The sequence below is a fragment of the Oryza sativa genome, chromosome 10 (assembly GCF_034140825.1).
Source record: "Oryza sativa Japonica Group chromosome 10, ASM3414082v1".
NCBI classification, from domain to species: Eukaryota; Viridiplantae; Streptophyta; class Magnoliopsida; order Poales; family Poaceae; genus Oryza; species Oryza sativa.
Genome location: NC_089044.1, coordinates 11,653,815 through 11,725,903, shown reverse-complemented (window position 1 = coordinate 11,725,903; position 72,089 = coordinate 11,653,815). Strand labels below are relative to the sequence as shown.

Below are 72,089 nucleotides of genomic sequence, written 5' to 3'. Positions count from 1 at the left end.
ATCTTGAGGTAAATCCAAGGGCCGAAAAATAAAAACGACAAGACTTGTTCTATAATCTAATCAAGCAAAACTACGTATATGAGCCTGAACAATGAGCGGATTTGTTTGGCCAACAGAAAATATTGATCCCGTGCAAGCACACAAGCAATTTCTCACGCAAATGATTTCCCTCCACACGCTAGCATGAATCTTGAGGCAAATCTAAGGGCCGAAAATACGACAGCTTGCTGGGAGCCATTCACATAGTACAGATCTAGTTATCTATAATGGCTAAAGAATGTCATCTTGTTGACGACCAAATTTGGTAAGATATGAATCAGGATCGACATTGGAATCGAGGCGGATTTGACAAACAGATGGATTCGAAGAACAGAGTATGCATCGGCTGCAAAGGCATCGGCTAGAGTGTACATCGGCTGAGATGGATCAGATAGAGGACAGCCGATGCAGCCGATAGAGGTGATGCAGCTGATTCCGATGAAGATGGTTTCAAGGCTGTTTTTAGAATCGTTCAAAGTGCTTCACAGGGATTGCCGCGATGGAGATAAAGCTCTCGGATAGGCAATTGTATCTATTAATTAGGATATTTCATGTAATTTCCTTAGAGATATGTTTGAGCAAAATTCTGACGCAAAGACTTATGGTATCTCAGAGTTTGTTAGAGATAACTGTCATGTCCGGCAAGGACATATTTTGTAATCTCAGGTATAATTAGAACCCGAACCCATGTAATCAATTAACAACAGTTCAATACAATCTCGGCGCATCGCCACCCATTTTACTTTTGTTCTATTTCGACGAGTTCTTGCTTTTGGGTTGAGCTGCATTGTTTTGATATTCAACTAGAGGTAAAACTTCTTATGGCGGCTTGCGTTGTCGGGATTAGTGCTTCCATCTTTATGACACTTTAATCCTGATTATGTAATCTGTCAAGTTATCATATACACTTTGCAATCTGTGTTAGTTGATCTATATAGCTTGCCATCGGCTGGTTCTTATTGTTAGGAAGCAATCGATAGAGTTATGTTTTACTATTAATCTAGATTATATTGTGTATCTACCATCTTTTGTAGGTTTTCATCATCTTGCCTAGATCTCATACTTGTCTTTATGTTTAATGCTGCATCGGTTAGGTTCGATCTATTAAGTAATATCTATAATTATGATATCTGGCTTGTTTTATGATTATCAAGAGAGATAGTATCGGAGTTTCAGCCGATCTTACCTGATTTAGCTATTTTATATCTTATATGTTTAATTGATATGCTAAATCTGCCCTTTATTAAGATCCTATTGCAATAAAGTATATTAGGTTGTTTGATATATTCTATTTGTTCTAGTATCTTAATATAGAGTGGAATCGGAGTACTAGCCGATACATGCTAGATCTATCTGATCGGGTATGCTCTAAGCGTTTATAACCTTTGTGTTAATGTATACTTTGATCTAAGTGATTTATACTGTCTTGGCATGGCGACTGATCTATCCTAATCACTTGGTCTAAATATACATCGACAGAAGGATTATATAGCATTAATATCTACAGCCGATCGAGTAGATTTAGTCTTATCTTGCTTATTTATAACTGCCGATCGATTCACATATGACATCGGCTCGAAAATAAATGATATGTCATCGGCGACTAGCCGATCGGCTATCATTTATGGATTTAACCGAGGTTTTTCTCGTCTTTGTTTCTTGTTGATTGCAGGGTCAAATCAACTGGCACGCTCACGAACCTAAAAGCAAGATTTTGGACCTGCACTGAAGTTAAGCAGATCTTCTAGGCCAGTATGTGTTTTTCGCATTAACACATCTGTAATGGCTTAGGTATCCGTTACAACCCAATAGATACAGATGTGGCATATCATCTATAACGACTAGGCGACCGTTACAGATGACACACATTTGTAACGGCTCAAGAACATCAGCCGTTACAGATGACAAAAATTATCAGAAATACATTTTGTTTATTTCTCATACAATATATACCCCTGCACAGAAAAAACACCCATATATGCCCACATTTATACCCCCAATTACCCCCAATATCTCACATTTCATCAAAATTACATCAAATTTTCATTTCACACAATTCACAGCTAGAGAAAGCTCCATTTCTACTCATGACGTTAAAAATGATGAACTCTGCCAACTGTTCTCTAAGGGGGTCGAGTTAGATACCCTCCATATTCCATGAGCGCTCCTGTAATCAAAAGTTGAGTCATATTAGTATATGTCTATAGTAATCATATATTTAGAGTGATTATGGTCGTTAATTATTTTTCCCCACCAACCTCAAGATCAGAATTCACCACCTGTAATGTCAATGTCAACATGTTCATGTGGTGGAAGACATAGAAAGCACAAGTATTCCCTGTTTCGGGCTGTTGTGGGCATTTAAATTTCTCAATGAGCCCAAGGGAGTCACGACCAGTTTTGTGCTTGCCTCCTTGACGAACGTAGCTATTGCATGACTCTTGCATCAAATTACTAGGAGGATGGTAAGTGTGATTGCCTCTATGGAAGGAATCAAGCTAAATGAGCTTATTCCATTTTGGTATCAAGAGCACAAGAATCCAATGGAACCTACAACAAATTAATGTGATTAAATTATTTGGGCTTCCAAATTATTCAAAGAATCATAGTTTCTACTTTCACTTACCCTTGGTTGTGTTGGAATTAATGAATGGGTCTTAGCCCACTCGAAGATTAATTCTTTGGAAAATCACAAAAGCCCACCTCATGGGATGGCATGCATGTGGAGTTTAGTACCACCTTGCTTATTCTAGGAGAGGGGGACCTCCTTAAAAGGGAGGATGCCCTCCTAGCCACTTGAAGCATGTGTGGTGGAGAGAAGAGGGGAAACACACGCGCGCGCTCGCTCGCCTCGCCTCGCCTGGCCTGGGCAGGGCAGGGCAGGCGGCGCGCGTGCACGACGTACGCGTCGAATGGTCCGAAAAATTGGCTCCTCACCCTTGCGCAGATGCAGCCTCTTTTTGCAGTTTTGTCTTGCTGCAAATTCGGATTCGTTTTTGTTTTGGAAACGTTCCGAAAAATCCGATGCGTGCAAACGGCGTGGAGTCCGGATAAGTTACGCGCGACTTATCCGGTTCGGTTACGCGCAGTAGAGATCGTGCGGGCGCCCTGATCAAGCGACCTTTCTCTATATAAACCGACCCGCCGTCTTCACGCAATATATGCGAAAATCAATCTAGGGTTTGCCTCCTACTCTGTACTGCGCCGTCGCTCGTAGACTACTCCATCCCGCTCGCCGGCGTGCACCAGCGATCGGGAGAGCAGGTCTCCGGAACCTCTGCCTTTGACGTCCTGCACCGGGAGAAGGCGGCAATAAGGTTTTTGGGAAGCGCTTCGCGCGACTGCTCCCTGTTCGTTCGCGACGGCTCGCCTTCCTCTTCGCTCGCGTGTTTCGTGCCTTCGTAGACACCTGCGAAAAGTTTCGACCAAGCAGCCGGTCTTTTCGTCACCTCGGTACGTGTTCAATATGTTGCGCATATTTGATCTGTTCATGTTATTCTGCGTAGTTTACATGTGTAGATCTAATGATGCGTTCATGCTAGTTTTCATCTGTAATGTCATGACTTATTTATGGAATAAATTAAATCATTATATGCCCATAATCTCAACAATCCAAAAACCTTATTATAGGCACTGTGATTTTACTATGGCTGGTTTTGCCGATGCACTGAGGCCGGATAAATTCACCGGTGTGCATTTTAAGAGATGGCAGATCAGGGTCACTCTGTGGCTGACAGCTATGAAATGCTTCTGGGTGAGTACTGGCAAACCTGAAGGAGTTCTTACTGCTGAACAGCAGAAGCAATTCGAGGAAGCCACTACTCTCTTTGTGGGATGCATTCTTAGCGTTCTTGGCGATCGTCTGGTCGAGGTGTATATGCATATGACCGACGCTAAGGAGTTGTGGGATGCACTGAATACTAAATTCGGTGCTACTGATGCTAGCAATGATCTGTATATCATGGAGCAGTTTCATGACTACAAAATGGCTGACAACCGTTCTGTAGTCGAACAGGCTCATGAGATACAAACCATGGCTAAGGAACTCGAACTCCTTAAGTGTGTCTTACCCGACAAATTTGTGGCCGGGTGCATTATTGCAAAACTACCTCCATCTTGGAGGAGTTTCGGTACTGCACTCAAACACAAGAGACAGGAATACTCCGTTGAGGGGTTGATTGCGTCTCTTGATGTTGAGGAGAAAGCTCGGGAAAAAGATGCCGCGTCTAAGGGCGATGGTGGGCAGTCCAGTGCCAATGTTGTGCACAAGGCCCAGAACAAGAGCAAGGGGAAATACAAAGCTCAGCAGACCACCAACTTCAAGAAGCAGAAGAAGAACAACAACAATCCTAATCAGGATGAGAGGACTTGCTTTGTGTGTGGCCAAGTTGGTCATCTGGCTAGGAAGTGTCCACAACGCAAGGGGATGAAGGCACCTGCAGGGCAGACTTCTAAGTCTGCTAATGTGACCATTGGCAACACTGGAGATGGAAGCGGGTATGGTAATTTACCTACTGTTTTTTCAGTTAATCAATCTACTAATTGGTGGGTTGATACTGGGGCCAATGTACATGTTTGTGCTGACATCTCATTGTTTTCTTCTTATCAGGTCGCACGGGGTTCCACCGTCCTAATGGGGAATGGGTCACATGCTTCTGTTCATGGTGTTGGCACGGTAGATCTGAAGTTTACTTCGGGAAAGATCGTGCAGCTGAAGAACGTGCAGCATGTCCCTTCTATCGACAGGAATCTTGTTAGTGGCTCCCGTCTGACTAGAGACGGATTTAAGTTGGTTTTTGAGTCTAATAAAGTAGTCGTGTCTAAACATGGATATTTTATTGGTAAAGGTTATGAGTGCGGAGGCCTGTTCCGCTTTTCCCTTTCTGATTTCTGCAATAAGTCTGTGAACCATATTTGTGGCAGTGTGGATGATGAGGCTAATGTTTGGCATTCACGTTTATGTCATATTAATTTTGGCTTGATGTCTCGGCTTTCCAGCATGTGTTTAATTCCTAAGTTTTCCATTGTCAAAGGTTCTAAGTGCCATAGTTGTGTGCAATCGAAGCAACCTCGCAAGCCTCACAAGGCTGCCGAGGAGAGAAACTTGGCACCACTAGAACTCCTACATTCAGATCTTTGTGAAATGAATGGGGTGTTGACGAAGGGTGGAAAACGATATTTCATGACATTGATTGATGATGCTACTAGATTTTGCTATGTGTACTTGTTGAAAACGAAAGACGAGGCTCTAGACTATTTTAAAATTTATAAGGCAGAGGTTGAAAATCAACTTGACAGAAAGATAAAAAGGCTTAGGTCTGATCGTGGTGGAGAGTTTTTCTCGAACGAGTTTGACTTATTCTGTGAGGAACATGGCATCATACATGAGAGGACGCCTCCCTATTCTCCCGAGTCTAATGGGATTGCTGAAAGGAAGAACCGCACACTGACTGACTTGGTGAATGCCATGTTGGACACCGCGGGACTGCCTAAGGCATGGTGGGGGGAGGCATTGTTGACCTCAAATCATGTGTTAAACAGAGTTCCTAACAGAAATAAGGACAAAACACCATATGAGATATGGATTGGTAGAAAACCATCACTTTCTTATTTGCGCACATGGGGGTGCTTGGCGAAAGTCAATGTACCAATAACGAAGAAGCGCAAACTTGGACCTAAGACTGTGGACTGTGTTTTTCTGGGATATGCTCATCATAGCATTGCCTATAGATTTTTAATAGTTAAATCCGAGGTACCGGACATGCATGTTGGTACAATTATGGAGTCTCGTGATGCTACCTTCTTTGAGAGCTTTTTCCCAATGAAGGATACACATAGTGGTTCGAACCAACCCTCTGAAATAATTCCCAGTTCAATCACACCACCAGAACAAACTGAACATACACATGAACTTGTCTCTGAGGAGGATGTCAGTGAAGCTCCTCGAAGGAGTAAGAGACAAAGGACGGCTAAGTCTTTTGGTGATGATTTCACTGTGTACCTCGTGGATGACACTCCTAAGTCAATTTCAGAAGCATATGCATCTCCTGATGCAGACTACTGGAAGGAGGCTGTCCGTAGTGAAATGGATTCCATTATCGCTAACGGGACTTGGGAGGTGACAGAGCGACCCTATGGGTGTAAACCTGTGGGGTGCAAGTGGGTGTTCAAGAAGAAGCTTAGGCCTGACGGTACTATTGAAAAGTACAAGGCTCGGCTTGTTGCTAAGGGCTATACTCAGAAAGAAGGCGAAGATTTCTTTGACACTTACTCACCTGTTGCTAGATTGACCACAATTCGTGTGCTACTTTCCCTAGCAGCCTCACATGGTCTTCTCGTTCATCAAATGGACGTTAAGACAGCTTTTCTTAATGGAGAGCTGGATGAGGAGATCTATATGGATCAACCTGATGGGTTTGTACTTGAAGGTCAAGAAGGCAAAGTGTGCAAATTGTTGAAGTCTTTGTATGGTCTGAAACAAGCTCCTAAGCAATGGCATGAGAAATTTGACAAAACATTGACATCTGCAGGCTTTGCAGTCAATGAGGCAGATAAATGTGTGTACTATCGCCATGGTGGGGGTGAGGGAGTTATTTTGTGCTTGTATGTTGACGACATACTGATATTTGGGACAAACATTGAGGTGATAAATGAGGTTAAATCATTCTTGTCTCAAAATTTTGATATGAAAGATTTGGGAGTAGCTGATGTTATTTTAAACATTAAGCTAATTAGAGGTGAGAATGGGATTACACTCTTGCAGTCTCATTATGTGGAGAAGATCTTGAATCGCTTTGGCTACATTGATAGTAAGCCTTCTCCAACACCTTATGATCCTAGCTTGTCGCTTCGCAAGAACAAGAGAATTGCTAGGAATCAACTGGAATACTCCCAAATCATTGGCTCGTTGATGTACCTGGCTAGTGCAACTAGGCCTGATATCTCCTTTGCTGTGAGCAAGTTGAGCCGATTTACCTCTAATCCGGGAGATGATCACTGGCGTGCGCTTGAGCGAGTAATGCGCTATCTGAAAGGTACTGTGGAATTGGGGCTTCACTATACTGGGTATCCTGCGGTACTGGAGGGTTATAGTGATTCTAACTGGATCTCTGATGTGGATGAGATCAAAGCCACTAGTGGATATGTTTTCACACTGGGTGGTGGTGCTGTTTCATGGAGGTCTTGCAAACAGACAATTTTGACGAGGTCAACCATGGAAGCAGAGCTAACGGCACTGGATACTGCTACTGTTGAGGCAGAATGGTTGCGTGATCTATTAATGGATCTGCCTGTTGTTGAAAAACCGGTGCCGGCTATCCTTATGAACTGTGACAATCAAACGGTAATTGTCAAAGTGAATAATTCTAAGGATAATATGAAATCGTCTAGACATGTGAAAAGACGATTGAAGTCTGTCAGGAAATTAAGAAACTCCGGAGTTATAACGTTGGATTACATCCAAACAGCGAGAAACCTGGCAGATCCCTTCACGAAGGGACTATCACGAAATGTGATAGACAATGCATCGAAGGAGATGGGTTTGAGACCCATGTGAGTTATACTATGGTGGTAACCCAGTCTATGTGATCGGAGATCCCGTGAATTAGATCCTGGGAAGAACAAACCATTAATAAACTAGAGGAGAGTACCAATATATATACCCTCTCTAAGTGAAGATGCATATACTCTCGTGAGCTGCAAGGCAGGTTGGCTATGCCTTAATGAGTTCTGTTGGCTTTAATTAGCAAAGATGTTGTCCTGCAGAGCATTCTTGAAGGAACTCACCTTTGTGAGCTTGACTGTTGGTCGCAGTCCATGAAGATTTTGGGTGAATCTTCTAGGAAGCTTACTAAAGACCTAGGAGTATGACTTATACGCTCCACCCGAGGGGTAGTCTACAGACGGTCTAGTACCAGATAAGACTTTGAGTGAAACTTGCTTGCACAAGACTTGCAATTCAAGGCGTAGTCCATTGTTCAAGTTGTGAGTAAGTGTAGCTTGGAGTTCTAGGTGGATGTTCAACCTTAATTGGTCTCCATCGAACCGCTGGTATATAAACAGTACATTGGAAAAGGCAAATCTCAGTGGGATTTTGAGATTTGGTGGGGGATTGTTGGAATTAATGAATGGGTCTTAGCCCACTCGAAGATTAATTCTTTGGAAAATCACAAAAGCCCACCTCATGGGATGGCATGCATGTGGAGTTTAGTACCACCTTGCTTATTCTAGGAGAGGGGGACCTCCTTAAAAGGGAGGATGCCCTCCTAGCCACTTGAAGCATGTGTGGTGGAGAGAAGAGGGGAAACACACGCGCGCGCTCGCTCGCCTCGCCTCGCCTGGCCTGGCCTGGCCTGGCCTGGGCAGGGCAGGGCAGGCGGCGCGCGTGCACGACGTACGCGTCGAATGGTCCGAAAAATTGGCTCCTCACCCTTGCGCAGATGCAGCCTCTTTTTGCAGTTTTGTCTTGCTGCAAATTCGGATTCGTTTTTGTTTTGGAAACGTTCCGAAAAATCCGATGCGTGCAAACGGCGTGGAGTCCGGATAAGTTACGCGCGACTTATCCGGTTCGGTTACGCGCAGTAGAGATCGTGCGGGCGCCCTGATCAAGCGACCTTTCTCTATATAAACCGACCCGCCGTCTTCACGCAATATATGCGAAAATCAATCTAGGGTTTGCCTCCTACTCTGTACTGCGCCGTCGCTCGTAGACTACTCCATCCCGCTCGCCGGCGTGCACCAGCGATCGGGAGAGCAGGTCTCCGGAACCTCTGCCTTTGACGTCCTGCACCGGGAGAAGGCGGCAATAAGGTTTTTGGGAAGCGCTTCGCGCGACTGCTCCCTGTTCGTTCGCGACGGCTCGCCTTCCTCTTCGCTCGCGTGTTTCGTGCCTTCGTAGACACCTGCGAAAAGTTTCGACCAAGCAGCCGGTCTTTTCGTCACCTCGGTACGTGTTCAATATGTTGCGCATATTTGATCTGTTCATGTTATTCTGCGTAGTTTACATGTGTAGATCTAATGATGCGTTCATGCTAGTTTTCATCTGTAATGTCATGACTTATTTATGGAATAAATTAAATCATTATATGCCCATAATCTCAACAGGTTGTATGGAAACATGATATACTCCTTGTGTTGGTGAAAGAGCATGCACCTTAATACATAGTCATGGATTTCACTAAACTTGGCCTCAATATTATTTAGGCAAACCATTTATAGGTCGAGAAAACCAACCGGATGGTTGCTCTTCCTTGCTCGTAGCCATATACCCCTGAAAATGTCAAATTTGTTAACAAGAAATGATATTTGCAAGTTTAATTAATAGGTTTGAAAGGAATACATACTTACAATTCGAACACTTTAACAAGGCCTATGTCAAGCGCGCCAAGATGGTACAAGTCATACAAGTCATTGAACCCCACAATCAAAGGGCGGGGATATGATTGGAATGGTTCAATCCCATGTTGACCGATGATCGATATTTCCCTTTTGACTTAACTACTAGAATTCAATGGGTTCCCTAGAGTTTTAAAATCTTCCCTAGAGCTTTTGAAACAATCCTAGGGAGCAAAATATCCCTAGAGTGAATTTTGCAAACCCAAGGGAACGAACTGAATCCCTAGAGTTTGACTGCACTCCTAGGGAACCTCTCGTGCAAAAGGACACACAGCTGTGCCATGTCAGCACAAAAGGGAATAGATTATTCCCAAAGTTTTTTCAGAGATTTTTTTTACTCGCGCCAAGCAAAGCGCGCCCTGACAATACAAATTTTCTGCCAATTTATTATTTTCCTTCCCACCTTATCTACTCCTGTGACTCAAGGCAGACCACATCTTGTTCTATCTTCTTCATCCAAGGAGTTAGCCGGTCGGCACCGGCGTCCAGCGGCTGCCATTTCTTCGCCGGCAGTCCAAGCTCGAGCTCCAGCGACTGGCTGCAGCAAGCAAGCACCTGACAGCTGCTGCTCCTGACGCGGCAGTTCGGAGTCGTTGCTCCCACCATACTTCCATCTTCTCCATTCATGCACTGTTCAGATCCAAGTTTCTTGTGTCCTGATTTCTTCTACTGTCTTTTCTTGGTAGCCTGCAGCCAAAGAGCGAGCTCCGGCAACCGGCGGGCACCACACGGTTGCTGCTCCTCCACCTCCACCGTGATGCAGGCCAACGCATGGAAGTACAGATCCAAGTGAGTGCTGTTAAAATTTAGCTTATACTTTTCATATGTGTCCCTTTGCAGATTATCTAGATTTTGAGCTATTGAGGATGATATTTGGGACTAGTTTGGAAGAGGCATGGATTGGAAACGTTGGAGAACAACAAGATTAATTCAGCTCAGATCTAGCCGTTCTCAAGCTTCTACTATACTAGCTGCAGCAGCAAGCTAGAGTGCAGTGGTTACATTCATCCCCAAGAACTTGTATTCTTTTTTTTTATCATTATTTGGTTCTGCGATGTTGTCGACGATACATCAGCACATCCTGAAGTTTGTCATGTGTTTATAAGAGGAATAGTTATCCAAATTTTCAGATCTATTGTTGTACTACAAAAAAGTACTATGTAAAATGGAGAATCAGTTTGTATGAATTGAGTGTTTCCTGTTAATAATAGAATGGTATTATTTTCTGCAATTGATTGTTTTTTTCTTTCAAATTGAGGCAAAAGCAGGCAGTGAAAAAGCAAAAAATTAAAAATTAAAAAAAAGGTAAATTTCGATAAATGCCAGTATTTTCCCCAAATATGGATGAGAACAAAAGAAAAGCTACTTTCCACGTCAGATGAAGTTGCCACCTATACATTTGTCCCTGTGGTTTGAAACTATAGGGAACCAAAATTTTCACTAGGTTTTCACAGAAAAACTCTAGGGAACCGAGGCTTTCCCGTAGAAGTGATCCCTAGAGCAGGTTCCCTATGGTTTACCCTAGGGAAGCATTTTCCCTAGAGTATTTTGGATGCTCCCTAGGGTTTTTGGCTCTAGGGACCTTGGTGAATTCTAGTAGTGAGCTTGGTCACGGTTCGAGACATCAATGTAATGCTCATGGAGCTTCTGGCAAGCATGCCCCATCATCTTCAATACATGATTGGTGACTAACGGAGAACCATTCACAAAGTTCATCGATAACTGTTGATCCGTTTGCTTTACCAAGTTTGTGACTTTAGCCTTTCCTTTTGAAGCTCACTTTGAAACCTTTTGCGGCAGAGCTATTATAGCCTTTGCAATCTTTGAAGGATGTCATGGTGGGATTGGAACTTATTTGTCCAAGTCAATGCCCAAATCCCATGACAGGTCATCCCGAGCGGCAATTGGAGGACAACTTGGTAGAGCAGGTACTTTAGGTGCCTTATCTGATGGATGAGGAACTATCTCAATGATGATATGCTTTTTGGGCCACTGGACAAAGGATCCTCTTGCTTCCCCTAAAGTTGTTAAATATTTAGTTGTGGATCTAAAGAGTAGTCGGCCCAATGATCTAACACACGGTCCACCGACACTCTCGCATACCCATCACGTACTTGAGCATGGTGAATTGTTTCTGTATTCAGCGGAGGGTATGCCTTCCACTTGGCTGCCTCCACAGCAAATGATGGAATCACTTCAACTTTAAGAATGCATGGTGTTGCCTGCTCGAGCATGTCGACTGCATATGGGCCATCTTTTACCACGGGCTCCAATCCTACAGTCGCATATGGGCCATCTTTCATGTGTTGTAGTATTATGAAATGGGCCTGTGCGTAGGAGTACTTATGGTCTGATTTGATTCGTTTCTTTCCAACAGTGCCGACACCTGCGAGTCTTCCCTCGTGACGAGACCTAGGTACTCCTAGCCTATTGGTTGAGAATCAGACATGTAGTCAACATAGAACTCTATAACCTCTTAAGTTGTGTATCCTTCGATGATGCTGCCCTCTGAAAGAGCTCTGTTTCTAACATATGACTTGAGAATTCCTATGTATCTCTCGAATGGGTACATATTTCATAGAAATGCAGGACCAAATTCTTTCGTCCGCTTCACGAGATGTGCAACTAGATTGGTCACCATGTCAAAAAACGAAGGGGGGAAATACATCTCTAGGTGACATAATGTCTTAATCACGCCAGCTTGAAGGGAATCAAGTGATGCCGGATCAATTACCTTCTGAGGGATGGCATTGAAGAAAAAACACAAAGGCATTATGGTCTCACGGACATCTTTGGGCAAGATATTCCTGATGGAATCTGGTAGAAGTTGTGTCATAAGAATGTGGCAATCGTGTGATTTCATACCTTTCAATTTCAAATCATCCATCAACACCCAATTATGGCCACACGATGAGTAATCAGAAGGGGTTTTAATTAACTCCATGTAAAATTTGGCACAATTCAGTTTTCTACTGTTTTGACAATGTGTAGGCTGCTAGAGGAAGGAAAATTCTTCCAGTATCTGTCTTAGTTGGGCAAAGTTCAGTCCGAATTCGCATGTCCTTGAGATCTTGCCTACAATTTAACCCATCGTTTGTTTTCCCCAGAATATTCAGTAACATTCCCATAATATTGTCGCACACATTTTTCTCAACATGCATGACATCAATATAATGTCGAACATCAAGATGTTCCCATTATGGTAACTCCCACATGCACTTAGTTTTCTTACCAACTCTAAAATTTTTCTTACCAAATACATTACTGATGTCCTTTACCATGTCATGTACCTGCCTTCCAGTGAAATGTCTAGGTTTGACGCCTATTTCTCTTTGACCGTTAAATGCCTCCATCATATTCCTATAAGGATGGTACTGAGGAAGAAAACGACAGTGGCCCATATATACCGTCTTGCGTGAACTTTTCAACCATAAACTGTGAGTGTCTTCCAAGCACTCCGAGCATGCATCTGCTCCTCTGTTACTTTGACCTGAAAGGTTACCAAGTGTTGGCTGGTCATTCATAGTGCAAAAACGTAGAACATATAGTTTAAAGTTCTCCCGCTTGTAAGCATCCGAGGTATTCATCCCCTCATTCCACAATGAAAAAAATCATCCATTAGAAGCCGTAGGTACACATCAATATCATTCCCAGGTTGTTTAGGACCAGATATCAACATTACTAGCATGATGTATTTTTTTCTTCATACATAACCAGGGGAAAATTAAAGTTACAGAGAATTACTAGCCAAGTGCTATGCTTACTGCTCATGTCACTAAACGGGTTGATGCCATACGTGCTCAGCCCAAATCTAATGCTTCTTGGATCCTTTGTAAATTCAGAAAATATCCGATCGATATTTCTCTATTGTACAACATCTGCAGGATGTCTTAGCATACCATCATTAGTGCGGTCCTCTTTGTGCCGCCTAAAAAGCTTAGCCTCTCTTGGATTAGCAAACAACCGCTTCAAACGAGCTTTTATAGGCAAATAGTATACAACCTTTGCCATATCACCTTTCTTTGACTTCTAGTCTTTTGTGCTACTATTTTCTCTCTTGTATCGAGATGCCTTGCATGAAGGACATGCTTCTAAATTGACATTTTTCTTGTAGTACAATATGTAATCGTTTGGACAAGCGTGAATTCTTTGCACCTCCAACCCTAGTGGACATAGTACCTTCTTTGCTTCATAAGTTGACTTTGCTAGCATGTTCCCCTCTGGAAGCATGTCACTTAGCATGTCAAGTAGCTTAGTAAAACTTGTATCTGTCCATCCATTACTTGTCTTGAGCTTCATAAGTTCCAGCACAGCTGATAATCTTGTGTACTTCGGTTTACAATATGTACAGAGAAGTCTCCTGATCTGTAACCAACCGGGTAAATCTCTCATAATCTTTTCCTTTGTAACTAGAGTCCTCTGCATCACGTAACATTTCTTCGAGGCAATTATCAACATCAAAACTTTCAACTCCTGTAGGAGAAGAGGAAATAAATATGTTGCCATGATCATGATTTTGGTGAACATCCTCCTCATCAGATGCATTGCTAGCTTCACCTCTATCACCATCAACAATTGCTTTCTAACCGTGCTTTGTCCAACATGAATACTTCTTCATAAAACCTCTTCTTATCAAATGGGCATGTACTTCCTTTTTATCTTCAAACAAATCTCTCATTCCTACAGTTAACACATGGATAAGGCCTATATATACTCGTTTCCGCTAATCGCTCTTTCCATCTCTCCGACATGAAAAAATTCAGATACACATCATATAATCTTCATTTGCGTGACTCCCATACATCCAATTACGGTCCATCTGTCAAATTTTCTTTTAAAAAAACAACTGTATATTAGAAATATGTACAAGAATTGGGGCACTGTGATTTATTTTATGATGAAAATGAAAAAAAATCACCATAAATTAGAGCAAAATTTGCCTCCCCTCCTACTCTCCTAGCAACAAAAATGGGTAGGATCGGAGTTAGTGTTCATCCGGACAAGTTGGCCTTTTATATTCACAAGTGGAAGCTATCTATAATGGCTCAAAGTGAGCCGTTAGAGATAAGGGTACACATCTGTAGCGGCTCTCTATGACGAGCCGTTATAGATGACCCCTCATCTGTAACAGTTCTTAATCTACAACCATTATAGATGTTAGGGATCTCATCTGTAACGGCTATAGATTAAGAATCATTACAGATGAGGGGTCATATGTAAAGGCTAAAGATTGGGATGCCTATCTGTAACGGTCGCCTATGCGGCCCGTTATAGATGATTAAGTTTGTAACGGTTCTCCATGGCCTGTTACAGATTTTTTTTTTTGAACTAGGGCCTGGAAGCCCTCCTTTCCATTAATGGAACGGCATTAAAGATCTTTGATTACAGAATGGCCTGTTACAGATGACCCGTCGCGGATATAAGAATCTGACCTTTGTTAATGAAAGATGGCACAAACTGCAATTCACGATCACGTTACATTGGCAAAGCAAACACTGTGCCCCACATAGTACAGGGATTAGACCAGGAACTTATTTATTTTAAGTTACTATATAGCATGCTGATGCACGCAGAGACAACACTGATAGATGGAACTAGCTAGGCAGCTACCTCGATGATCATGGCACCACCGCGCCAATGCCGCAGCCCTTCCGCTCGGCAGTGAGCATGTGCGGTGGCTCGTCGATGGCCAACCACTGATCCACCGCCCACCGGTGCGTCATCGACGGGAGGCTCCCCTGCCCGAGCTGCGTCACCATTACGTAGCTCACGTACCAGCCGGGCATGTTCCCGGACCCGTCGGAGGTGAGCACCATGTTGCAGGGCTCCGACGGCATGCAGTCGCCGGTGCCCCTGAACCGGTCGAGGTTCCCCTTTTCGAAGTAGTCGTGGCTGGCAGCCATCTGGCCCCAGGACTCCAAGTTGGTGATCGTCAGCGTCGGCCCGCTGGCAGCGCGTACCTGCAGTGAGACGCGGGCGTTGGTGCCGGCGTACCACCGGCCGTCGGTCTTGACAAGGATCTCGAACGTGCACTGCGCGAAGGCGGTGGTAGTCGCCGCGAGGAAGAAGAAGAAGGCAAAGGCAACGGAAAGCTTCATAGTAAGCTTCATCTTGTTGGATGTGTGCAGTGTGGTGGTGTATGAGTGGAGGAGTGGAGTGATTTGCTGTGGTTATTGCATGCTCCCGATGGCACCATTTTATAGCAGGCAGAGAGGAAGGCCAATGTGGCACTTGCCATTTTCTAATTGATAATACCGTGACCTGTGGGGATGCATATGCTATGAGCTGTGACTGGGTGTCTATTCTGTGGGGAATATATGATGGAAAATGCTCACTGCATGCCATTCGCCCAATCTTGTCAAAATGGAAAAATCAGACATACCGGCCGGCCTCAGCTAACTAACACACCCACTAATTTGTACTCATCTCCCCTCTCTCTCCGTTCGATCTCTCCCTCTCTTCTCTCTTCATGGTAGTATAGGAGTGTAAGCTAGCTAAGAGAAGCTTCTCGATCTTAACACACTTTAAATGATTTTTTCGGTCTAAATGATTTATCTGATATATAATTAAGCAGGTTGTATCATTGTATTCATTGTAATTAAGCTTTTAAAAGATCTCTAGGGATTCTAACTAATATTCGACTATATTGCATATTCTAAGTTTTTTTCTTTTTGCAAATGATTTTTTTCTTATAATGTTACAAACGGTATTATTTGGGTGTTTTTCGAATGCTTCATTAGTTTCTTATTAATGTTGGACATGCTATCTTTTTTGTTTTCACATGCATTTATGATAGGATATAAAAATATTTCAATTTTAGGTATAATTATTTATATTTTTATTATAAATATAATCATGTAATTTTTTATTTAAAGATTCAATCTTCATGAATATAGTGGTTTCATCGAATCGTAGATCAAATAAGTAATTTAGGAGAAGAAATTGTTCAAAGTTTGCTTTGCGGATGTCTGCTCCATGCATGCAGAGGCAGAGGCAGTGGTATTGTTTTGTTCAAAGTTTGTTTGCGATCGAAATTTGTTTTTGGCTGCTGCTGTATGGATGCACAGGTAGTGCCCTGGTTTTTGGCATTTCATCGGCGCAACATGTTTCGTCCGGAATATATTCGTTCGCAGTTCTGCACGCATTGATCCAAAATAGAAGACTCTCACATACGGAAAATATGACCATATGCATTTCCACTGGGTTGGCTGGAGATCTTATTCAATTTCCTAGTTTACATGTGTACATTGCTTTTGATCATGCCCACGCGCTATCTAGTTATTGACCCATGCACCTGCATAGGCAAGTGGTCTATATTTGTTGTAGTTCTACAAAATATGTTGATATTATTAAATCTATGGATGTTTTTGAAAACATACACAATTTTATTTAATGATCCATTATTTTTTATTTATATATAGTATTCCCTTCCAAAACATCATTCTACGTTGCCCCCATAAAAATATTTAGTTATATTTATTCATCATTTTCACAACTCCAAAATAATTGTCTGTGACTCACTATATATATTGTCATGCAGTTGATAATTTTTTAGTGCTTCGGGGCAAACAAAATGTTTCAACAAAACATTAATTAATAATGCGTGAATTTATTTGTTAGTTTTATGCCCTAACTTCCATGTATATTATACACACACACATACACACCTGCCTGTCTACTGGTAAAGTTAAACCTTCGGATAGAATAATACCTCAAGATGCTTTACATAGTTCTTTTTTTTTCTTGAGAAACAGATTTGCAGTTTTGTTGGTTCATGTAGATGCTAGTAATAAGTTGGATTACATCATTTAACTATTTAATTAGAGAGAGCTATAGAAAGCATTAATATTGTCTTATGCTATCTAGATTGAAACAAAATTATCTTAATTCATCTAAGCCATTCCAGATTGAATTTCTTTTTAAGAGCAATATTATAAAAGAGCTGTATTTATTGTAGTTTAACTAGCTTCTAGTCTTGTTTGTAGAACTTTTGACAGCTACAACTTATGGCTACTCTAGAATCTCTATAGCTATTCTAAATAGTTTAGATTCTCACCCGTACGTATTCTTAGAGTTTGTTTTGGCGAGCTTTAGATTATGAGAAGAAGTAATCTAGAGAAGCCGACAAACCAGCTTTTGGCTTCTCATTCATTATTTTGTGGATTCTACAACAACAGCTTCTCAGAACCAAGACAAAAGTTGGATGGTTGAGCGCTCCACGCCCCACACCACATCTCCGCCCGCGCCACACTCGTGGAGAGCGCGGGATTCGGTTTTCGAATCCCAGTCCCCCTGTCTCTCTCTCCTCTCCCATGTCGGAGAGAAATCCGGCCACCTCCCGGCCATGTCCGCCCCTCCCGAGCCCCTATAAATCTACCCCGCATTCTCCTCCACCTTTTTCCTTCTTTCGCCGTCCTCTCCCACTCTCCCTACCGCCACCGCACCGCTCTCCCCTACCGCCGCCTCCGGCCACCACTAGTGCCACTGCTGCGTCGCACCGTCACCGCCGTTGGCCTCGCGAGGTTGAGGGTTGCCTTGTCCACCCCTTCCCGAAGGCCGGAACCTGCTGTAGCCATCTTCCCCGCGCGCGCCGTTGAGCTCCGTGTTGACGGTCCTTACATCATAAATATCTGACCGTTAATGCTTGCATATAATGAAATAAAATATGGTATCTAACTTAGTGGTAGGGATTATTACTAATCATTTCCACTAGTGTTGGTGAAATATGTGTATGCAGGTATTTTAAGGATAAAATACACCCGTCATGCGAGGAAACACACTTTCGGCCAATCAGGCGCAAGTACACGGATTGAAGGGCCCACAAGTCAGGTGACACCGCCATGGAATGGGTCATAATCGCCATCAGGGCCCACCGGTCAGCCTCCTGGCCAAAGGAGAGGGCAGGAGGTGGGGCCCAGGGTTCATCCGAACCACCACCGGCGCCTCTGATCTTGGCCTTCCACGTGTGCGTTCTTGATGACTTCTCAATGATGGTTGGAGGGCAGTTTGGACATTTCCCATAGCCATAACCATCATATGGAGCCTAAAAGGAGGTCTCCATCCACACTTCAACACACACAACTTTGAGCTGAATTACAAGAGGCTCTATTGTATCTTTTGTACATTAGAAAATAAGTAGAGAGTGAGGGGAAACTGTGGAGTAGTGCCCAGAAGGTTGGCCTCTATCCGACTTCTACCTCGATGAGTGTAGTTTTCTAGGAGGAATTCTAGAGGAGTACCAGATCTGTCGGTACACTCTACTCTGGGTTCGGAGAAACTTGTTCTGTAATATAAGCATTCGGAATCCTTTTTTTTACATAAAACAGCAGGGGAGGCTTCTACTGCGCATATTAAATAATATAATATAGAATATTTATAGGTTACAAGGATTTACAAAAGGCAAATTAATTAAAAATGTCTAGCCATGATTGCCAGCTAGGTTTGTCCATCTCTTTTGCTCTGTCCATATGCAGGTTAAACTCCCTCAGAAAATGAGTCTTCCATTTATCAAAACTGAGAGCAACATTGTTAAAAATGAGGTCATTCCTTCTGTACCAGATGTGCCAGCAGCTGATTACCAAAACTTCAAAGAAGAAAGTGTGCTGAAAAGAGATCTGAGCTAAAGTGATCATGTTCATAAATTCCAAGGCCAAATTCCAGTGAATACCAATGTGTTGCCAGCATTGTTGAGCAAATGGACGGGAGAAAAACAAATGTGCCATGCTTTCTGTGGTCATGGAGTTGCACATCAAACAGTTTGTGCCACCTTGTATGTTGAATTGCTTTTTATGTAACATTTCCTTTGTGTTGAGTCGATTCATTAGCATGAGCCAAAGAAAAACTTTAAGCTTCATTGTGCATTTGCTTTTCCAGAGTATTGATAGAGGCCTGGCAACTTGAAGATGTTCAAAAAACAATGAGTAAACTTTCTTGGGTTGGTATTGATCTGAGTTCCATAAATACTAGTTAGGTGCCCATGCGTTGCAATGGGAAATATTTATATAAATTCATATATACTCTATCACTTGTCTCTCTCTCGCCCCCTCTCTCTCGGGCCGACGGCGCAGGTCGAGCGGCGGCGGCGGCGGGTGGTCGACGTCCGTGGCCAGACAGCGTGGGTCGGCTCCAGCAAAATGCTCAGCGAGGTGTACTATGCCATCACCAACAAAACCTCCCGCCTTAGGTTCCCCAGAAGTGTCGGCCCGACGTTCGGCATCGGCGGGTACCTCAACGGCGGCGGCTTCGACCTGATGCTGCGGAAGCACACAGCCTCGCCTCCGACCACGTCCTCGACGCCACCATGGTGGACGCCAAGGGGAGGCTCCTCGACAGGGCCACCATGGAGGAGGACCTCTTCTGGGCCATCCGAGGCGGAGGCGGCAGAAACTTCGGGATCGTCTTGTCCTGGAAGCTCCGGCTTGTCCCCATTCCGGCCACCGTCACGGTGTTCACCGTCCACCGCTCAAGAAACCAGTCCGCCACCAACCTCCTCATCAAGTGGCAGCATGTGGCGTCGTCCCTTCCCAACGACGCCTTCCTTCGCGTCGTCGTGCCCCTGTACCGTGTGCCGGCCTCGTCGCCACCATGGCCGACACCTTCCTGGAGCTCAACGTGATGGCGAGCGACTGCACCGAGATGACGTGGATCCAGTCCGTGCTCTACTTCGCGTTCTACAGCACGGGGAAGCCATCGGAGATGCTCCTGGACAAGGGCAACGGCATCGGAGATCCATCGGGGTCATGGATGCGACTGGCGAGGTCGTCGTAGTGGTCGACCGGGCCGTTGTCAATGAAAAAGTCGACGCCGTCGCCGCCGCCGCCTCACTTCCTCCGCAGCCACGCTCTTCCGCTGTCGCCTCGCCTCCTCTATCGTGCTTGCAGAGCCAACCTCACCGCCGTAGCCTCGCCTCATCCCGAGCTCTGCCTCCAGCCGCCTCCGCCACCAGCCACCACCCTCATCCCGAGCGCCATCCCGACCAGTGGCGGAGGCGGAGTTCGCCGCTGCCGCCTCTGCTTCCCGTGTGGTCGCTGCATCTGTGTCCCTTGCCGCCGCTGCTCCCTCCCGGACCGCAGCACCGAACGCCTTCCTGCCGCCGCACCGTGCATGCCGTCTTGAGTGCCGACGTCCGCACCGTCGTCCTCGCCGACCGCCCGTCCCTACGCCATCCTCGCCGACCGCCCACGCCCACCGCCCGTCCTTGCCGTGCGCGCTGCAAGAGAGAGAGGAAGAGCTAGAGAGGAGAGAGAGAGGAAGAGGGGAAGAAGAGTATGATAGGTGGGTCCCATATTTTTTTATTAAATAAATGCTGAATAGGTACTAAGTACATAGACTTTTCTATAAACTTAATTAAACTTTTAAGAAGTTTGACTGCAGAAAATCAAAACGACTTCTAATATGAAACGAAGAGAGTATTAATTTAAATCCATAGCTAACTGTAGTTTTTTTTTCTAGAGCACCATATTTACAATCTCAATTCACAATTAAATTTTACAAGCGTGTATAAAATATAGACAAACAAATTCTCCCCGGGTTTCCACACATGACAAAGAAGTTCAACCGATTGCATCACATTGTGCCAGTAATCAAATCACAAAAATCTAACAGTTCACACATCACACTCATATTGTACAGGACAAAAAATGTGAACCGATTCCATCACACATCCAATCAATACCATTCAAAATCATAGTTAGTCAGTGGCCAAGTTCAGTTGGTGGAAGTCCACATAAAGATTCAAAGTGCAGACCTAGAAGGTGTATTAATCAGTGAACAACTGCTATAGTTACATCACAATATATCCCAGAAAGGTACAGAAAATTATTGGACAAGAGATTATATGAATAGATGCAAACATATTAATTCCATGAGAACAACTGTATTGCCAATACAGATTACTGAAACACCAATAGTAGCAGGAAGTTCCACATCCTATCTAATTTAAAAATATGGTATAAAATAATATTTGCAGATTTAAACAGAATTTCTGCCCAGAACATGAATCCCAGGGATATAAATCTGATTGTTCTAATTGGTCCTCTGTGACCGTTATACATGTGAACGCATCTTTTTTTGCTTTCATCCCAAATCCTAGCTAAGATCTGTATCTAAAGAACAAGATACACGGGCATATTACTACGTCGTTGACCAGGGGATCATCCTCCAAGTATATGACTTCAATAGTCCAAGATTTTTAATTTGTCACTTCTAAACCTTTGAGAGAAAAATAGCCCAGCAGACAACGGCACATTTTTGTGCTAATGCACTGTTATTTGAATGCAATTTTTTAAAAAGGAACTAAAGCATGGCTTGCTTAAAATAGGTCACATTTTATGAGCAAAATGATCACATTTTAAAAAAGAATAAATAATCGGGCGTTTGTTAATAGTAAATCGTTAAATTTCTCAAAAAAAATTATATATTTGCAAGAGGGCATAAGAAAGGAAGACATGGGCGAAATTAGCATGCAAAAAGTGCATCATTCGAGTCAATAACATGCACATGGCTAACCTGATTTTGTACTTGATGGTGTGGAGCCCCCAACAATCTTAACCATTTCTGAAAATAAATGAGATGATAGATCAAATATTATGAATTTGTGAAACAACCAACAGAAATATGCAGTGCACACATTTCATTGATGACGAGGCTAGCATCTTATTATGCATCTGTTTGATAGATCAAAAATAGAGAGAAAATAGTGAACAAAAAAGAATATTAAACTACTCCCCAGGTTTCCTCACGTGACAAAATAGTTCAAACGATTGAATGGCATCTCATTGTTCTAATTGCTCCTCTATTTAAGTATCTTAAAAACAAGATGCAATGGAGTGAGACACTCAACTTTTGAGTCCTGATAGTACATCTCAAGAATTTTAGAACAATAGTAAAAGCTCGAAAATTCAGCAGTGAACTTTCAAGTGTACAGGGCATCTTTAGAAATTCATAGTGATGATAAAAACTCAGCATAGGAGCTTCATGTATTCTGGGCTTCAGATGCACAAGACTTCAAAGCTCCTATTTCTGTATACATGACAGGAGATCGACAGGCTTCCTACAGCTTAAATGCTAAATTATTAGTGTGTAATTGGTGCCCTCATAGACCCATTGAGAAACCCTTCAAAGATGCCTGCATGTTGCCAATGCAGATTCAGAATGTTGACCTAAAAAGAGAGGTGTTCTCCACTTGAGTTCAGAGTTTGTAATCGCACCAAGAGTCTTAAGACTGAAGCTAAGTTCATTCAAATGCTATATATATGACATTCCCTAATCACTCAAGGCCGATCGAGGACTTATTGTTCATGTTTAGATAGGAGTTTGAAGAGATCAATTTGCTAAAGGCACTTTCTTACGTATGTTTGCTGATTGCAAGAAGTGGCAGATCCAACAAAGAAGTAGTAGATCCTCCCAATCACCCTCCTAGTCTCCTTATCCTGCAAATCAAGACCATATCATTACTTCGTTAGTTGTGCAAGGACAACATTCCAGGTTCCTAAACTGACCATTCCAGGTTGCAAAGAAGACCATGTCAGCAAGATTTTTTTTTTTCTTTTCAGCAACAGAGAAAGTGATTTGTAACATTGTTCACAAAATGTACATATCTCTTATATAGTTTATAAACTATAAGAGAGGTATGTAATTTTTATGATCAACATTACTATCACTTCGTCGGATGAAGAAAATGTCCAAAATAAAAGTTATAGATATTGATGAGTTATACAACTTTGTAGTTGATGAATTTTTCAGTTGAAATCATTTAATATTTGAAAATGTTTTTTGAAGTTGTCAAAATTTGAAATTCAAATTCAAATTCAAATTATTGAAACAAAGTCATATAGCAAAATGATCAAAATAAAAGTTATAGATATTGATGAGTTATACAATTTTGTTGTTGATGACTTTTTGTCATTTAATATTGTTGACTGATCTAGTCTTGTATTCAAGTGAAAATCATAGAATATATTTTTTATTCATATGTAAATATTGTGAAAATCATAAAACGTGTCTTTTCTCTCCATCTGTAAATGTTGTGTATGACTTGTCGTTTTTGTTTACGTGATATAAGTAAGCTGCTTATCTTGTAGTTTGCTTTTCTGTAGGACATGTGTCCGAAAATGAACTAAAACCATGAGAATGTTCAGAACCAGCAAAGGACGGCCTATTGGAGCTACATTGTGAAGTGCCATGTCGTGGTAAGATACATGAAAAATTTGCCAGTTCCTTTTTACTGTTATTTGATAAATTAAAATATTGCTCATGATCTACTTTGCGCATAAGTTCCTTTGATCTGATTTACTAGTATGAGGTGTACCTAAATTCTGTTATATGCATAATAGCTATTTTTTTTAGATTGAGTTTGGAAGTCTCATGTTTGAGCCACTGAAGGTAGACGTGCATTTTTTAGGAGTTGGTAATACTTATGTACCATCACTCACTATATTTTTATTTAGGCTACTGTTTTTTAACTATATAAACCCTTATGGTGGTTCTGAGACATGGTGGATAATACTCACTGGGTATGCACCTAGCACCCATATTTCATTCACACATTGGATGGCATTATGGATAGGGAAACTTTACAGTGATGGTATGTTGTACCTAGCATTTTAAATATGCATATGGAAAAACTTTTGGAGAGCGATGTCATTGAATTTACAAATTGTTTGCATGCAGTTTCGGAAGCAAAGCTAAGTATGAAGATGTGCCGCCGCCTGCAGCAATTGATCTTTTCAAGGAGCGCCATTGCAGTAGCAAGACTGGTTTTTACTAATGCACGTTGTTTGTTTTGCTATGGTCAGTGCCATGTACATGAGCTTGTTGTGGTCACTGAGTAGTCGGTGAACCTGTTTCCATGTATGTTAACTGGGTTTGTATTTTTATATTGGATATTAATTGGGCCTGTGTAATATTGGATGTTAATTGGGCCTATATAACCTTTGTGATATATGGGCTATTATTTGGTATAATGCTTTGGTATATATGGGATGTTAGTCTTGAGTCAGTTCCTGGAGGTATCTCGATCCACAGTATAGAGAAATTAAAATATTACTAAAAAATAAAAAAAAAGGTGGTATAGCACTTTGTATCTTCATGAGGATCACAAACGAAATTTTACTGAAAACAAGGTGGTACGGCATTCCATGAAGGTCACAAAAGATATCTCAAGATAAACAGCAGTTCAAAACACACTCCAAAACATAAAATAAGTTGACATGTTGCTGAATGAATACACAGAAATTCTTTAGTCAAAATCCTCCTCCTCCTCTTCTCCGTAGGGAGTCCAAATGTTGGTACGACCTGCAACGTAATCATCAGTTCTAGGGTGCATAAGTCCACAACCATAGCAAATGCCAAACTCCTTGCGACGAAGGAAGATGGGGCAGAACACGTGCACGCCACGTTCGTCCTGGGTGTTGGCATCGAACTCCGTGAAGAGATGGATGGTTCGCATGGTAGGGGAGAAGACAAGAAAGTTGCAGTGATGGTAGGTTGATCCAAACTCGTCGATGATGCTTATCCTCATACCTCCTGTAAACTCGTAGTCCAAGTTATCATTGGCCATGTTGTAGGAATTCAAGGCTTTTTTTATGATGCTGATGTGGTGTTCTAAGTCATCCTTGTAGTTTTTTTCTTTTAATTGGTGGAATCACGGTGGCTGCCTGTGGGGAATCTGAGATCGGTGGACAGAAGGCGAAGCGCCATGCGTGCAGAGCGTGGTGGTATGGAGATTTTCCCTTATTTTCAAGCATGGCATGGTGCTCCTGAAAATAGCTGCTCTTGCCTTGACACGCTTCCGGTGGTAATGGTTTTCTGGGGCTCCTGAAAGACAACCACCAGGATATGTCACCTGAGATATCTTTAGCGGTAAACACAAAGCAAACAACAACAAATTTGTTTGAAACTAGAGAGATGTTCATCATGCCGAAAGTAAAAAAATGTTATGTGACGCAGACCATTGTGTTGTTTTTTTTCTCCCTTCGTTTGGTGGGGCTATGATACGGTAAATACGGAAACGATCGGTATAACAGCAAAACCATTTCCATTTTCATTTCCATATTTTTTACCATTTTTATTTTTGTTTCGGTCGATTACCATTTCCATATAGCTCGGCCGGTAGAAAGTCGAAAACGAACGCCGGTCGGCCGGTAATTATCGTTACCGTTTTCACCCCTAGGGCTATCACTATGTCTATTGGAATCCACTATCTCTACTACTTAAAAAAATAAGAGGTGCTTCCATCGTCCGTCAAAAAAACCGGGCGAAAAAACCAAATTTGTCCGATCAAAAAAACTAGGTGAAAAAACGTGCGGAAGAAAAGAAAAGAAAAACCAAATCTGCCCAATCCAGAAAAAAGAGGCGAAAAAACCGGCAAAAAAACCCAAAATTGTCCGATCTAAAAAAACCGGTGAAAGAAAACGTCCAGAAAAAATAGGCGAAAAAAAACCAAAATTGTCTGGTCCATAAAAACCGGGCGAAAAAAACGTGCGAATAAAAGAAAAGAAAAACCAAATCTGCAAATATGTCCGATCCGAAAAAAGGGCGGAAAAAGACCGGACGAAAAAAAACCAAAATTATCCGATCCAAAAAAACCGAGCGAAAGAAAACGTGTGAAAAAAAGAAAAGAAAAACCAAATCTGACGCGGTAAAAGAAAAATCGGGGGAAAAAACGAATATGTCTTATTCCCAAAAATAATTGTCCGATCTCTACTATTATAAAAATTAAAGATGCTTCCGCCATTCGTCATTCGTGTTTGAGTAGGTTATAAAAATTAAAGATATTTCCACGATTTGTCATCCATGTTTGAGTCTGTTTTGCAAAAAAAAAAAGCAAAAAAAAGTCTGTCTCCCCTACGAAAGCGGCGAAAAAAAAGAAAAATAATAAACGTAGATTCAATTCCAAAAGGGGAAAAACTAGACAACGAAAAGTCGGGAAAAAAAAGCACGGCCTTTACTACCAGTCCAAATAAAAAACAACCTAGAAAAAAAGAGAGTCCGATTAAAAAGTCAGAAAAAAGAGCACGGCAAAAAGAACCAATTTTAATTTGTTTTAGTAGTATGTATATATCTATTCTCTATCTCTAATATAAACAAAAAAAAAGAACGAGAACAAAAAAGGGTTTCCTTCATCCGTAAAAAAGCAAAAAAAAAAACCTGCAGGGGAAAAACTATCAGAAAAACACACCATTTCATAAAAAATAGTTTGAAAAAATCATGCAAAAAAAATACCATTTATAAAAATACAATCCGCTCTGAGAAAACGGTCATTAAAAAAAAGCTGAATTGATGGATGCTTGGGTCGGATAGGATCCATCGGTTTTTTCCATCTCCTCTACGACTTTTGTTTCGTCATTTATTCTCATGTATTATCAACCTATTTTTGTTAAGTATAGCTACTATTCTTGATAACATATTATATGAAAATAATATTAAAAAATAAACATATTTTTAATTGTTATTTAGAGAAGAGTGCTCAATGACTCTATTTTGTGTAGACTTGGTCATGCGAGACAGGGTAAGATTTAATTGGTCCTATTATTGGTTGCAGGAATGAGATTGAAAGAGTATTTTAGATTATATGCATGTTGTCACATGAATAATCCAATTATTTTAGATAAAGTAAACATCGGTAAGGTTGCCATCGTCGAGGTTGGTCTATTATATTGAAGATGTTCCAATTTTCTGATTGTTTTAGCTACAAACGATCCATACAAACATTGCCATTGACATGGTTATGCATGAAAAATATATATTATCATTAGAAATTTTTCACCCGTTGTAATGCACGGACATTTTTCTAGTCAATTAATAAAACAAAAAAGTTTCTTTTAAAGATGTATCATTTCAAAGATCTAATCCATTGTGAGCGAGGCACAGCAGCAGCAGTAGATTGAGGCTCTGGTGGATGCGATTGAGAAGCAGCAGAGATAGATTCGTCGTTCGGAAAATGAAGTATAAAAACTAGATTCCTCGAACCAGAGGCGCATGGAGGACTCACCGTTTGACGGAGGAGCGTGAATCCATGGCGCTGGCTGGAAAACCAAGCAGGCAACCCAGAAGGCGACGGTTGGATGGATTGGAATACGCGGTGGGTCGAGACTCGAGAGAGATACGTACCGAGGCAGGCGGCTGGTGGGGCTATATGGGCATTGCGTGGGGAAACTTGGAAATCGGAATCGGATTCCGACGAACGGCGCCGATTCCGAGACTCCGCCGAGAGCCCCAGTGAGAAAGAGGGGAACGTTTTCCTCCGTTTAATTTTTATTTATTTTTGGTAGAAGAGGCTCACGGCGCGAAGGTTCGATGGCGTAAATTTTCGTTCATAATATTCACTCTCAACTAACTATAAAAGAGACGCTGCTTTGCCGCGTAATGGGCCATCGTGTATATACTCTCTCTGTCCTATAAAAAATCAACATAGTACTAAATGTGACACATCTTAGTACTACGAAGAATCTGGATATATGATTCGTTTTTTTGGATGGAGAGAGTACTGTATAACATATGTAATGGTAATATTTTATCTAATAAATAGGCTATTTGCTCAACGAGCTTTATCGAAAGCTTTGGTCTTTTTAGTTGTTGAATAACGTACATATATTATTGAGATGTTGCTTGCATTTGGTATTGGTGGAAATTCCTGGAACCCGAAAATAGGACAAGATCGAGTGGGGTGACTAAGGAAACCATATAAATTTTAGTAGTGAATTTTTAAAAGAGAGATGAGAGCAACATAATCATTAGTTAGGGGACATTTTGGAGAATAGCTGGTGCCCGGTATCGTTCTTATCCCTTCTCCAGTAGCTATTCTCTTCCGGTAGAATAATAACAATAGACCAAAATATCTCTAATTAATAGATAAGTTATATTGGTGGATAGATAGGTAAGGGTAGTGAATGATTAAAATTTCTCGATTTGCATATTAATGGTAGGTAAGAAGTTAGAAATTGGTTTTTAGGACAAATTTAAACTCTAGAAGTTGATTTATTTTAAAACAAAGAAAATACAACTCTACGCTCCACGGTAGCGCACTTTGGATATACAACAAAAATAAAAGATAATTAGGTATATTTTTTAAATAGGATGAATAGATCCGATATGAGTCTTGGTGTAGTATGAGGTCTGCTATTGTCAATTGTGATAGGGGCTTGAGGAGGAAGAAGAGGGGATCTCAAAAAAAAAAAAATTGGATCTCCTTATTTATAGGGAACAGGGCATGTGACGGTTTTTTTTTATCCACTGGTGTTACTTCTTTATCTTCTGAAAGGGTCGGGTACGTTATTCTAGCACAAAATTTTATAAGTACTATACCATCCAAACTGACATAAATGCTTCTTAGCTACCAATTCCAACGCGTAGCACTATTGCACATGGTATCCTCTTGTTTTCGTGAAAGCATCATACACACTTAAAAATAATATTTCGGCATCTTGCTGGGAGCGAGCAACTCAGTAACTATAAACCTTTGTTAACGAAAGATGGCACAAACTGCAATTCACTCTCTGAATTGAATTGACTTATTATGATCACGTTACATTGGCAAAGCAGACACTGTGCCCCACACATAGTACAGGGCTTAGACCTGGAACTTATTATTAATTTAAGTTACTAGCATGCTGATGCACGCAGAGACAACACTGGTCGATGGAGCTATAGGCAGCTACCTCGATGATCATGGCGCCGCTGCGCCAATGCCGCAGCCCCTCCGCTCGGCGGTGAGCATGTGCGGTGCCTCGTCAATGGCCAGCCACTGATCCACCGCCCACCGGTGCGTCATCGACGGGAGGCTCCCCTGCCCGAGCTGCGTCACCATCACGTAGCTCACGTACCACCCGGGCTTGTTGCCGGACCCGTCGGAGGTGAGCACCATGTTGCAGGGCTCCGACGGCATGCAGGCGCCGGCGCCCCTGAACCGGTCGAGGTTCCCCTTCTCGAAGTAGTCGTGGCCGGCGGCCATCTGGCCCCACGACTCCAGGTTGGTGATCGTCAGCGTCGGCCCGCTGGCGGCGCGCACCTGCAGCGAGACGCGGGCGTCGGTGCCGGCGTTCCTCCGGCCGTCGGTCTTGACGAGGATCTCGAACGTGCACTGCGCGGAGGCGGTGGTCGCCGCCGCGAGGAAGAAGAGGAAGCAGGCCAGGGCGATGGAAAGCTTCATGGTAAGCTTCATCTTTGTTGGGTGTGTGTGCAGTGTGGTGGTGTATGAGTGGAGGAGTGGAGTGATTTGCTGTGGTATTGCATGCTCCCCCAAGGCACCGTTTTATAGCCGGCAGAGAGCTAGGAAGGCCAATGGCACTTGCCATTTTCTTAAATGATAATGCCGTGACCTGTGGGGATGCAAATACTATGAGCTGTGACTGGGTGTCTATTCTGTGAGGAATATATGATGGAAAATGCTCACTGTCATGCGCCCAATCTCGTCAAGAAAAAAAAAATCAGACATACCCCCGCTCTCAGCTAACTAACACACCACCCACTAATTTCTACCCATCTCCTCTCTCTCCCATCGAGATTTCCCTCTCTTCTGTCTTCATGGTAGTATAGGAGTGCAAGTAGCTAGCTAAGAGAAGCTCCACTTAACACACTTCAAATGACTTTTTTAGTCTAAATGATGTAGCTGATATATAATTAAGCCGGCTGTATCATTGTATTCATGGTAATTAAGCTTTTTCGAAAGATCTCTCGTGATTCTAACTGAAATTCGACTATATTGCATATTCTTTTTTTTTGTTTTTGCAAATGAAGTTTTTCTTATAATGTGCCCATGCACAGTATTATTTGGATATTTTTCCGACGTTTCGTTACTTAGTTTATTGTTAAATGTTGCACAGGCTATCTTTTATATTTTAACATATATTTATGATGTTTCAACAATTATAACTAGATATTTTATGTATCATAAATATTTCAATTTTGGATATAATCATTTATATTTTTGTGATAAATATAATCATGTAATATTTTAATTTAAAGATTCAATTTCAATGAATACAGTGGTTAAGTCGGATCGTAAATCAGATAAGTAATTTAGGAGAGGAGAGAGGTGCTGCTCCATCCTCCATTCATGCAGAGGCAGTGGTATTGTCTTGTTCAAAGTTTTGCTAAATTTGTTTGGGGAAGAGATAGAAGGATAGAGGTGCTGATCCATCCTCCATGCATGCAGAGGCAGTGGTATTGTCTTGTTGAATTGTTCACTAAATTTGGTTTTTGGCTGCTGCTGCATGGATGCAGATGTAGCTGCCCTGGTTTTTGGCATTTCATCGGCGCAACATGCATAGTTTCATCCGGAATATATTCGTTCGCAATTCTGCACGCATTGATCCAAAATAGAAGACTCCCCCGGCCCATACGGAAAATATGACCATATGCATTCCACACACTAGGTTGGCTGGAAATCTTATTCAAAATTTCCTAGTTTATTTACATGTACACATTGCTTTTGAATTTTGATCATGCCCACGCGCTGATCTAGTTGGCCACTAGTTATCGACCCATGTTCTTTTGCTTTGCTTTTTTCTTCTTCTTTTTTTTTTGCCCTTTTTTCCTTTTTTCCTCTCCGTTTTTTTTTCGGTTTTGCTATAATTATATCGCCATAAATCTTGTTAGATTACAGTCAGATTTGTATCCCTGGGATCTCCTATTAGATTCATGCCGGAGTACTTCCGTGTCTCTACCATAATGTGTGTTCACACGCTAGTTCATAAGAATATGATTAACACCAAATTATTACATCAAAATAAGGTAATCATAGAAAAGGAGACGCTATATTGTTCCTTGTAAATACATACGTAACTTTAGAACTCACATTATAAATACACTAAAATTACACATGTAATTTTGGGACTTACATATGTAATTTTGAGACTTACAATATAAATACACGCTGACTATTTTTTTGATAAAAAATATGACGGTATAAATATAGTTAGACCTTTTTTTCGTTTTGTCTTTTTCCCGCGCGCCTTTTTTCTTAGTTTTTTTCAGTTTTTTCCATCCGTTGTTTCTTTTACTTTCTTTTTTATTCCCTTGCCTTTTTTCCGGTTTTTTTTCCATCCGGCTTTTTCGCTATTTTTTTACCACTAGTAAAAAACCCTCATGGAGATTAGCTTTATAGGTGCCAGTTCATTTAAAACCGACACCTATAAGTTTTTTCCCACCTCCACATGATGAAAAAAAAATAAGAACCGGCGCCTTTAAGATGCATAGGTGTCGGTTCTTATTATAGGTGTTGGTTTTTTAAAAATAAAAAACAGGTACCAATATTATAGATGTCAGTTTAATGTATTATAAGTGCCGGTTCTTTTAAACAACCAGCACCTATACCCAATCGAGCCGAAAGGGGTGAGCTGAGCCGGCCGCCTATATCCACTCGCACGCGCACACGAGAAGCGCTTATCCACTCGCCTCTACTCTTCTCACTTCTCTGTCGCACCCCTCCCCCCTCGCCTTCTCCTCTACCGCCCTCCCTGTCGCCGCCCCCCTCCCAGCCGTCCTCCCCTTCCTCCATCTAATCCTCCCTCCCTCCGTCCGTCCTCCTCTCCGTTCATTGTCGGGAGCGGCGGGCGGCGATAGAGCCCTCCCCTTCCATTGGATCCGGCATCCCCTCCGCTGGATCTGGTGGGAGGGGAGGCGGCACCCGATGGGAGGCGGCAGACGGCGGCGACGCCCTCCCCTCTGCCAGATGTGGCGGGAGGGGGGGAGGGGGCGGGGGGCGGTAGGCTGCGGTGCACGAGGGAAGGCGGCAGGCGGCAAGTGGCGGCGCCTGAGGGGAGGAGGCGGGCGGCAGGTGGCGGCGCTCTCCCCTCCCCCTACGTCAAGGAAGAAGGTGGAGCAGAGAAACCCAGTGGCCAGCCCTGCCCTCCCCTCCCCTCCTCTCCCCAGTCTCCATTGTAGTTTTCTTTAGATGTTTTTGTGAATTTCTAAATGATTTTGATGTTGACTGTTCATTCGATCTGTGATGTCGATGCGGGGATTTAAATTTGATTTGGGGATGTCGATCTGTGATGTCGATGTGGGGATTTCAATTTGATTTGGGAATGTCAGGAGAAATTAATGTGGGGCAGACGTGGTGACGTCGTTGGTGAGTTCGGCTTGATTCGAGCCGGCTCTTTTTTTTTTGGCTCGTGCAAACCTATAGATGCCGGTTCTATTTTTTTTCATATATGTTGGTTTTCGCTATTGGTGCTGACTAATTGGTGCCGGATTAATGGACACTTACAAACCGGCACCTATGGCATATTCTGAGTGTACCCTGCAGTTTTTCACACGCGGTAAAGATTTGTTTTTTTATCTTCCATATTTTTTTCATCGCCGAGCCGAACTCTAGCGCCGCCGCCACGTCAAACTACCTCCCCATGTGTTCCCTCCTCAAATTGATTGAAAAAATCATTCACCACTATTTTCTCATCATTTTCCCCATGATTTTCCCTTACAATTCTAGTTCAATTCACCGAATTTAATCTCGATTTAAAAGTCACTGTTTTATCCCGAATTTTGTGGATTCACTCTGATTTTGATAATAAGGAAAGAGGAGATCGGGTATATCAAAAGAGATGAGAAAGATTTCAACTGGATTTGATGGAGAGGATCGGTTTTGGCATCGTACAGATATGAGACTGTTTTTCGAAGGTTGAAGACGGTAGTCGGCTATGCGAGCTAGACCTAGAGCTCTACTTCTGACTTGGGTCAAAGAGAGGCATGCAAACAAAGGAAGGGAGCAGGCTGAGACTAAAAAAAGAATGAAGGAATGAGCTTTTGGTGCAAAACCAACTAGTAAATGTATAGCCATCCAAAAATATTTTTACCTATTACAACGCACGAGTATTTTTTTTCTAGTATATAGGAGGAATTAACGATCATATATAGACAACCACCTTACTATTGATTTCCGAAAAAGAAAAAAAGCATACTACTGTTCATGCTCCCAGTTTCTAGTCCACGAGCACATGTGCATGCATTCACCCATGACTATTACGTACCGCTCCATCAACTTGTGCATATTTTGGCAGCCTTGTTCTCAGTGGTTCGGTGCAATAACAATGATTTAGACGGCTATTATCCATCCATCATATCTAGACAATATATTGGTCACACGCGCATGTAGGTTCTCCATTGGTCTATGGCAAGTTTTGCTCATTTACAGCATGCAATTTACACTCCACTTATAAATTAAGTCATTATTACATTCTATCTAAACATAATTAATTAGTGCGCGAATTGAAAGAGGAATAGTTAACACTTACAATTATTTAGAAAAGGGTGAAGTATTTGATCACTATTAATTTATTATTACATAGTGGAGGTGCAAACATATAATTTCAATTCTATGAACTTGAGATAATATACTCCCACCGCTCATTTTATATTACGTCCTAGAATCCATGACACACCATCCTCTAGAAACTTTGACTAATGCATGTTTACGTTCAAACCTATATCGATCGTGACCGAGACATATGAAAAATAATTTGAGTTTTGTTAGCTTTGCCTATGAAACTACTTCCACAATACATTGTACAATTTTATATATATACACGGCATCTCTCATTATATCACGTTATAACAAGTTATCAAAGGCAAATCTCTTAAAAAAAACATCGCATAAAAATACGGAGAGAATATATAACAATTTCTAATATTGAAATTAATTAAACGATGTTCCGTAGTTATATATTCGTGCTTACACGTGTGAATTACTGTATATATTTTTTCACGAAGCACAATACAAATGCATTACTTTGGGCGGGTTTATTCGTAAACTACATCACCAATAATTACATGTAATTAAGTGCTAAAAAATCATGGGCTTATTATTTTACAAAAATTTGAACCAACTTTAGTATAGCAAAATGTAGGACGAAGCTGGGCGGCAAAGCGAGTCCGTCAAGATAATCAACGATGTTGACGAGTCTTTGAAGCGTGCGCATAGGATTATTCCCGTGGTCCGGGCGTTTGACTGTAGATATATGTAGCTATAGCTAGTTAGCTAGCTACGAGAGATAATATACCACAGCTCATTTTGATCGATGCAAACCATGAGCTGTGCACGGTCACTAGGACACAGAGAACTGCTCATTTGTGAGGGGGTGCTAATGGGCGGGTGATCGCTCCCCCTCTCCCCTCTATACTCTACTCTCTTCCTTCCTCCTCACTTTTTTCTCTTCCCAGTACACCATAAATTTAAAAAAAAAATAAAAAAACAAAGTTGAAAAATTTTATGCATAGAAAATACTATATATAAAAATATTTGAATTTAAATTTAAATTTCAAACGGGTATGTAAACGGGTCTATAAACTAATATTTGAATTCAAATTCAAATTTGAATCGGGTATGTAAACTTTTGACTTATAAACTTTGGGTCTATAAACTAATATTTGAATTCAAATTCAAATTTAAATCGGGTATGTAAACTTTTGACTTATAAACTTTGCGTCTATAAACTTTAGGTGTATAAACTTTAAATGTATAGAAATACTATGTATAAAAAATATTTGAATTCAAGTTCAAATTTGAATTGGATATAATTTAAATTCAAATTTGAATCTGGTATATAAACTTTTGAATTATAAACTTTGGGTCTATAAACTTTAGGTGTATAAACTTTAGATGTATATAAATACTATATTAAAAAATATTTGAATTCAAATTCAAATTTGAATCGGATATATAAACTTTTGACTTATAAACTTTGGGTCTCTAAACTTTAGGTGTATAAACTTTAGATGTGAAAACTTGAGGTGTACAACAAAAAAAAAAGAACCCACGTGGAGGAGTGGGGAGGGGGATCGGATCATCTGATCGCTGGCATTTCCGCATTTGTGATGGCCTGTCCGTGTCGGGGTTTACACGAACCGTCGCACCGTCCAATTTTCATTTCAACAGGTTGTTTATATTCTACTAAAGATTCCATTTGATGAATAGATTATACAAAATGATGAGGACTAGGTCCCGATCGATCTTCCTGTGAGGTCACGATCGATCTTCCTGTGAGGTATGTTGATATGTTCCACTGTTCTTTATTTTCTTATGCTGCATGATTTTACTAGGTTGTATGCTCCAGTGGTAGAATTGCAATTTCCTGGGGAGGGGCATCCTTGTCCTCACTTTCATGAAAACCAAACTCTAACGGTGTTAGTCTATGCTGTGAGTTTGATGGTAGGTATGCTGGGTTCCAATCGTTTTTGGTGGCAAATATGTAATTATGTTTTTTGTAATGGCAAATTCACAATACCGATTCAAAATAGTGGCAAATATGTAATTGGCCCTTATTACAAAGTATCACTCAAACGAAGAGTGTAGTTCAAAATAAAATTAAACACACCCAATAAAATAAAAGACCAAACCGAGATAAGGAGTACACATTTATTCAAGTTTATTTGTGAATCTCCATCCATAGTTTGTAAAAAGTTGCATAACTGTCGTCTCAAGCCTACGACATACAATCTTGATAAGCTCTCCATCATCTAAAAAATCTGAAAAATCTGAAGATCTGAGTGCCAGCGCAGGTGCACTACGAAGAGCAACTCAAATCCCAAATCCATCGTCCATTCTACAACTTGTGCATGTACAAGTCGGCGAGTGCGACCTATCCAAAGTGCATGGGCCTTGCTTGTACAGATCCTTTCCATCTAGAATTGGCTGGCAAAGACTAGTGTATACCACCTATCTGCATCTGGATCAGCTGGAAGACAGCTCACCGAAATAAGATTCAACTTGCGTAATACTGTTTACACGTCTCTCTTTTAATTATTTTCTCCGATGATCTACGCACATGCGCTTAACCAACTACTCCCTCAGTTTTATATTATAAAACGTTTCAATTTTTTCTAATAAATTTTCTTTTAAGTTTATCAAGTTCACATAAAAACACTGCAACGCTTTTAACACAATTTAAAAACATACCATTAAATATATTCAATTTTAGATTTATTACAATTAATTAATTTACTACTATTTTCTATAAATTGGCCAAATAACTCACAAAAATTTAACTTAGTAAAAGTCCGATACATTATAAACGAAACGGACGGAGTAGTAAAAACTAGCTACAGCGACTCCAGCCTTACACTACATTAAAAAAAATGGTCATTAGGTCTGGGGCGATTAAGATTTTGGGAAGCACTTCACAGCATGACTGCTCTTTCTGTTGGTGGGATAAACTGCACTGCATCTGGATCAAAGTGATCCAAGCACTAGCTTTTCTTCCGGGTAATTTTAGAGTTTCAATCCGGCATTCATTTCTTTTGTGTTGAATGGGTTCGTAGTTGCTAATTTTACCTCTAGCATTTTTATGTTTAGCACAAGTAATGGATCACTCACGCCGCACATAGTTGTCTCGATTTTTCTAATGAATTTTTAGATAAAATAATGCCGAATTTTGATTAGATTTTCAACAGTAGCATTGTACAGGACCCAGCTGACACTTTTAACTGACTCATGAAGGAATTAGGAATTTCATGTTCCTGCCGATCACCAGTGCTCTCTCAAAAAAGGGTTTTCGACATCACCCCTGCTTTTTGCGTTTTGGTTTGTTTATTAATTAATGGCTTTCTTGAAAACAGATTGTTTCTTAGGTCAATCCATTGTGAGAGATGATTCGATTCATAGTTTAGGGTCCCATACGTTGTTTTGCTTGATTGGATTAGAACAAGTCTTTTTAATTTTAAGAATGAAAAGGAAATAGAAAAAGTCCAAATACAATACCTCTCTTAAATTTTGGATGGAATTCCGTCTAACAGCTAAACTTTAAAATCAAACACCCAACAATCTAAATTTTATAATACAATTCGCATTACCCCTTAAAATGGTTTTGGACAATGATTTTTCACTCTTCAAAGCTTAAACAAGTGGTTTTAAATAACTACTGTAACAAATTTAAATATCATCAATATAGGTTATCAATTTATGCCATACAATGATACTATACAATTATTATGTTGGTACTCGTTCTGTAAGTGAGAGCGAACGAGGGGTAAAGGAAAAAAAACTTAAGTAAAGATCTTTAACAAATATGTTCAATGTGTATATCACGTGATCAAACTCATCTAACTTATATACAAATTAGATAAAAAAAACACTATCCGAAATCACCTTAGGGGTTATATAAATATGTCGGAGCCCAAAACCAATAACTTGGATCCGACTGAGATTAATGTATCAATCCCTGGATCAGTAAAATTGATACATACAATATAACTGGTTCTTCATTACATATGTTAAAGTCTTACAATACTAAGGGTTTTACAATAATAGGTACTCACCTATCTAATTAATACACAGCGGAAGTTTCTATACATTCTGACTAGTGAGGTATAACCTTTAGGGATTTTCTAATTTATCGGGGTCTTCGTAGTAATAGTCATAAGGGTCCTCCTCTTGACCCAGATCTGAAAAAGGGGTTATAAGAGCAAGGGTGAGTATTTACAATACTCAGCAAGTTATCACGGGAATATGTTATGCATTGACATATAAGGGAGAGTCTACACATCTGTCGACAGATTTTTCATCATAAATTTGTCAAATTTTGTACCTTTGGATTAAACCCATAAACGATAGATGGATGACACGTGTACAGCACTGCTGAGGTCCCGCATCTACTAATCGATAGTATGGATGGGCTTCCGACGTTAATTCACACTCTCGTTTCTTAATCAAAATTAGTTGGTTATTTATCCATATTAATTATTAATCCTTGAGAGCTCATCTGCTCATGTATAGTGTGATATCTACTAGATATTTTTTAGTGCATACAAAGATATTACCAATCCATCTACTAAAGTTACATTGTTGTTACACTATAATTATACCATAGTTACAAATGTAATTATGGTATAGTTACACTGTAATTTTAATTACATTGTTGTTACACTATAATTACACCATAGTTACATATGTAATTATGGTATAATTGCCCTGTAATTTTAATTACATTGTTGTTACATTATAATTACACCATAGTTACATATGTAATTATATAATTATAGTATAATTGCACTGTAATTTTAATTATATTATTGTTACACTATAATTACACCATATTTACATACATGTAACTATAGTATAATTACATTGTAATTTTAGTTTTCTAACACTGTAACTTCAATATAAACTTTATTTTGTCTTGAACCAACTTGGCTTAATTGCTCTGTGGTGTACGTTTAACAGGGAAAACTAGTGCTCTTGGAATCGATCCCCCGCTACGCACGGACTTGTCTCTTTTATCCATCGTATTAGTTAGCACAAATCTCCACGCAAATCATATGGCCCAAAAATCGACAAATCTTTAAACGAAAATCTGTCGACAGATGGATAGCGAATTCGGACATATAATAGGGTTCTTTGCAAAAAGCAGTATTGGACAATCTGGAAAAGTTATAGCAAGAATTTATAAAACATATAAACTTTAGATTTCTAACTAGGGTACCATATGAGTCCCGGTACTCAACTCCATGAGTACGGCTATTCGAATAGTTTCAAAGATATTCTACTGCAGTAGATGTACGCTTTACCCGCAGTCCACGACCTGCTGATAATCATCGACTTTAGTTGTAGCCCAGTATTAAGTTATTAACAATTTTGGCACCTGTTCTATGAATTTATATCCTCATATGCTCTGAACGTAATGTTAACAGCAGCAAGAGGAGTTCTGGCGTTTCCGAGGTATTTAAGAGGAACTGATCGTATGACACCACGTCATCTCGATCAGGGTTTAGAAATATACCATATAGTTTATACTCGAGTATCACAAACCATTTACATGTACATGGTAATGGTTAAAGTTGCCCTTCGCGGCTATAGTTGCCTCCTGCGTGAGGACTTAAAAATAAGAACCACTATACAGAGGTGCCATATTGCTAATTAACATAATAACTAGGTCTGTCCCCATTCTAGAAACTGCGGTCGTACCCGTTCGTTCAACATAAGTACCTGGCGAAACTTATATCGATCGAGACAATACTAGCCACCCGGAAATCATCCAAATCTTACGTATTGTCCCAATCTAAGTATAGGGTATTTTAACCAGATTGTAAGCAAAATAAGCAATACTAAATTATCTGAGTTTCTATGATTGATTTATGCATAGAAAATAGAATATTGAATAGAAGGCTATAAATAAATAATTTGTAAAATATAGGCTTAAATGATCAACAGGTATATGGTAACTTGCCTTGCTCGATGTCCTGAGATTGATTGATATTATCTAGTGTGTCAGAGGAATCCTCAAGACCTAGGGTTAGACATATAAAATTCAAATTCAAAAGGAATTCACATAAAATCCAAAAATAAGAAAAATAGAGAAAATAAAATAAAATTCAAAAATATAAAAAAGGGGCTCAATAGATAGAGAATGATTTTTGAAGAATATTGGTCCAAGTTTCACTGAAATTGGATCTATATTTTAAAAGATATGGGCTTCTAAAGTTTGAAAATCAAATAAATGTGAAATGGCACTATGTGTGGGTCCCACCTGTCAGTCTCTCTCTCTCTTCTCTTCTTCAACCTCCAGCCGTTTCCCCAAAAGCGGCCGGCGGCGCTAGGGTTGGCGATTGCGGCGGCGCTAGAGGGAGAAAGTGGTTGCGGCCGGGGAGGGGAGGGAGCTAGGGATCTAGGGTGGCGGTGGCACAGTTAGGCCGAGATGGCGATCAAGGTGATAAGAGTTAGGCATGGCTAGGGGAGGGGTTCTAGAGCATCTATGAGGTGTCTAGAGGGATTCCGGCAGCTTGCCGACCTTTGGCAAGGCGCGGAGTATAGTCGCCGACGAGCGCCTCTATAGGCGGCAGCCGTGCTCACGTCGGCAGCTCAGAGGGTGGCATGATAGTGCAAACCGATTGCAAAAATGGACTCTAGGTAGTATGTAGATGGTTAAAACGGAAGAACTCACCGAGATTGGTTGAAACGATGGATTACGGCCGGAAAAACTTCGCGGCGGCGAAGAACATAGCAGCGCGGGGGCGGCGGTGCTCGGCTTGGTGCAGTGTGGTAAAACTCGGCGCGATGCTTCGATTAGGGCTTAGTATGCTAGAACATGGTAGGTTATAGGTGTTCTAAGGGGTAATTAGCGCGGAGGATGGATGAAGGGGTGTGGAGTCGATCGCGCACAAGGTGTTCGACCGACGGGCGATGGTGGTTGATGGAATGGATTGGTGAAGCAGAGCTTCGGGGTTGTGGGGCTATGGTTGTTGATGATCGATGATGGACAGGGAAGGGATTGGGGTCCTATTTATAGGGCTAGGAGGAGCGGATGAGCTCGGACACCGTCATCGCCATGGATGAGCTCGAGCTTTGGATATGGCTAGGGCGGCAGAGGCTGTGAGAGGGCGGCCAAGATCAATTTGAGTGGCGGGAGGTCACGTTTGAATACTTACCGGCGAAGGATTGACTTGACCGCTGTTGGAATCGGCTGGCGACGTGTTGGCGCCAATCCGGGCGCGACGCGCGGCGGCGGTGAGGGTGAAAACGGCCGGCTCGGGGGTGAATGGTTTGAATTGTGAGAGGGAATACCACCGTCTATCTCCAATCCAACCGTGCAGCAAGAATTGGCGCGATTCACCCTGGGTACAAGCGAATTCGCACTCAGCGACAGCTTGGACGGGAGCGCACGGCGTCGAGCAGCAATTTCGTGCGGCGGTCGTCGTCCTAGCTTTGTCGTCATCAAGATTGGTGCGGCGACGGTGGGTTGAGGGCATCGGATGGGCGACGGCGCGCCAAGGCGGTCGGGCACGCGCGGGCGGCCTCAAAGCCGACGCGCGGCGACACGGCGCACGGCAAAATCGGATGCCAGTGCGGCGCGCGCAAGGGGAGGAAGAGGCAAAGAAAGCCACGGTTTTTCAGTGGGATGTGGTCCCCTAGGACCAAATCTAAACTTTGTTCAAGATTGGATGGAGTTGGGCTGCTCTAGTTGGGTTAGACATTCTACCGAACACCTTATGTGCAATGAACAGTAGAATTCAGAAATTTTGAATATTTTCCCTAGAAAGATTTGAATTTAAACTATAATTTTGGAAGGTTTTCACTAAGGTTTGAAGTATAGCAAATCTCCACTAATATTAGGGTAAATTAAGAAAATAACCTATGCTTTGAAATTTGAGAGAATTTGCTTAAATTTACTAAGGTTTGGAATAAAGGGGATAATTAGAGTAGATTGAAAGGGTTCTAATACTTGAACCAAATTTTAAATAAAAATCAAATAGATTTTTAAACCAAACAAATTTAATCAAAAGCCAGCATGATGCATTCAAATTTTAGTTTAAAATTTGAGGATGTTACAAAATAGTATTGTAAAATTTAGTGGTTGCATGTTCAGTTTGAAAGTTCGAGGTATTACATTGATTTTCAATCAAAGTTTACGGAAGTATTTGGATTTTTTTTTCCTAAGAAAATCTCATAAACTGTGTTTGTTTCAGCCGAGCCAGGCTGTGTAAGGCCCATAACGCTTACGGCCCACCCTAACTGACCAGTGTAGCCCTCCCTTTTCCTCGCGTCCCGTGTTCCCTCGCCGCGCCGCCGTCGCCGTCGCCTTCCTCCATCCCGCCCGCGACCAGCGTTGCCGCCACCGGTGAGCACCCATACCTGTCCGCGCATCCCCCGTTCACGCCATTCAACTCCTCCTCTAGATCTGGAAGCATTTTCTCTTTGCAGGTTTAATCTTATTAGTACTAATAACAGTTTGCTCAGACTGCCATGAGCAATCCAATCCACATCTCTATATGCTCTTTCTTTCTGGAATGGAGACTCGAACCTGTCTGCTGCTGATTTGTTTACTTCGTGGTGGAGTGCTGAGCTGTTATATGCATTTGGGTTTTGTGCTGAATTTTCAGGGGCTCTTGTCGTGGCCAAGGAAGCAGCGAGTCGGGAATGGCATCGCCTGATGCATGTGTGGAGGACAAAGTTCATCGCATCTTCTTGGATTTCATGACCAAGTAATAATTTCGATCCTGCACTTTTCCAACCATTGAGGTCCTGATATAACTTTTGCAGTAGATCTGATGTGTTGTGTGGTGTTGAAACTAATATCAGTAGCAGTGAAAACAACTGAATTAATAACTTTTGCAAATCTTTGCTTGCACATATTTAATTCTTATATGAAAACCTAGGGTTCCAATTCTTATGCAAACCTAGGGTTTTCTTTGAATAATTTTCCTGGGTGAATATTTTCCAATTTATGGTGTGAATTAATGCGTACTAATTTTATAAGAGTCTAGGAGGTATTGTTTTATGGTTATGTTCGTTCGTTTTCTTACACTGGCAGACACCTTCATTAAGTTGTTTATTTCTTGTGGCTGTCTAATTTATGGAAAATACATGGGCGAATTTGTTGCTGCTTTTAGGGTTGCACGGTATGACGAGCTAGTTGATGCAGGTAAAAAGGTTCTTCTCAAGTTTCATCAAGAGGTAGGTGAGTTCATTTCTTTTTCCCTGAAAAAAAATATGTTAGCCAGCGTAATTTTCTCTTCTCTATTTTTTGGATCTAAATTTTTGAAGGTTTCACCTGATTGTCCATCGTATGATTCATGTCCAAGTCTTCTAAAATTCTATAGCATAATTACTTATACCCTATTGATTCCCCATGTTCCTGACCACTATTGATAGTTTAGGGCTAGGTCCTGATCTGTTGAAACTTCAGGTCCTAGAATAAGCCAGGGCTTTCAGTTTTACGATGAAGATAAGAAAAATGTAAAAATTCCCATAATAAGCCTGTCTTAGATGGGCCAAGTTTTATACTAGCTTTCTTGCTTTGGTAAATTTGAAGTAAACTATATTTATTTTGCTACATTATTTTATTTCAACATTTATTGGTGTAATCTCGTATTTTATTTCAGTTCTACCTAGCTGTGCTGCTATTTGTTGGACCGCGGATGTTGTATTTAACAGAGTAAATTTCTGTTGTAAACTTGTATGCCATGCAATTGTGTACTGAAATTATCATTTTCTGGCAAATGATTACTCTTCAAATCTCAATCCTGCCCATGGATTCCTGCTTCATGTTTATTCTACTTATTAGCATACTCACGTTATTACATCGATTCCATGTGGAATCTCAATGTGGAGAACATAAATTTGGTCTATAAACTAATCTTTCCGAACAATGATGATAAATATGGCTGTGCTCACTGATAAGTTTTGTGCTTACAGTCAACTTGAATGCATCCACTTATTTCAGAACATTTTTGGAGACCAAAGCTCCTCACAGAGTCAAGTGCCATAATTGAGATAGTTAAGTCTAACTACAGTGACAGAATGAGGTCTTATCTTGAAGCTGGCTGCACCCATCACAATGAAATCATCCAGAACATGAACCGGTGTAAGTCATAGATCATTTTTCTGTGCCCAATCATCACATCTCCTATTGCTACCTGTAGGTGTTCTGTCTATATTAGAAAACAGCTTTTTGTTACTAATTATTAAAGGCTTTGTGAAATATTCCTTCCCATTCAAATTAATTTCTTGTTTCTTCGTCTATATTGAAAACAGATTTTTTATGACTAATTATTAAAAACTTTGTGCAATATTGCTTTCCATTCAAATTAATTTCTCATTTCCTCATATAGTGGTAGTCAGATTAACCATCGTGACCATTTCTTTGTACAGTACCCTGTAACGATGCAACTCCCTACATATTTTATTTTCAGACCTCACTAATAAAATTACCAAGTTATATTGTTAGCATGAAGAGTGCAAAACTTATCTCACACTTTTTTATTTCATTCCTTTTTGTTTTGCAATTTCACTCATCGCCCTCTTTTTCTAACTGAAGTGGGTCTTGCCTGTCTTATGGAGTATTCAACTTATTCTTATTATATGGAATCATGAACTGTGCCTATAGATTGAAACTGTTCAAACATCAAGCCAGTCATTTCCTTGTATATCATGTTTTCTTGCCAATACCAATGAATGGCTGATATGAATACCTTGATTGGTACTATTTTACTGCAATTCTAGTTAGTTGAACTTTGTAATTGTGGAATGCACCTCTTAATTTTTTATAGGAGAAATAAAAAAAAATCAAAACACAACATTTTCTTCCTTTAATTAAAAAAACTTGTTTATTAGTTTGAAGCCTTGAATGTTTTTATATGATATATACCTGCAGTGTTTCTAATTAGCCAAAAACTAAAAAGAAAAGTAAATATACTGTGAACTAGGTCATTAATTATCCTTTTGTTTGTTGTAACAATAATTTTAATGCACAGCAGTTTCTAGAGTGGGGTGTCTTCTTTGCTTCGATGATTAACACTTTCTTTAATTACATATTTTGTTTTCAATTCATGATTTTTATCACAACTCATTATTCTTTTTCAACTATGTCTATTTGACAGTACAGTTTTTTGTTGCAGTACATGCTTATCAGGAGAAACTTAATGACCATATAAATAAAGGTAGTCTCCTCTTTCTCAGTCATACCATAATAGTAACATTTTACTTTGTTATTCCATATTTTCAGAAAGATTTTTGTGTGTTTTCTAATTTGTGCTATTTGTAATAGAACTATTGATACGGAGAAATTAATTACTACTTTTGTCCCAAAAAGAGTTCATTTTTCTACACGAATCTGGACAGAAGTGAACTCCTTTTGGGACAGAAGTAGTCTTTGGCACAACATTTTATTTCTAGTGTGGCCTTTCCCAGTTTTTCCATGATCTCCTCTCTATTTTTATTCTTCCAAGCATCATGGAGCATGAACAAACCATACAAGGGTTTGCATTTTATCTCAGTTCCATGCCATTTTCACTTTTCTCATGCACGTGTTCAAAATATTGTAAATACTAAACCTAAATAATAATCTGTCTTAGTTTTCTATGAATACATCTTCAGTTTATATTTTTCTCCTCAGCCAAATTATTGCTGGAAGAGCTCCAGTTTCTGGAGGAAGATGTTTACAGTGCTGCACTAACAGCCAGTCTGAGTTCTTCAAGAAATACGGATGATTGCCCTGATCATGATAATCTTACAAATGTTTGTTCTGAGGTGCGCATTCTTGTTGGTGTTATTACTTATTAGACTCTCATTAGTTCTGGTTTTCGTTGGTGCCAAAATAGTATGGCTGATTAGGCTCACTGGGAGATTTCTTGTACCAGGATGAACAACAGCCTGAAGATTGGCTGGACGGAGCAGTGTCTTTTGCAAGTGTGATTGTCCTGGTTCACAATATGTTAAAAATGGATTACATGATGCAGGTTAGCAACACAAGGATCTGCATGTAAGTGAGTTTCATTTGATTGCTTACCTTTTCTTCTCACAGAAGCTAGAGTACACTGCAGGAAAAGATTGTAAAGGCATTTTGGGTTAAAACATCATCGTCGGAGATAGAGGGCTACTGTCAAATGTGGGATTTGCGGCCATACATCGATGACAATGTGATGCAGCTGGCCTGGCAGCTTGTTCCTTAGAAGCTACAAAAACAACGGAGAAGATGAACAGCAGCACCCATGTTTGACAGGCAGGTGAGTTTCCTGCTAGCACTAGTCAGGAAGAAGTTGCAGTAGCCTGTAGGAATTGCCTCCCAGTTTTTGCTGTCTACATTGAGTAGTGGTTAATTGACGATGATCTAACAATGTGCATTCAAATGGATTTGTAAATATGCATGTAAGGATGTTGCCAATTGAATTTTGGGTACGAAGAGGAACTTTACGAGGCCAAATTGCGTCTGTGACTGAGTCATGGATCTGTCAGCTAAGTCATGTAAATCTCTGAAAGTAATTAGACATGGCCCTTCCTGGACAATCCGACCCCTCTCGGATTGTCCAGCTCTTGTAGCTTTCCTTGACAATCTTACTGCTCCAAGATTGCCCAGCCCAGTGTATCTCCTTGGAAATCTTCTTCTTCTTCTTTCCAAGCCTTGCCTTATACAATTATACGCTTCTTCTTAATAAAGATTGATCCTTATTAACTTGTGACTTTTTATGGACTCGACCAGACCGTCGATGTTGCCCCAAGCCCTTCACCATTGTATCGAGTCCTTTGGCGCCAAGCCTCCGCTTTCCCTTCTCTCCTGCATGGCCCATCATGTAGGCAGCAAGTCTTATCAACCCTTTACCGCATCTTGTCATCTTCAGTCACTTATACCCTTCCATCACAATGAAACCATATTGTATTCCTACTTCTTCATCATCTCATCATTATCTTATTGATCATACTAATCCCTTGTTTATACACTCAATAAGTGTATTAATCCCTTAATTGGTCATCATTCACTAGCTAAAACTCACTAGAAGCCTAGTTGCTCATTCACAGGCAACACCACCTGGACAGATGATATCAAAAAGCATTTTGTCAGTGTTAAGGATAAGGCACACCTCCTATAGATAGGTTTACGCTATACGGAAATATCATATATCTAATGTTACACGAGAAGGTATCCTTTGATTAAGAAAGTGTAGGTATCTAGAAGGAATTTATCTTCCCAGAATAGAAGGTGTCAGAGTCCTAGTCGGGGAAGATAAGGTCTCCTTGGCCCATATTATGTTCTAGTTCTCCGAGTTTCACTAGGAGAAGAAGTTGATCATCACTATAAATAAGGCCCCCTCCTGGAGGGAGCTAGAGGGAGGGGCATCAAGTTACAAGCCATAGCTAAAGCCACATCAAAATACAATTCAAAGGAAGCCAATACCCTAGTCGCCGAATAGATCTTGTCGGGCTGTTCTCGACAGGTTCTAATCGGTGAATTAGATTAGTCATCTTACTCTCTAGAAGAGATCGAGTTCACGAAGGATGTGACATGATAATTTATCTATTAATTAGGTAGAGTCACTTAGTTTTCTTTTTATTTTTGGGAAAGATTGTTTAGAGTCCGATCAGGGTTTGTATTTTTTTTACTTTATCTTTAGGAAACTCTTTGTCGTGTCTAATAAGGACTATATCTATCCATGGGTATAAATATGTACACCCGGGGTCATTGTAAATTATCTCTCGATCAATACAACTTTCGATGCATCGCCACCCTCTTTTCCTAGTTTTTATCACTGGCGGAACTTGGCATCTAACATGGGGCTGCATTGCTTCGATCTCCGGCGAAGGGGTATGCCCTAAGTTCCGTAGGCCTTGGCAATTGTATCGGCTTTATTGGCATTCTTCAAGACCGCATCGTTTGGATCTCTTGGATTGCTCTAGTTAGATTGGTATATTTGCTTACTGGATATTTTAATTCTATCTTTAACTTCATCGTGTTCAGGGAAGCATTGGTTTAGTTGGGACTGTCTTAGCTAGATCCGATCTTCTGTTTTAGTCGATATATCTCTGTAATTACAATGCTATTTTAAAGAAATTTGTTTTATCCATCACGTTAGCATAGATAATCTAAGCCCTCCTAATTTTGATGCAATTTCTCTTATCGTACATGTGAGAATACCCTCCACCCCTCCCAGTTTGCATCGAGATGGAACTGAAAATCAATGTATAAAACAAATTCAGGTGTACGTTTGAGTAGTAAACATGATTTCCTCTCAAATCCGATTTCATATACATGCTCAGCCTTCAGTTTATGCCCGAATTTTACCCCAAAATCATGGGAAATTAAGATAGAATATGCTATACTATTTATATATTTTTCTTTATTCCCGCGGCGTGAAGGCTTTACTAGTAACAGTACTTCAAAAACAGATCAAGCTGCATCTCGGCAACAAATCATTGAACTGTACAAGAATTTTTATTACATGATAGAAATTGCTGCTTGAAATGCATCGGTAAATAACAGTGTGCAAATGTATCCTGTTGTAGCGGTAAAAACATATGTAGCTTACTGCAGTAGTAAAGAAACTTTGGAAGATAAATTTGGCAGTGCTTCATTCTTTGGTGTTCCTCTTTTATTGTGTCAAATGCTCGTTGCAAAAAATGCTTCTTTTATTGACGTTACTTCACTATATATATCATGTATAAATGGCCGATCTTTTGGCGACTCTTCAGAGCATTGCAGACCGAGTTTAAGGAGTTGTAGAGCACAGATGTCCATTATACCTGTCTTCTTGTGTTCATGCAATTGCAGGGTATGATTAGAAGGTTGCTCTGTCATTTCTGGAATAAGCCTGGGGTCAAGTATGTCTTTGATTTGTGAAAGTGATGCATTGACATACATGCGGAGTGTCAAGCCATCAGTAAATATTTCATTGGTAGGGTGTCTTCCTGTTAGCATTTCCAGAAGAATAATGCCATAACTATAGACATCACCCTCAGTTGAGATTTGACTGCCCATGCCATACTCTGCAATGTTTTGAAACCAAAAAGTTCAGATCACCAGTAAAATGAACCATAGTGTTAATCATAAAATACTTATTCCTTCTATTAAATAATACTCTGCTTTGTTCGAAAACAAAAAGGTTCAGATAACCAGCAAAACATAGGAGTACCAAATTATAATCATAAGAGATATAATAGTAATTTCTTTATATTGTATGATACTCTGCAGTATGCTCAGAAAACCTACTCACCAGGAGCAATGTACCCAATAGACCCCCTTGGCCCAGCCATACTTGTTGATATGCTTTGAGTTCCAGATGAATAAACACGAATTGACCTTGCCAGACCAAAGTCGCAGACGCATGCAACATCATCATTGTTGAAAAGTACATTGCTTGGCTTCAAATCGCAGTGAACAACAGGTGGAATGCATTGGTTGTGAAGGTACTCTAGAGCAGAAGCAATATCAAATGCTATGCTAATCCTTTCTCCCAAACTCAAATCACCACATCGATCAAACTTTGTGTGAAGCCGGCTCTCAAGGCTACCATTAGCCATATATTCAAATACTAGAGCCTTGAACTCACTGCCCATCGGATCATAAGTTGAGCATGCAGTTATAACCTTGACAAGATTTCGGTGACGGATGTTCTTCAGTGCTTTGCACTCTGCCATAAAGCTGTCCAATGCACCACATTGATCGAGCTTGAACACCTTAACAGCGACCATAGTGTCTTCTGTATGCAGTATACCTCTATAGACTGTCCCAAAATGCCCAGAGCCAACTATGTTGGCTGCTGAAAAATTATTTGTTGCTTTGCTTACATCACTATATGTTAACGTTTTCAGTTCCATGTAGGTGTGATCCATGTGCTCATTGGATTTCCACTTCCTTTTCAGGAAAACATTGACGATCAAGAAATATAATCCGAGGATTGAAGAAAGTAAGATTATAGATGAAAAAGCTGCCAACATTGGAATAATGAGCTTATTCTTTCTTTTGGATGCTGAAGCAGAGCAGACAGTCAACTCATCCATTGGAACATTGGTGCAAAGGTGTGGATTTCCTTGGACAAACACCTTATTTCTGTCCGCAAAGATTCCATCTACTGGAATTGGCCCCTCAAAGTTGTTGTATGACATATTTAGATATTGTAATGAGGTGAAAGTCCCAAAGAAATCCGGTATTGCACCAGATAAATTGTTCTGGGAGAAATCCAGCACTTTGGTGCCCCTGAGATTTGCTAATGATTGTGGAATACTTCCCTCTAGGAAGTTGCCTCCTACACGAAGCGATTCCAACCGGACGCAAGAACCAAGTGTAGATGGGATCCTGCCTGTGAGTTTGTTGTGGGAAATGTTCAAAGAAGCAAGATTTATCAAGCTACCAAGTTCTAGTGGTATGGAGTTTATGAATTGGTTGTGTGATAAATCGAGTAGCCAGCTCAATTGATTTAGCTTGATAAACATGTCTCCGCTTATGCTTCCAGTAAGGGCATTACATGAAAGGTTCAATGCCAACAATTGTTGGCACCTCGATAAAGTTGCAGGTATTCTTCCAGTCAGTTGATTTTCTGCTAAATAGAGTTCAGTCAATCGATTCAAGTTACCAATGGATTGTGGTATTTCTCCAGAGAATATGTTTTGTGAAAGGCTAAGGACAACAAGATTGTTTAGTTGGCCAAGAGTATGAGGTATGCTCCCTGTCAATAGATTGTTACCAAGATAAAGTAGGGATATGCTAGATAGGTTTCCAATCTCCAAAGGAATGGTGCCAGATATGTAGTTTGACGGAAGAGCTAGTGAAGTTAATGTTTTCGGCAATTCGGCTACAGAGCTGGGCATGTCCCCGCGTAGGTTGTTTTCGCCAAAGTGCAGTTTCTGCAAATTGGAGCAATTCTTCAAGGATGACAGGAATGCCCAGTCTCCAGCTTCTAACTGGTTTGAGTACAGCATGACGACCCGCAAATCTGTCATCAAGCCGAAAGAAGGAATCACCCCTCTCAAAGAGTTGTTGGCCAGATACAGGAACTGCATGTTGGAAGCATTTGCTAGAGATTTAGGGATTTCTCCATGAAAATGATTGTCAGACATAATCAGAACTTGGATGTTAGGAAGAGTGTTTCCTATACCAGGAGGCATTATCCCCTCAAGATTGTTGTTGGCCAAACCGAGAAATGTGATTGACGACATGTTGTAAACGGAGGGATTTACAGTTCCAGAAAGATTGTTGTAAGAGAGGTCAAGATACCGTAGCGCCGATAGTTTACTAAAATCCGGTATACTTCCCTGCAACTGGTTTTCTGCAGCTAAGAGTGCTGTAAGCGATGAGAGATTCCCTAGAGATGGTGGTATGCCTCCTGTCAGGCTATTCGTTGTAAGATCAAGGTTGGTGATCTGGGAAGGGAATATTGTTACGGGTGGAATTGCACCAGAAAGATTGTTTTCTCCAAGGTATATTTCCCTGATGGTTGAGCTGTTGAAAAGTGCTGCAGGGATGCTCCCATAGAGGCTATTGTTCTTCAAGGAAAGATAGCGGAGCGAGGACGCATTAGCCAAGAACAATGGGATTCCTCCGGTCAGGTAGTTGTCGGCGAGACCGACGGATTCCAAGGCAGATGAGCTCCCAAGCAACGGCGGGATCTCGCCATGAATGTTGTTGTTTGTTAAGTCCAGGGACGAAAGGTTGCGAAGCGTACCAAGGCGTTTTGGGATCGCACCGCCGATCGCGTTGAAGCTGAGGTTGAGGTATCGGAGCCCGGCAACATCGGCTGCGGATGCGAGGCCACCGGAGAGGCCATTGTTGGGGAGGTGGATTCTCGTGAGGGACGAGAGGTTGGAGATGCAGGGTGGGATTTCTCCGCTGAGGCCCTGTGCCTCCATGTCCAAGGCCACGACCAAACGAGGCTTTGGGAGCTCGCTGGAGCATGTCACGCCGCGCCAGGTGCACATGTCGAGCGAGGTATTGTTCCATGTGGTGAGGGCGCCTCCCTCTGGGCTTGAGAGGTGTGATTTGATGCAGAGCAGAGCTTCCCGTTGGTTATTGTCGGATTCGTCAGCTATTGCTAATGCTGTAAGGGAGACGAGCATTGCTACGACTGCAATGTGTATAGCTGCACATACCATCTTTGCTGGTGTGTATTTTGGACAATATGGTTTCAGTTTTTAGATGCTTTTGATTCTTATAGTGGACTAGGACATTTATATTAATAGGCGTTTATACATCTTTTACCCATGTTGATTGTTGGATGGTGCCATATTCTTGGTCGAATAGTCAATGCATTCCTGTTGAACATGACTAGTTTGTGTGTACGGACTTAGTTACGGAGATCTTGTTGAATTAAGATGGAAGAGGTTGACTATGCAAACTTTCAGACCTTAATTTTCAGCAAAATAAGTAATACTACCTTATTAGTTATACCGACAGTTGCCTCCTTACGTAGACTTTTTCCAACAGCTGTCTGACGATATTTTGCGACGCGATGTAATCTGATGGTTCACTTGAAAAGCATGAACTTTTTCCAATTTCACCTGGTAATCCACAAAGTAAACAGTGCTATCAAACCTCTTACACAATTTGTGCATTAGATAAAAAAGGAATATCAATGCTTTATTAAACTAATTGGAGGAACATGATGGATTTTTTTAAACGTATTTATTACTCCATATGTCCCAAAATATAAGCATTTTTATAATATTGTCAAGTCAAACATTCTAATTTTAACTATAATAGTAAAATAAATGAAAAATATCAATCAAGTAAAATTGGTGTTATTAGATTTATTATTAAACAAATTATCATAATATGCAACTCTTTTTATTTAAAACATCTTAACTTTATTGGTCAAAGTAGCATCTCGAAGTCTAAAAAATACTTATATTTTAGGACGGAGTGAGTATTTTCTTTGGCAGATCACTAGCTTATATAGTTACTTTGGATTATGTCATCAAATATGTCTACCGTGGGAAATTGTCATTGTCCACAGGTATGAAATAGTCGAAACTTCAAGTGTAGAAAAGAATGTTCAAAAAAAAAAGTGTAGAAAAGCAAGAACAAATTTACGTGGTAACTTCCTCGACAATGGAAGTCCATTCCATTATATTAGTCAACACATATGTTTGCCTCAAATTCGTACGAAATCGGGAAGTACAAGACTTCCACTATCATTTTTGACCGATAACGTTTTACACTGGAAATATCTATAGCAATGATGTATCCTTGACATTTGTGACGAGTTTAGGCCCCGTACTGCTCATTGATCGTTGATGAAATTGATACTAGGTCTAAAAATGGAAAACTCAACTTGGTTGAATTTAGTAGAACACACACTTTATTGCTGTACCCCAAATCTTCAAAAACTATTGACGCAAAATCCGTGCTCGGCCGATGGTACCAGATTTGTGTTGGCACGGACTAAGTCGACGAACACAACGGCCTGGTTGATCTGCTTACTCCAGTGCAGGTCCAAAATATTGATGAGATGTGGACGTGCGGGTCAATCTGATTCTGCAACTGACAATATGTACAAATAAGAGCCGATCAGGCAATAAGCTGATATAGCAATGCTAGCTGATGTCGATAGAGTTTTGAGCAATCAGCTATATATCCAATGTAGATTCTAACACTTAAGTAAATAATGATAAAAAGACAATTGGTTGATGATAATGTTATAAAATAATAATATAATCCAATAAAAACCAATCAATCAATAATGATATGATAGAATAATTGCTTGATCCGAAGGTTAAGCATATATCGGTTGGTTGGTGTTCCGATGTCATTAAATCCACATGATTAGATAATCAGTGAAACCATTATTGCAATCGGCTAAAACCAACTTGTATATAATCCTTGTAAGCCGACGTAACATTCAGATAACTCGTTGGCTGAAACCCTATCACGCCTAGAAATTCGCTAACCCGAATCTCAAGCAGAATGTGTGTTAAATTCTTTGTCCAAGACCAGCCTGAGTACACAAACGATAAATTGATACACAGATCCACGTCTTACAAAAAATAATAAATGATTCTTACATATACAGCGGAAATAAATTATCGAATAATCTAAACTAAGATCTTCTTGATAGCGTAGCATCCTCCATAACCACAGGCATCCTCAATATCCGGAATAAGCCTAATCCTCAAAATAATCTCGATCTGAATAATTCTCTGCTTCTGAGGGTTGGGGGAAAAATAAAGCAAGACTGAGTACCACCCACCGTACTCAATAAGTCATACCAATAGGAAGGCATGATGCAAGGTAAAAGCAAAGGAAAGGCTATAGGATATTTGCATAAAAGCAAGCATTTTAAAATCACCAGTTGAACATAGTAAAAAGTAGATATAGCTTAATCAATGTTAACATCACAGCCCAACGTTTAACCACGTTGAAACAGGCCCAACCAAACCACCTGAACTAAATCAGTTCAACACATCCATTTATTAAGATGAGACTAATCACGGTGAATCTGGTTGACAGTCCATAACCACGGGTGCGGCTATTCGAATAGTTTTACTCTGATCAGAGGTGTGCAACTTTACCCACAAGACACAGCCTCACAACATGTTACCATGCGCCTCAATACCACCACGGTATCTCGAAAAGAGACTATGATAGAACCCTTCACATAACTCTCGCTAACCAATCGTACGCACCTCAAGTTTCACCCCCCACTCCTCAATAGGCAGCGGACAGTCCCCTCTTGTGCCTAGGTGAATCTGGAAGCAACAAAGACCGTAGCACGATCCGTCCTACTCCATCACGCCCACCCTTGCCTTGGTACATTGGCTAGGTTAAGCTATGCTCCAAATTCAGCCTGGAGCCCACGCTGGCCTGTGGTAAGTACGGGTAATTCTTCCAGGGTTTCCCGAGAACCGGTCCTTAATTGTCATGGGTGTGACTAGCAAAACCATGCACCCACGACCCACCATTTAAGCATATTTTAGTTTAATTAAATTAATACCATGATGGTACAATATCATTAAATTAAGGACTAAATTAAGATGAAACCCATAGTGTGCTAATTGATCTAAGCATGGCTAAGCATCACCTAAACCAATCATCTAATCAATTCATTACCCAGGTTATCAAGGCATAAGGCAACAATAGGCTGAGTACAATAGGCATCCATCCCACACGACATTATAAAAACAATGCAGTTTAATAGAAAGCAAGGGATTTTATAAAGAGGGTTCAGTATGATCAATGTTGTATGTATGACTTGCTTTGCTCCTCAGCTGACGGGACTTCGGTGACCACTCTGAAGTAAACGGGAGCGTCAGAACAGTTGGATTCTATACGACAAACAAGGCACACAAGCAAACATGCTATAAATCAACTGAAACAACAAAAGGAACCATTTTAATGGATTCTAGACATTTTTATGAATTTACTGAGACTTGAATGGATTAAAACGGAGCACGAATGATTTAGATATGAATTTTACAATATGCACTGTGTAATTACTATTAACCGGTAACCTTATTCCATTATTAAACATTAATGCCCGAGTGCAGACAAGATTAACGGAATAGAACCCCGGTAGATGAGCCCCACGGAGCAACGACTCAACGAATCGACCTACCGTGGCACAGGACCACACAAACGATCCACCGAACCAGTGAACAAAACCGGCGGCTTGGGTGGGTCACGGAACCAACCGAAGGACTCTAGGGTTTTACCGACTCGGCTTGACCGAACTGGGATGACACAGCAATACACTACATGGCATGCGGCAAGACGTGGCACGGCGAGGCAAGGCCGCCTCGCCGATATGGGCCGGCACGCGACGGCAAGATGGTCGGCAGCGACAGCGGACGCGGCAGGCGGCAAGGGCTGCGGCCGGCTGCGGCTAGGGCAGTGGTGGCACGGCGCGGTCAGGCGGCGCGACACGGCAGGCGCGGCAAGGCAGCGGCGGCGGAGGCGACGCTAGGGCAGCGGCGCAGCAAGGCGGCCGCAGTGGCGCGGTGGCTCGGCAAGCGCCGGCAATGGCGGTACCGTGACGGCGACACACAAAACAAAGAGGTGAAACAAAAGGATACCTCACCTGGAAACAACGGCGACCGGTGGAGGAGCGACGATGGCGGCGATCCGGCGGGAACACACGGACGGCGATGACGACAACTAGGGAAACATGGATATTTTAGATTAGATGAGGTAACTCGACGGTGAACCATATCGGCGAGGGATAAGGGGAAGGAGAGGGCTCACGGGAGACGATGATGGCTGCAGCGATCCGGTGGCGGGGAGACGGCGGCACGGCATGGGAGAGGTGGAGAGGGGCAGCTAGGGTGGTGGTAGGATTTGGTGGGGCGCAGCGCGCGGCTGGGGTGGCGGCAGGGGGAGGAGAGGCGGTAGAGGGAGAGGACAAGGAGGCGGTGCCATTTTAGGAAAGGAAAGGAAAACGGCGACGGAATTGGAATAAGACAGGACTCGACCCGTGAACACAGGGCGAAGCCAAAAACAACAAGGAAACGATGGTGCGGCGAACCACCGGCAGAGCAATGAATTAATTGGATTGAACCTTGATGATTTTTATTAGGTTAACGGGGTTTCTTCCTCTGCCTTGAATATTCATCTGAAACTCCTATTAGTAGGGTTGAAAGTGATTCGGATAATTTCCGTCCGACCGGATCTTTTTTCGGATTCGGATAGTTTCGGTCGGATATATCCGGAAATTTTCGAATTCGGAAACGAATTCGGATATTTTTTTTCGGATGTGAAAACGAATATGATATAGGTGATATCCGTCGGAATCGGATATTATCCGGTATTTTCCATCGGATATCCGACTTACACATAAGGCCCATAAGCCGGCCCAACCCAAAGAGGAGGCAAATCAGACTTCTTGGAAAAAATAAATTCGAATTGAATTTTATGACACTAAATGAACTCATATGAAAAAGTTGTCAAAAGCAAAGTTGTAGAACTCAGTGAGATCTACCAATTTTATTTTGGTCATTTCTTCATCCGAGTTTGATTGAACTATATAAAATTTGAATTCTAAAATGTAAGAAATTCAAAAAAATATTTCGGGTAGTAAATGATTTCAAATGGAAAAATTGTCAAAAATAAAGTTGTATAACTTATCAAGATCTATAACTTTTATTTTTGATCATTTTTCTATATGACTTTGTTTGAACAATTTGAATTTGAATTTGAAAATATGATAACTTCAAACAACATTTTCAAATATTAAATGATTTCAACTAAAAAAGTCATCAACAACAAAGTTTATAAATCATCAAGATCTCTAACTTTTATTTTGGTCATTTCTTCATCCGACAAAGTGATAATAACATTGTTCACAAAATTTACATCTCTCTCATTTAGTTTTACAAACTAAATGAGAGAGGTAAGTTTTGTGAACAATGTTACTATCATTTTGTCGGATGAAGAAATGACCAAAATAAAAGTTGTATGTCTTGATGAGTTCTACAACTTTTATGTTCATGACTTTTTTAGCTGAATTTATTTACTGCTTCAAAATATCATTTGAAGTTTTGAAATTCAAATTTTTAATTGATAAAACAAAGTCACGAAAAAATTGCCAAAATAATAGCGGTAAAAACACAATAACATGATAGAGCATGATTTTAGAAACACAATATCAAAAATCGTTTGTGAGTAGTGAGAGGTTTTTATATTCCGATTAATATTCGTCACCGTATTTGTTTCGCTTCGTATTCGCTCCGTATTTGTATTCGATAATATTCGATTCCGTTTTCATATCCGGGTTTCTGATTCCGATTTCGATTCCAAAAAAAATTATGAAAACGAATATGGTAGAGCTAGTTTCCGACCGTATTCGATCCGTTTTCATCCCTACCAAAAAACATTCCCATGGCAATTCTGATTATAACGTGCATTATTAAATTGAGGTTTGCTCCAGGTTAGACAGAATGTTTTCTTCGAGAGATTTATTAAAGAATTAAAAACTAAGGGAAAGGAGAAATCTCCGGGTGTGAAACCCCGATGAAACCCTTATTGGCAAGTTAGTTTCTATGATTCTAAGCATGACTTAGTATGTCAAACTCAATTGATGCAGCACTAAGTATGAAAAGAAACATAAAATCTAAACAATCAAGTCTTTGACTGATTTTCAGGGTGGTGGATACCTTAGCTAATCTGGATCGATAAAACAATTTAACTGATACCAACAAAACCCTACTAAAGATCTAGACGATACAGGTAAATTGAGACATCAACTTAGATTAACTGAGATATATTATAAATAGGTGTTTACATCGACAAGATTAGAATGTCGAGGCCCTAGCCCCGCCAATATAAACAGCCATAACAAGCCTTACTCCTCGTCGGAGATCAAAGCCGATGTAGCCCAATTCGAAACAAGAACTCGTCAACAAAGACGAAAATAAAAAGGGTGGCTATGCGCCGAAGTTGTATTGATCTGGATATACTTTACAGAGACCCCAAGTGTACATATTTGTAACCATGGGTAGATATGAGTCCTGATCGGACACTAAACAAACTTTTCTAAAGATAAAAGGAAAAATATAAAGTCCTCATTGGACATGACCCAAACTTTTCTAAAATCAAAACTTGCCTAATTAATAGATAAATTAAGCTGCCATGTCATGGTCCCCATGATTCCTTTTTGAACTCGGACTCTTCTGGATAAGATTTCCATCGGCTGATTGTGCTCTTTCCTTAACCGAACCCACTAAAGAATCTAACTAAATTTTGGCGTTAACATGAACTTAGATATAAACTACACTAAGAATTAAGTTTAACTTAAATAACGTATAACTAACATAGAACATGGAAAATTCATAACTCACAAATGCTAATTGATAGAATAGATTTGTTGCTTATGTTTGAGTGATGCTAGAACGGTTGATCATTAAGACGGTTCTAACTAAGGTAGACATACTTTCTGCTGAACCTTTACTATTGGCTGGTCGACCGTATATATATGATTTAGCTATATGTATCTAGTGGTTTCTAAGTTGTACGAGTTTTGATATCTTGGCTAAGACGAAAGTATGAAGCCAGTAACTTCCTTGGGCTAGCTGATCATGAGTAACGGACTAACGGTTTTGAGCAATTGAGATGATCGTGAAATTTAGCATTTTGAGTCAAGTCCCTGGCATATATAACACATTCGGTCACTACTTACAGTGTTACAGTGGTTTGACGGGCAAATCTTAGGTTAAAGTTGACTATCAAGCTATTTCATCTATGATCTCCTTTGCTCACTACTCGGCATTTTGGGTCTTATATTGTGTTTTCTATTTCATACGGCAGGTCAATGAAGAGGTTGGATCTGCAACCAGTTGGCCACGATAGGGGCGGATCCGGTGGCGGCGGAGGAGGTCAGCGACGGTGACGGCGGATGGGCCTCGCTGCCTCCCTCGCGGATCCACAGCCGGCTGGCCTCGAGAGGGGATGATCAGGTGGTGCAGGTCGAGAGACTTAGTGGCGGCGGTGGGGAGGCTTGGTGGCGGCGGATCTGGCACTGTGGAGACTTGGCAGCGACGGATCCAGCCCCTATGATGTGGCGGTGGCAACGTGAGGAGCGGAACTGGCACCCCTTTCTTCTCCCGCGCGGATCCCGCCCGCCCCTACACCCGATGATGAGGAGGAGGATGAGGACAAGGATGGTGACAACAACGGCAGCGGCTTCGAGCAATGATGGCGATGACGAGGACGACAGCAATCACTACTAGAAAAAACGTTTTTCTAGGCGGCCAAAAATAGTTTTTCCAGGCAGGGGAAAGAACCGCCTGTACGCAAAGGCTTGCGAAAATATATGACTTTCGCAGGCGGCCAAGCGGTCCGCCTACGAAAATCATTTTGGCCGGCGGTAGATACACCCGCCTGCAAAAATATTTTTAGCGAAATCCGCCGCCACCACCCCAACCCCCCGGCGGCACCGCCGGCCTCCCCCTCCGGCCGATGGTGGCCTCCCTTCCCACCCTGGATCCAGGCGGCGGTGGCATCGTCGTCGTCGTTGTTGTTGTTGCGGCCGGCCGCGGAGGGAGAGTAAAGCTGAGGGAGAGGAGAGGGAGGGGAGCCACACCTCCTGTTCGGCAGCGCCGCCGCCGACACCCCCTCCGGCTGCGCTGCCGCCTCCCCTCCCTGAATCCAGGCGGCGGCGGATCCAGACAGCGTCGTCGTCGCAGTCGGCTTCGTCGTCATCGTGGCCGGCGGCGGAGGAGAGTAGAGGTGAGGGAGAGGAGAGGGAGGGGAGCCACACCTCCCATCCGGCCGCGCCAACGCCGACGCTACCGCCACCGCCCCCTCTTCCTGCGCCACTGCCGACGCCCCTCCCCTCCGCCAGATCTGGGAGGGGAGGGGAGGTAGCCAGAGGGAAATGAGAGAGAGAGAGAGAGGAGAGTGAGGGCAATGAGTGGTGGAGAGGATAAGATGCTGGAGGAGAAGATAAGGATAGGACTTAAATTTTTTTTTCAGTAGGCATGTTTTTTGCAGGTGGACCTCTTAATTAAGTGGTCCACCTAGAAAAAAATGATTTTTTAGGCGAACGACGAGCTTCACCCCGGTTTATATTTTCATAGGCAGCCATTTGACTCCAAAAGTCATACCCGCCTGTGGAAAAAAACCTCACGTCTGTGAAAATGTTTTTTCTAAGTTGTGAGTGGTGAAAATGTTTTTTCTAGTAGTAAGTGGCTTTTAGGGCTAGGGTTTCGTGATTTGTTTTTTCATAATTTTATTTTTGCGTGCGGACGTCATCAGAACCCGCACGCGAAAATCCGATTTTTATGTGCGGGTGCACCCGCATGCAAAAATAGCAATTTTTGCTGACCATTTGGTGCTTGCGGATAGCCCTACCGCAAGCAAAATCCCCTTTTGGGCCGTATGCAAAAAAACGTTTTTTACAAGTGAGTCAGTTCTCAGCTGTACTGTAACGCTTTAATATTTCGAAGAAACTTCTTAGGTCCTTAGTACGTCCAGTAACTGGTCCACCAGGGCGTTGAACAGATTAGATCACGGAGAAAAACATCACATATTATACATGGAAGGTAGCTGGCGTTTGAAAATTTTGTTCGGTGATGACTTCGTGCTATATGAGTTCTTCACACCCTTTATATTGAACGGAAACTAGCAGGATGTAGAACAACGAAGAAAGATTAAGCTAGCGGTGAAGGCGGAGATATTCATTTCTGCCCCTATTTGATCATGGCTTTTAGATACCGCCTGTTTCTTATATTTGTGACGATGGAGATCGTTATGCTTATTGTCAGAAGCGCGGCGTCAGGTTCATCGGGTGAGTACACAGAGTCGTCCTTCACACCTTATATTCGGCGGTTCTGTAAATCGTCACAGATTTTTTTTTTCTACTGGGCTCTTCAGGGTCAGATAAGAACTATCAAAGATGACAAATCATATCAAACTGTTTTTGTTTAAGAATATTTATACGATTATACCATTTGAGCCCGCGACATCCTCCACCTCCCTTTCCCAGTGACGCTCGGCAATCGGACTCACATACGCGCGCGGACGTCGAGCAAAGGTTTAGACAACGTAATAAGAAAACACAAACAGGCCACCAAACCAGTGGCGGGTCTAAAGGGTAGTCCAAGTAGACCCAGGACTACCCTAGAATTTAGCTCAGAAAAGAGTAGGTATTCAGTTTTCTTGGACCATCCAAAAAGCCTGACCCAACAGGCAACAAAAAAAAAAACCCCTAACTTCTGGTCTCCCACTCTGCCAGTCCCACCTCCCACGCCGCACGCACGCGAAGGCCGACGGCAGCAGCGCCATCAGCGCTCCGCCGCTCCGCCGAACCGCCGCTCCTGCGCGGCAGCATCCCACGATGGCCGACGGCACAGCGGCGCTCCGCCCCGCGCCCCGGCTTGGGCCTACCCGCCTTCGGCCTTCCCAACTCGCGCCGTTGCGCCGGGTCCTTATTAGTTATTAAAGTTTTGACTTAATCTTCTTTTTGCTCCTTATTAGCTCTCACTTACAAATAAGTACCAACATGATAAAGTATGATATTGTTGTATAAGAATAAATTGATGAATTATAACTGATGTATGCAAATATATTATATTAGTTATTCAAAATTGTTCGTTTAAGCTTCCAAAATATTCAAAACCATCCTAAGGGGTTATATAGACGGTATTGTAAAGTTTAGGGGGTTAAATATCCGGTTTTAAAGTTTAGGGTCCTAGACGGGCTTTCATCTAAATTTGTATTTGGACTTTTTTCCTAGTTCTAATCATCGTTTCAGTACTCCGATACGTATTAATTTGTCAATATATATTCTCTCTTGCGTACGTAATATCCTATTTAAATCTATATAATTAACTACGCAACTATTACCATTTTAGATATTCTTTAAAATTAATGTGGTAATTTTATCCTTGGTTCATACTATTTATAGAAGTCCTCTTTTTCTTTAATTATAAGATGCTTTTTTTTTTTGCAGCCACAGATGCAGCCACAGATCCAAGGTGTCCACCATGTAAATGCTGCAAATGCGGCTGCAGAGTCTGACTACCCTCGTTCCACTTTTTTAATTATGAGTAATTTATCTGTGAATTAGAGCTATGTTTTATACTGTAATATTTGTATTACTATTACAAAAGTTAGTCCATATAGATCGCTGCAGCCATTGATCAACTCAGACATACCAGACAATGACACATGCATATATATTTGTTAATGAGCTTTACAAGAAGCGTATGTCCCCAGATATGGGTGTGTATAACACCACTGATAACCACTTACCTCGAGTTGCCACGGCAAAACATACCAAAACCACTCATCAATAGAGATATAATCTACACATTCCAAACCACCTAGCTCCTAAAAAAACCACTAGAAAAGAATACACATTCCAAACCACCCTAGCTCCTAAAAAAACCACTAGAAAAGAATAAGGAACCAAATAAGCGATCAACGCTTATCAAGGATAATAAATAAAGAACCAAATTGTACTCCGATGATAATGCATGGTACTTGAATAATTTAAATAGAACATTCAACAAAATAATGAAACATGAATAAAATCGTGAACTCAAATATGAAGCGGAACTCGAATATTTGAACCGCACAACCAATAATAATAAGCATTAGAGTAGATAATTATGGAAGTGAAACTAACCGAAGCAAACCAGTTTATCCAACACAATCACACAAGTTCATCATTCAGTACATTCTCAAATACACACACATTCTAGGTATAAACTTTTGTATGTAAACACTAGGGATGACAGTATTGCCCATGGGTTCGGGTATCGCGGATACCCAACCCGATGGGCATGGGCGTGCACATGTTTTTTTTGCCCGTGGGCACACCCGACCTGATACCTACAAATTTAGTGGCCGCAAGCGGGTTTTATATTGAGATAATCTAAGAAATGCCATTGACAAGCGTCTAAATCCAAGAAATGCCATCAACAAGTGTGAGTTCCAAGAAATGCCATTGTACAATCGATTTTGTCCAAAAAAATATCATCGCCGTTAGGGTTCCGTCCATTCCGTGATATTAAATACAATGTTCATCCTATAACACTTAACGGCACAGGACGTAACCGTAACGGCGATGGCATTTTTGGGACAAAGTCGTTTATACGATGGCATTTCTTGAAACTAACACTTGTCGATGGCATTTCTTGGAAATCACACTTTTTATGTAAAAGGGTTAACCCGGGAGTGATATGGTTGAAGGGCACAGGCATATAGGCAAATGTCCAGGAATACGCCCCCTGTTAGCGCACGTCCGTACGTCTAGTGCAGGCGCCATATGCCATGTCATGTGCTTCACACAGTGCCCACAAGTGCCATATGCCCACCCACTGACCCATACGCGCAATCGTGAGGGTCGGCTTTGATACCATTTGTAACAGCCTTCCCTCCAAAATCGCGTAGCCAGCTCGCCTGTGAATATAAATATATACAACTGGGGTAATTGTGCTACTATCTACCCATGGATATAAATAAGTACAACCGAGGTCACTGTATCTATCTCTAGATCAATATAATTTTCAGCACATCACCACCCTCTTTTCTGAGGTTTTATCACCGGTAGGACTTGACACCTGATACGGGGCTGCATCTTTTCGATCTCCGGCGAAGGAGAAATCCCTAAGTTCCTCGCGCCATGGCAATTGTATCGGCTATATTGGCGTTGTTTAAGGCTGCATCGCTTCAATCTCTTGGATTGCTCTAGTTCGGTTGATATGTTTGCCTACCCAATATTCCAATTCTATCTTTAGTTGCATTGTGTTTAGAGACGCGTCGGTTTAGTTGGGATTGTCTCGGTTAGGTCCAATCTTCTGTCTTAGTAAATATATCTCTACAATCACAATATTATTTTAAATAGATTTGCCATATCCATCACGTTAGCATATATCTATCGGCTTATCTAGCTTATCTGATCAGAAGTAACCTAGAACTATCTTGGTTGGGTCCGATATTCTGTATTACTACTGATAATCTAAGTCTTGCTAAGTTTATATATTTGTTCTATGTTTAATCGGAGTGTTAACCAATAAGTTATATTTACATTGGACTTTTAGCCGATGTATGTTTTAACCAACGAGCCTACATTTCATATTCTATATTGATATCGGTCGACTGGTTCATTGGACATCTACTTTCTCATATTATTATCAGTCGATTGGATTGTTTGTTCCAAGTTCTTCCATTGTCAGAATCTACATCGGATATATAGTCGATTGTTTAAAACCCTATTGACATTGGCTTATTATCTTATTGGCTCTTCGATCAACAGTTCATCTATCTTGTTAGTTATAGGATCAAATTAACTGGCATGTCCGTGCCCATTATTTTAGGACCTGCACTAGAGTAAACAAATCTCCCAGGACTTTGTATGTCACAATGAAATTTTACGTCAACAGCGGCGACCGCTAGCGACGCGACAGCGCATGGGCGCAAGCGGCGATGCACGGGCGTCGGAGGTGGCGCAGGCAGGCAAGCCTGCCCATTCCATCCTCGCAACTGGCTTGTTGTGCAAGTTGTGCTTCTGTAGTTCTGTTAAAATTATCTATGGATTGAGATATTTACTATAATACCCACACTACTAGGGAAAGACTCTTTACTCCCGATTTATAACCCTTTCTTTTTTACCGTATTTGTAACCCTTTTTAGTCCCAGGTTGGTGTTATCAACCGGGACTAAATATGGTAGCGCAATTAGTCTAGTTGGTTAGGTTTTTTTTTCATAGCAAAATTTGCTACAGGACACTCAAAAAATATGTAATTGGTTGGGAGACACTGCAAAAATGTGACACGGTTGATGGGCACTTTAAAAATTGTGTAATTGGCTATAGGACACCGGAGGCAATATTTTATAATTTTTGGATCAAAAAGGTGACATTTTTTTTCCAAATGACGAGATTGCCCCTGCAATGGGCGTTGATGGCGCAGACGGAGAGGCCCGCCTCGGCGACGCGCTGCGCGATGGCGAGGCCGGCGGGGCCACCGCCGACGACAAGGTGGGCCACGCGACCAACGCCGAGGCGAGCGAGACCGCGAGACGCGTCTGCCTCTGCTCTGCGCTGGGGAATAGCAGAGAAAAAAGTGCGTGACGGCGATGCTCCTCGTGCTGGCGTCGGCACAGGACTTCAACGCGCTAGCGCCGTCGTCGAGGGAGAGCAACTCAGGGCGAGACGGCGGGGCCAGCGAGCGCAGCGCCTCACCCGCCGCAGTGGCGCGGTGGCGAGGGAGGGGGAGGGGGCTTGCAGGCGGGGTGGGCATGGGGGAGGAGGGCGGTGGTGGCCATGGCGGCGCGGCGGCTGCTCCCAGCTAAGAAATTTTTTGATTTTGGGTGGGGAAAGATGGCGCCATCTCCTCCCACGGCTACAGCGTAGGCCCAATCGAGTGGTGGAGCGGCGTCGGCGTCGGCGCACAGCGCTTCACGGAGCACGCGCAGCTCATGGCCGCTCTCGGCAGCGCCGGCCGCGACGACAACACGGTGGACATGCTCAACTAGACAAGAGCGTCCCACGCCGCCGCCGCCGCCGCTGCAGCCACCGCCGTGTCTTCCATGGGCGCCGGCGACAAGCAGATGGACCTGGAGCTGCATCTCTAGATCGACGACAGTAGATTTCCATGAATTCATCTTCTAGCTATCATTTGCCATGCTTGTATTAGTGCATCTTTAAGGGTACGTACGTATTAATCTTTATCAAGTACGTCTCATGTCTTCTTCTTCTGAATATATAATTTTCTTTGCACACTGGGCAATCTCGTCATTTGGAAAAATATATCACCTCTTTTTACCCAGAAATTATAAAATATTGCCTTCGGTGTCCTACAGCTAATTACATAATTTTTGGAGTATCCATCAGCCGTGTAAAGTTTCTGCGGTGTCTCTCGACCAATTACACGTTTTTTTAGTGTCCTATAGCAAATTTTGCCTTTTTTCATTGTTTTTTTTGCTTGCATTTATTGTCACCCTCAAATCCCAACAAATCATCCACAAATCATGCATAATAAATCATCCACAATTGGCCATCCACAAAATCATCCACACTCCACAAGTCATTCACAGAATCATCCCCAAATCTAAAATAATCTACAACAAAGTTTACAAATCATTCAAAAAAAATCTAAAGAAAATCACAAAAACATAGCCCGGCCGCCGTCTCCTAGCCGCTGCCGTGTTAACGACCATATTTGGCAATCCAAGAATTGGAGATGAAGAGGGAATCAAAACAGAGTTCGAGATGGTGATCGTTCCAGAAACAGAGTAGGATCGGCTGAAGTCCGAATCGGCTGTGACTAGGATCGGCATAGTCCGAGTTGGACAGGGTTAGCCGATCGAGCCGAATCTAACAATATGGCACGGCATACGTTGTCGGGTTAGGTTGATGTGCTTCATGAGGATTGCCGCGTATGGATAGAGTCCTAGGAAGACAATTGTATCTATCAATTAGGATATTTCATGTAATTTCCTTAGAGATATGTTTGGGCAAAAGTCTGCCGCAAAGACATGGTATCTTAGAGTTGTTAGAGATAAGAGTCATGTCCGATATGGACATATTTTGTAATCTCGGGTATAAATAGACCCCGAGCCCCATGTAATCAAACGAACACACGTTCAATACAATCTCGGCGCATCGCCACCCTTTTACTTTCGTTTTGTTTCGACGATTTCTTACTCTCGGGTTGAGCTGCATCGGTTTCGATCTTCAACAAGAGGTAAAACTTATTATGGTGGCTTACGTTCTCGGGATTAGTGCTTCCATCTTTATGATACTCTAATCTTATTTATGTAATTCGTCGAGTTATCATATATCTTACATAATCTCCAGCAATATCGCTATCTAACCTTCAATCGGCTGACGTCTGCTACTAGAAGGCAGCCGATTAGGTTAAATACCAACGTTGACTTAGATTATATAGGATATCTACCACTTTATGAAACATCCAACGTCTTGATTGTCTAGATATTGTCCATCTTTTCATACTTATAGTTGCATCAGTTGAGTTTGATCTTATGAGTCGTGATTAGAATCTCAATCTCTAGCCTGTCTTTGGTTGCCGATTAGGGTAGCATCGGGGTTTCAGCCGATCTTATCTGATTTAACTACATTTATCTTATATGCTTGATTGATATGTTAAATCTACCTTTTATGTTAAGATCTTGTCGCATTTAAGGTATATTAGACTTTCTGTTTGGTATATTCTATTTGTATTAATATCTTAATATAGAGTGGTATCGGAGTATTAGCCGATACATGCTAGATTTATCTGATCGGCTATGCTATAAACATATATAGTCTTGTTGTTAGTATATATTTCGATCTAAGTGATTTATAATGTCTCGGCATAGTGACCGATCTATCTCAATCACTTGATTTAAGTATATATCGACATAAGAATTATATATTGTTAATATCTACAGCCGATCGAGTAGATTTAGTTCTTTCTTACTTATTCATGACCGCCAATCGATTCACATATGACATCGGCTTAAAGATAAATGATATGTCATCGGCAACTAGCCGATTGGCTATCATTTATGGATTTAACCACGGTTTCTTTGTCTTTGTTTCTTGTTGATTGCAGGATCAAATCAACTGGCACGCTCATATATCTGAAGGCAAGCTTTTGGACCTGCACTGGAGTTAAGCATATCTCTCAGGCTTCGTGTTTTTACATCAACATGCTGCCTGATGTTGGCGCCGCCCGGCCGCCTCCACCCAGCGTCCCCTACAGCCGGATCTGGACGAGGGGAGGCCACCCGGCCATATGCCGCCTCCCATTGCACCGCTGCCCGCAACCTCATGTGTGGCCGCGGCCCGCCGTCAGAGGAGGGGGTAGGGGGAGGAGAGGGGGATGGGCCGGAGGAAGGGGAGGAGAAAATTAGAGGGGAGAAGGAGAGGATGAGATGGGAGGAGGTGAGGACGAGGGGATCGAATAAGGATGAGCTAGGCAGTGCGCGCAGGCTCGGGAGGATTTTTCGCAATTTTTTTAATTTAGGTCCCGGCTGGTATAAACAACCGGGACTAAAGATCCAGCGTTAGTCATGGTTGGTGTTACCAACCGGGACTAAAGATAATAGTGGTCTGATATGTTTTTGAACCAGGACTAAAAATGATATTTAGTCCTGGTTGGTATCACTAACCGGGACTAAAATCAGAAAAAAAAAGTACCTGTGGGTTTTCAAAGCAGGACTAAAGATATTTTTAGTCTCAGTTCTTACTCAAATCGGAACTAATCACTACGCTGGATCATGTCATCTCTGACAGGCCCAAACCTTCACCTTTGACAGGTTTGGCAACGGGTTGTAACTTACGACACGTCACTGATGACAAAGCAAGAAATACAATTTTTGAATTTTAAACGCAACAAAAAAAACCTCAAAAAAATATTTTGAATTTTACTAGCCGTCCTATATACATGGTTACACATCACTACCTACAAATTCACAATTTTTCGCGTAATATAGACTTGCATGCTAATCGAGAGATTCGAGCTCAAGAACTCAACCTCCATAGAGAGCTCCCTTACCAACTCATCTACTCAACACATGTCGACTACTCACCGAATGTTATTATTTTGTCTATGCTTGTCTGAATCATTTAAAATATATTTAACACCCTAAATGACTTCAAATGAAAATATTATCAACTAAATAGTTATAGATCTCATCGTGTTTTATAACTTTTACTTAGAAAATATCTTCATCCGATGTTGTTTGAAGAATTCAAAATTTCATTTTTCAAAATACATCTCACTTTATAACAGGTATTTTGAACATGTAAACTTTGTCAAATGAAAATATTTTCAATTATAATGTTGTAGATCTGGTTGATATGGGGCATGTTTCCATCCATGTCATTTGAAAAAAAAACTCCAAATTTTGTTTTTAAAAGAAGATCTCATCAGTTGTAATGCATATTCGGGGATGTAAACGATCTCTAATTGAAATGTTGTTAGTTCTAAAGTTGTGGATATCATTGAGAGCTACAACTTTTATATAGGACATGTGTCAATCCAAGGTTTTTTGCAGAATTTAAAATTTTGAATTTTCACTCATCACTGACGGGTCATAACTACACACCCGTTAGAGATAATGTTATTTGTGATGTGTGTTAGTTAAAGACCCGTCAGAGATGAGTGGTCTCTTTTATGATGGTTCATAATACTACACCCGTCACAGATGATCTGTGACGGGTTACAAGTGCAAGCCGTCACAGATGACCTCACGTCTGTGACGGGTCCTCCCTAGTAGCCATATATTGAAGAGAATATTTTTTTGGCCCGTTAGAAATGACTCATCTTTAACGAGTCGCGTTGACCCATCACTGAAGCACGAATCTGTAGTAGTGACCTAGCATGCCAACTGTCGAAACAAGATTTCGGTAATTTAAAGGGGATAGCGCACGAGACCTAAAAGTGGATGAATGCAGAGACAAGAATTTAGACAGGTTCAGGCCCTCTCGATGACAAGTAATACCCTACTCCTGTTTGGGGATTTGAATCCGCCGGATGTAGTATTGATCTAACGATCTAGTTGTGAATCCTCTGCCCTAGAGGCCCTCCTGCCCGCCTTATATAGGATGGGGGACAGGATTACAAGATAGAAATCTTAACCAATACGGCATCGATTTCCTGAATCTACTTTACAATATTATCAAATCAGGACTTTAGGTCGTTCTGTAATATATAAGGAAACGTAATACCCAAGTCATGATCTGTACATATTCCATAGATATAAGTTATCTCCTATAACTTGTCGGATAACCATACCGTGTGGGTATTGGGTACCCATAATCTCCACAGTAGCCCCTGAGACCTTCACGGTCGAAAACATAATCTTCTCTCGAACTAGATTACTCCAAAGCTGAGTGCTTCAATCATCTTCGCCATGGTCTCCCGAGTACTTTTACCAAATCTGAAGACTGTGGAGGGCTGAAAAATAATTAAATGTAAACTTAGGTGCATCGACTAATAGGTGTAATCCCCGACTATTTGGTTAGTTGAACAAACTAAACATATAGTCAAGGAGTAAATAATCCAATCAACCGAGTGGTTTTCATAATTGTCGTCAACCAAGTGACTTAATATTAATATGTAGCATATGCGGTGTGAATCCCCGAACAACATGATCCGAGTGATATACCTAAAGTTGTCTACATCATGGAAAATTCGCATAGCAAAACAACTATAAAGAAGCTTGTATGTTGTGAATAAAGAAATTTTCAAAGTATTGGACATATACCATGTGCACACTGCTTTAACAAATGTGCTTGAGTCCCTAAAAGACACATGTTTTCACCGCACATGGAAATATATGGCATATGTGGTGTAAAATCTGAGTAAATAAACTCATAAAGGATTTACCAACCGCCTGGAAAATGACCACAATACATAATCAGCCTAAACCATAATATTGGTCAATACAAATGCTCACTTACGTGGCAAAAAGCAACGATATTATATCCAATCAATTGCTTTATAAAACCAAACAATGCCTTGACTATATAAAAAAGTCAGCGGGGCAGCTATATAAAGCTTCACTACGTGGCACCTTTTAAAATGCATTGTACCAACTCCTAAAAAGTTGAGTACCAACGGTATAAAAGGATTTTAAGGTATTGGGCACTTGATCACGCGCACTTTTGCCTAAGCAAAAAAATGACTAAGTCCCTAAAAGAACATGACAGGCCACACCTAAAAATATGGGCTATAAACATATTAAGCCCAGGCTCAAAAAATGCCCACCGATACCCTTAAAATATGATGTGTAGAGTACAACAATTAATCTGCTCCCGAGTGATAAATTTCCTGGGTGATATAAATTGAATGCATCTCATCTAAGTATCTTACGATCCGAGTGGCTATCCCTTATGGGATGTACCAAAGTAGATGTGATAATCAAATCCCAACTGGTGCAAATACTCAACTGATGGCCCTCACGAGGAATAATAATTGATTTAGTCTTTGAGCATAGAAAATAGACCCATGATCATGAATTCGTGTTGTGTGTTTCTCTAGAACAAGTCCAAATTGAGAGTATGATCCTTGCACTTGAGATGATGAGCCCCCTAAGCATGTAGCATTTTCTTCTGTTGTAATCGTAGTTGTCCATTGACGGTAGCTTATGCAGTCAGCATGGAAACAAGATGGCCAACATGGGGATGACATCGCCCATCAGAGGTGACGAAGATATTAGTGGTGGTAAAGACAGTAAAACCAATCAAAGGTGATGAAGTCGCTCAGCTGTAGAGGCAAAGAAACCAGTCGGCAGCAGTCAGGTCAGCCAGGAGTGAAGATGAAGGCGCCGAGCGACAGAGTTGTGTAGCCATGGCGGCGAAATAATCAATTGATGACAGACGAGGCAGCTGGTAAAGAAGACGAAGACGCCATTAGCGGTGGCATAATAAACCAGCGGTGAAGGCAAGGATACCAGTCGGTGGTGACGAAAGCAAACCGACGATGAAGACGTAGACACGCATCAACGGCGATGGCGAAATCCACCAATCATGAAGATGAAGAAAATATTCGGCGACGGCAAACTAAACCGACGATAATGATGATTAGCAGCAATAGAGATGATCGACTATAATGACGAAGTTGCCCATCAATAGCAGTAGAGTAGGCTATGTTGAAGAGGCTTGACAGGATGTTGACGAAGATGACGATGTCGGTGATCCAGTCAATAGCGGTGTAGCAGCTGATGATAATGACGAAGACGCTCATTAGCGTTTGCGTAATAGGTCAACCATGAAGGTGAAATAACATGTCGGTAATGACGGAAGCAACCGGAGGCGAAGACGTAGTCACCCATTAGCAACAACGGAGACGTCAGGGCCGATGAAGTAGAGGTGCTGGTGATGATGTTAGTGACATAATCCATCAAACTGTTAAGAAGATATCGAAGCTCGAGTAGTTTCCTTGATGCGAGCGTGTGTATAATGAAGACTGATGCAACGCCCCTTGATTTATAAAGATGGTAGCAGAACTTTGTGTTATAGCTGTTGCAGATGTTGTTGTCCAACTCATCGAAACTGAGCTGATTGGTTGATAACTCTAA

The 72,089-nt window shown here is 41.4% G+C and overlaps 4 protein-coding genes, 3 long non-coding RNA genes and 1 pseudogene across 7 annotated transcripts; 3 read left to right on the top strand and 5 right to left on the bottom strand.

Annotated features, from left to right (window-relative positions):
• Positions 1–14,880: 14,880 nt before the first annotated feature.
• On the bottom strand, positions 14,881–15,557 carry LOC9270279 (PLAT domain-containing protein 3). Its single transcript, XM_015758136.3, has one exon. The coding sequence runs from the start codon at positions 15,540–15,542 to the stop codon at positions 15,051–15,053; it is 492 nt and encodes a 163-aa protein (XP_015613622.1). The 5' UTR covers positions 15,543–15,557; the 3' UTR covers positions 14,881–15,050.
• A 4,008-nt stretch (positions 15,558–19,565) lies between these two features.
• Positions 19,566–20,217, top strand: LOC107278376 (monolignol oxidoreductase AtBBE-like 15; annotated as a pseudogene).
• An 877-nt stretch (positions 20,218–21,094) lies between these two features.
• Positions 21,095–22,870, bottom strand: LOC112936677 (uncharacterized). The gene is made up of 3 exons (XR_003239087.2): positions 22,782–22,870; positions 21,940–21,987; positions 21,095–21,178 (listed from the first exon to the last, which is right to left on the bottom strand). It is a non-coding gene; the product is annotated as an uncharacterized lncRNA (long non-coding RNA).
• A 6,035-nt stretch (positions 22,871–28,905) lies between these two features.
• On the bottom strand, positions 28,906–29,654 carry LOC4348445 (PLAT domain-containing protein 3). Its single transcript, XM_015757734.3, has one exon. It carries the CDS (start codon positions 29,591–29,593, stop codon positions 29,099–29,101), a length of 495 nt encoding a protein of 164 aa, XP_015613220.1. The 5' UTR covers positions 29,594–29,654; the 3' UTR covers positions 28,906–29,098.
• Positions 29,655–41,878: 12,224 nt separating this feature from the next.
• On the top strand, positions 41,879–45,865 carry LOC4348444 (uncharacterized). The gene is made up of 8 exons (XM_015757321.3): positions 41,879–41,978; positions 42,241–42,342; positions 42,751–42,818; positions 43,584–43,724; positions 44,758–44,799; positions 45,255–45,388; positions 45,499–45,597; positions 45,682–45,865. Exons 2-8 carry the CDS (start codon positions 42,278–42,280, stop codon positions 45,808–45,810), a joined length of 678 nt encoding a protein of 225 aa, XP_015612807.1. The 5' UTR covers positions 41,879–41,978; positions 42,241–42,277; the 3' UTR covers positions 45,811–45,865.
• A 2,165-nt stretch (positions 45,866–48,030) lies between these two features.
• On the bottom strand, positions 48,031–52,006 carry LOC9270444 (probable LRR receptor-like serine/threonine-protein kinase At3g47570). The gene is made up of 2 exons (XM_026020842.2): positions 48,844–52,006; positions 48,031–48,616 (listed from the first exon to the last, which is right to left on the bottom strand). Exons 1-2 carry the CDS (start codon positions 51,716–51,718, stop codon positions 48,231–48,233), a joined length of 3,261 nt encoding a protein of 1,086 aa, XP_025876627.1. The 5' UTR covers positions 51,719–52,006; the 3' UTR covers positions 48,031–48,230.
• Positions 52,007–52,650: 644 nt separating this feature from the next.
• LOC4348441 (uncharacterized) lies at positions 52,651–59,972 on the bottom strand. The gene is made up of 2 exons (XR_003238980.2): positions 59,635–59,972; positions 52,651–53,105 (listed from the first exon to the last, which is right to left on the bottom strand). It is a non-coding gene; the product is annotated as an uncharacterized lncRNA (long non-coding RNA).
• A 699-nt stretch (positions 59,973–60,671) lies between these two features.
• Positions 60,672–62,256, top strand: LOC107279146 (uncharacterized). The gene is made up of 2 exons (XR_001540489.3): positions 60,672–60,840; positions 62,005–62,256. It is a non-coding gene; the product is annotated as an uncharacterized lncRNA (long non-coding RNA).
• Positions 62,257–72,089: the final 9,833 nt, after the last annotated feature.

What these genes read in the sequence shown, in the direction of transcription:
- LOC9270279 (XM_015758136.3), bottom strand. Translation starts at nt 15,542, where the DNA reads ATGAAGCTTACTATGAAGCTTTCCGTTGCCTTTGCCTTCTTCTTCTTC.
- LOC9270444 (XM_026020842.2), bottom strand. Translation starts at nt 51,718, where the DNA reads ATGGTATGTGCAGCTATACACATTGCAGTCGTAGCAATGCTCGTCTCC. An exon ending in TATTGGGTACATTGCTCCTG is followed by an intron (nt 48,617 to 48,843) that starts GTGAGTAGGTTT and finishes AAAACATTGCAG; the next exon opens with AGTATGGCATGGGCAGTCAA.
- LOC4348444 (XM_015757321.3), top strand. Translation starts at nt 42,278, where the DNA reads ATGGCATCGCCTGATGCATGTGTGGAGGACAAAGTTCATCGCATCTTC. An exon ending in TTACAAATGTTTGTTCTGAG is followed by an intron (nt 45,389 to 45,498) that starts GTGCGCATTCTT and finishes TTCTTGTACCAG; the next exon opens with GATGAACAACAGCCTGAAGA. An exon ending in AAATGGATTACATGATGCAG is followed by an intron (nt 45,598 to 45,681) that starts GTTAGCAACACA and finishes AGTACACTGCAG; the next exon opens with GAAAAGATTGTAAAGGCATT.
- LOC4348445 (XM_015757734.3), bottom strand. Translation starts at nt 29,593, where the DNA reads ATGAAGCTTACCATGAAGCTTTCCATCGCCCTGGCCTGCTTCCTCTTC.